Source organism: Oncorhynchus keta, chromosome 29 (assembly GCF_023373465.1).
Source record: "Oncorhynchus keta strain PuntledgeMale-10-30-2019 chromosome 29, Oket_V2, whole genome shotgun sequence".
Classification (NCBI taxonomy): Eukaryota; Metazoa; Chordata; class Actinopteri; order Salmoniformes; family Salmonidae; genus Oncorhynchus; species Oncorhynchus keta.
Window position 1 is genome coordinate 32867649 of NC_068449.1, and position 60948 is coordinate 32928596.

The window sequence follows — 60948 nt, forward strand, 5'->3', positions numbered from 1 at the left end:
TATGGCCTATTTTATTGCCTTTACCTCCCTTGTCTTACCTCATTTGCACACACTGTATATATACTTTTTTTCTACTGTATTATTTACTGTATGTTTGTTTATTCCATGTGTAACTCTGTGTTGTTGTATGTGTCGAACTGTTTAGCTTTATCTTGGCCAGGTCGCAGTTGCAAATGAGAACTTGTTCTCAACTAGCCTACCTGGTTAAATAAAGGTGAAATAAATAAATCAATTTAAAAAAGGTCGGCTGCTGCCAGTGTTGGGTGTAGTCACTGATGCTGCTTCCCAAATGGTACACGGTTCCCTTTATAGTGAATAGGGTGCCATTTGGGACGCATCCCTGAGTGACTCTGGGCTGTGATGTAAAGGGGGTATAACAGGGCACAGAGAGCCAGGCTGGGATGGCAGCAGCCTGCTGAGTCCGTCATCATTAAGGCTGACCTTGGGCGCACAGGACACAGGGAGGGCTAGGACTGACTGAGGGAAGGGGAAGCACTGGGGAAGGTAAATGCTGTGTCCGCAATGGCACCCTATTCCTTATATAGCGCACTACATTTAATGGGGCCCTGGTCAAAATTAGTGCCATTTGGGACGAAGCCATAGTGTGAGGGGAATAGACTTAGGCTTTACAACAGACTTTACTGTACTTCTGGAGAAAAGGGTTACAACAGAAGGGTATTCGTCTTTGTAAGTATGATTATGAATAGCAATGATTTCAACTGAAATGACCTTGATGGTCTCCAGAGGGAAGGGGAATTTACATTGCCACCAGCAGCAGCAGAGAGACATGGTTCCTTCTTCCTTTCTCTGTGGAATAATATGAACAATGGGCCATTCTTGTTTTTGCTATTTGAAGAAATGTTTTACGAAATCCAAAAATTGAAATGAGTTGTCTCGGCTGGTTGATAACAGAATTTTGTAAATGCCTTTCTCTTGTGACGTTATAACCGTTTTATAGTGTTTGCCATTGGCTGTTGGTAAGTGTTCATGTGCTTAGCGTGACTCATTATTTAGAGTGTGAATAAGTAGGAGGTTGACCAGGCAACTGAAATTTCACACATGCCTACACTGATTTCAATCAAATGTGATTATGCCAGTAAGTGTGATATTAATCCACGTAATAGTGAATTTCCTGTTTGAAAACAAGGAAGTATATTTATAAAGCAGCTCCATTACATTGAGATGTTGAGGTTTGATTAGGCCTGAGTCAAGGAGAGCATCATTAATTCTACTGTATCCTATAACCCACTTGGATGAGCATTACAGGAAGGAGGCATTCGGTGACTTTATTCATATGCTTTATACCATTTTCTGCAGCAATTTGAAATTATTTATTTCAGTTGAAGTATGAGGAGCAGATGAGGTCTGAATCATTCCCTCTCAGAAAGAGAGTGAATCATAGGAGATGATTCATTAAATGTAATCTTGTTCTACTCCTCATACTGAAAGAAATCACTTCACATTGCTCCAAATGATGTAGGACACATCAGGAGTGTCATTAAGATAACCCACAGAAATCACACCACGAACATGGTTAGATTTTTAAAACGATGAAAGAAAATCAAACTCAGATAGTTTGTTGATTTTGTTTTGACTCCCTTTGAACACATTGCTCAAGAAGAAAGATATGCGATTGGGCTTTGATGCAAACCCAATTGGCAAAGGAAAACTATGCTATAACTGTCAGTTAGTGCTGAACCATCACACCCCAAATATAGCAGCAGGTTAATGGACTAACGACAGAACTACCAATTTATGGAGACTTCGTCTGTATCCCAAATGGCACCTTATAACCTATATAGTGCACTACTCTTAACCAGGGCCCATAGAGCTCTGGATAAAAGTAGTGCACTCTGTAGTGAATAGGGTGCTATTTGGGACACACATTTAATTGAATTGACTGCAATATAATAGCAGAGTTCCACACAAACAAAACAAACCATCACAGTAACCACAGTTGTGTGGTGCCCTTCATGGAATTAGTAAGATACAATAGTCTGTTGTCAATCACATCTAGTGTGTAGTAATTTAATTGACATTTTCCGCAGAAAATCTACCACTGCAGTGGTGCCTTTGACACGAAGCGGTGAAGTGGTACACAGACAGCCTAAGTTACACCACCTGTCACGTTCATTATATGAATCGGACCAAGGTGCAGCGTGTTATGCGTACATTCTTCTTTATTAAAGAAAGAACACTGACCAAACTAACAAAATAACAAAACGAACTAAACGTGAAGCTAATATGAATAGAGCAGACAGGCAACTAAACATAGAGCAAGAACCCACGAACACAAAAGGGAAAATGGCTACCTAAATATGATCCCCAATCAGAGACAACGATAAACAGCTGTCTCTGATTGGGAACCATATCAGGTCACCATAGACATACAGACAATACAAAACTAATGTACCCACCCTCGTCACACCCCGACCTAACCAAAATATAAAGAAAACAGAGATATCTAAGGTCAGAGCGTGACACCACCTTTTAGACAGCTTCATCTTTCCACAGAATTATTCTGAACAAAAATATAAACGCCACATCTGAAGTGTTGGTCCCATGTTTCATAAGGTGAAATAAAAGATCCCAGAATCATTCCAGATGCGCGAAAAGCTTATTTATCTTAAATGTTGTGCACAAATTTGTTTGCAAAAATGAAATGTCCACCTTAGCTGTTGACAGAGAATTAAATGTTCATTTCTCTACCATAAATCACCTCCAATGTCGTTTTAGATTATAGGCCTCACAACCGCAGACCATGTGTAACCATGCCAGCCCAGGACCTCCACATCTGGCTTCTTCACCTGTGGAATCGTCTGAGACCATCCACCTGGACTGCTGATGGAAATTGAGGAGAATTTCTCTCTGTAATAAAGCCTTGTTAAAAGTTCATTTGTGGAATTTCTTTCCTTCTTAATGCATTAGTTGTATTTTGACAAGGCAGGGTTGGTATACAGAAGATAGCCCTATTTGGTAAAAGACCAAGTCCATTTTATGTCAAGAACAGCTCAAATAAGCATTTGCAAAAACCATCAAGCGCTATGATGAAACTGGCTCTCATGAGGACCGCCATAGGAAAAGAAGACCCAGAGTTACCTCTGCTGCAGAGGATAAGTTAATTAGAGTTACCAGCCTCAGAAATTGCAGCGCAAATAAATGTTTCACAGAGTTCAAGTAACAGACACATCTCAACATCAACTGTTCTGAGAAGACTGCGTGAATCAGGCCTTCATGGTCGAATTGTTGCATAGAAACCACTACTAAAGGACACCAATAAGAAGAAGAGACTTGATTGGGCCAAGAAACACGAGCAATGGACATTAAACTGGTGGAAATCTGTCCTTTGGTCTGATGGGTCCAAATTTGAGATTTTTGGTTCCAACCGCTGTGTCTTTGGGATGATTTCTGCATGTGTCGTTCCCACCATGAAGCATGGAGGAGGAGGTGTGATGGTGTTTTGCTGGTGACACTGTCTATGATTTATTAAGAGTTCAAGGCACGCTTAAACAGCCTGGCTACCACAGCATTCTGCAGGACAATAACAGGACAATAACCCAAGACACCTCCAGAGAGAGAAAAAAATCCAATATGCATTGTACAGATACCTACTGTATCAACACAAAACTCTTCTGGCAAGACCCACGCAATTTAATAAATTGGAGGTGGGAGTCTCCCAAAAAGCTATGATTCAGATTCTGCTGACTGCATTATCTAATGACACAATATACCTTCCTCTTTTAGACAGTCAGGCCTAACTTAAATCAGAATTGCCGACATCCACATTTCTTTCCATTGACATTCCTTTCAATAATGGACTGTATGGCATTCTGTCATGGATTACTGCCACAACAGGGCCAAGAGTTTTAAATATAAGCAGATGAATGAATGGCATTAGAATAGTGGCTATATCCCAAATAGTATCACAACTTTTGACAAGGACCCATTGGGTTCTGGCCAAAATAGTGCACTATAAAGGGAATAGGGTGACATTTGGGATATACAACGTGAGTCTTTCAGCAGGCTCTGGGAAGAGGCTCTGAGAAGAGACGTCACCGGCAAGGCCCTCTACAAATCCTCTCTGTTTAACATAATATTTACAAAGCTTGTTCCCATTCTCTTGGAACCTACAAGGCCACATTCCTAGAAAGCATTAATATTCATGGAATGTCATCTTTGATATAACGTCCTGCCACCAAAAAAACAACTAAAACAGCATGGGTGTCAGGTGCGGTTTGGAGAAGTGGTGTGGAAGGTGAGGCCAAAGCCCGGGTCATGCAGCCCCAATCTAACAGGGCAGGATATAGAGATCCTGATTATCACTGCACTGTGGTTTGGAGAGGTGGTGGGGATGATGAGGCCAAGGGGTTGATCCAAGAGACAAGTCAGGTTGCATGTTGGAGTCTTTTCTGCTCCCGCAAGACTAATGCAAACCCATAGCCATTTTGTGCTTCTCAAAAGAGACACTCACATTGCTACTATGTGCTAATGTTGATTCAGAATAGTTTAATGTCGAAGTCTCAGGAGAGCGTCAGAGGGCGGTCTAAGGACTCTCTTCAGCTGACAGAACAGCTGTTATATTTTGCATTCCTGCTAGAACTGCTCACTGGAAAGCTTTAACTCCTAAAAGCATTGTGTGAATTGAGATGCTCCAAGGATGCAGTTTACACCATTCTTTGTGTTCATGTGTATGTACAATTGGTCTCTCGAGGCTACAAGGAAATGTGCAACATTCAGCATGCAGTCACTAACAGCAGCAGCACACCAGCTCTAGCAAAGTGGGAGAACACTAGCAGAACTGAAGTCAAATCAGACCCGCTTTCATAGATCTTGATTTCTCATGTACTTTATGTGCAGAATCTATTATTTAAAGATAATGTCCTTGAACCAGACCTCATACAGCCGTATTGATAAATCAACACAGCATCAATAGTTACCATAAATATTGGACCTTTCTGTTGTAACCCTGTATTGATGTGTTCCTTTTTAATGAGGAACATTCATCCGGTTCTTTCATAGCTAGCTAGCTTTAATCGTTCTACTACTGCTCAAAAAGACTGCTGCACTTAGCTTTCCTCAACATACGGTTCTGCTATCTTTGGCTCGACAAAGAAGATGCCAAGAAAGATGATTATGATGAATAGGGTACTATTGGATTCAATGCTTTTTGAGTTGTTTACAATGAAATAGAGTGGCAAGAAAAAGACTGGAAACACTATGGAGGGGACATCAAAGACAATAGGGGTAGATCAACAACTGTAACTACTTTGGTATTTCAGTGAAAGGAAGCTTTTACCAGACCATAGTGAACTATTATGGGACAGATAGTTAGGTTGATATTATGGGACAGATAGTCAGATTGATATTACGAGACAGATAGTTAGGTTGATATTATGGGACAGATAGTCAGATTGATATTATGGGACAGATAGTCAGATTGATATTATGGGACAGATAGTTAGATTGATATTATGGGACAGATAGTCAGATTGATATTATGGGACAGATAGTCAGATTGATATTATGGGACAGATAGTTAGATTGATATTATAGGACAGATAGACAGATTGATATTATGGGACAGATAGTCAGATTTATATTATGGGACAGATAGTTAGGTTGATATTATGGGACAGATACTTAGATTGATATTATGGCACAGATAGTCAGATTGATATTATGGGACAGATAGTCAGAGTGATATTATGGGACAGATAGTCAGAGTGATATTATGAGACAGATAGTCAGATTGATATTATGGGACAGATAGTCAGATTGATATTATGGGACAGATAGTTAGATTGATATTATGGGACAGATAGTCAGATTGATATTATGGGACAGATAGACAGATTGATATTATGGGACAGATAGTTAGATTGATATTATGGGACAGATAGTCAGATTGATATTATGGGACAGATAGTTAGATTGATATTATGGGACAGATAGTCAGATTGATATTATGGGACAGATAGTCAGATTGATATTATGGGACAGATAGTTAGATTGATATTATGGGACAGATAGACAGATTGATATTATGGGACAGATAGTCAGATTGATATTATGGGACAGATAGTTAGGTTGATATTATGGGACAGATAGTTAGGTTGATAAAATGGGACAGCTGGTCAGATTGATATTATGGGACAGATAGTTAGATTGATATTATGGGACAGATAGTTAGATTGATATTATGGGACAGATAGTCAGATTGATATTATGGGACATATAGTTAGGTTGATATTATGGGACAGATAGTTAGATTGATATTATGGGACAGATAGTCAGATTGATATTATGGGACAGATAGTCAGATTGATATTATGGGACAGATAGTCAGATTGATATTATGGGACAGATAGTCAGATTGATATTATGGGACAGATAGTCAGATTGATATTATGGGACAGATAGTCAGATTGATATTATGGGACAGATAGTCAGATTGATATTATGTGACAGATAGTCAGATTGATATTATGGGGACAGATAGTTAGATTGATATTATGTGACAGATAGTCAGATTGATATTATGTGACAGATAGTCAGATTGATATTATGTGACAGATAGTCAGATTGATATTATGGGGACAGATAGTCAGATTGATATTATGGGACAGATAGTCAGATTGATATTATGTGACAGATAGTCAGATTGATATTATGGGGACAGATAGTTAGATTGATATTATGGGACAAATAGTTAGATTGACTGTTGACAGTACAACATTATTTTCAATCGCTGAGATTAGTGTGTACCATTTTCCAACAGTTGTCAGGTTCAGGGAACAATGTAGGAAAAAAAGCTGTTGATGGCTGTTGAAATGTAACAATATAACAGTGTATAACAGTGTAACAATTTCTCCTGTAGGGCGTTTTTCCTGTTAATTACCCCCCCCCCCCAAAAAAAAATATCCAGGAAAAAATAATTAGTTAAAAACACTTGCAGTCAATGATTAAATGAATTTTTCACTCTCAATGAAAACCCCTTCGCTGCCTTAATCAAGCTATCTACTAATGAAACTATTGCTCATTGTGGCTCATTCAAATACACAACAGGATCCACCTTGTGGTTGTAATGCCACACACATACCATTGTTGTATTTGTAGTATTAGAACAAATCAAGTGATGAAATGTCTTTGACACAAGTTGACAATGTGTTATATCGTGTAGTACGTGTAGATAGATGTATTGTGTTGTTCTATACCATTATGTTAGTAATGGTACTTGTATTTTGTATTTATTAAGGATCCCCATTACTCTTTCTGGGGTCCAAACACATTAAGGCACCTACATTCCAAAAGATAAAACAGTACATAATATAACATTGTCACACCCCTACATATCTACAACACAAAATGTATAATACCACCATACAACAATATTACAATGTACGTGTGTGTAGAGTGCGTGTGCTTAGCGTCCGTGTGTGTCTCTTCACAGTCCCCGCTCTTTCATAAGGTGTGCTTTTATCTGTTTTTTAAAACCTTGCATCAGTTACCTGATGTGGAATAGAGTTCCATGTAGACATGGCTCTATGTAGCACTGTGCACCTCCCATAGTCTGTTCTGGACTTGGGGATTGTGAAGAGTCCTCTGGTACCATGTCTTGTGAGGTATGTATGGGTGTCTGAGCTATGTGCTAGTAGTTTAAACAGAAACCTCGGTGCATTCAGCATGTCAACACTTCTTACAAAAGCCAGGAGAGATTGACATGCATATTATTAATGTTAGCTCTCGGTGTACATTTAAGGGCCAGCAGTGCTTCCCTATTCTGAGACAATTGTAATTTTCCTAAGTCCCTCTTCGTGGCGCCTGACCACACGACTGAACAGTAGTCCGGGTGCGACAAAACTAGGCAGGCACGTGCACGGAGAAGGTCTACCAGAGCCCGAGCACATGCCCCTTTGCCCCTTTAGGCCGGTGTTATAAATGACACATTTCAAATTTTGTGTATTATGTTTTTTTTGTGTCGATGTTGTTCAGAACCCATATGGCCCGCAAGTCTTTGAGCATCTACCTCTGTCTGTGCACAGCCCTGTATAAGGAACAAAGCACCAACATCTTCTCTGCTGCTGATGGGGATTTCCCTGTGTTGATATTGACTTTGTTGACCTACTTAGAAATGGTGGATCAGATCTGGGATTTCAATTCGACTTCCCTTTTCAAGACAATGGGAGAAAAGAACCAGGAAACACCATCACACTGTATACCAGGATCCTTCTGCATATCAAGGGTCTGCTTTAACCTGGCTGGCATTACTAGTCTATGAAATTACCTTCATTCATTTGTGGCTTTTATTGACCATTTACTTCCCCAAATCCGCTCTGCTGTCAAATCACACTGCAGCGGCATCTGTAGCTTTGATTTACACCGGTGTAAAGGCTGCCTGACTGTCTGTCAGAGAAACTGTTACACCTGGGACTAAAAGGTGCGTGTCACTTCTCTATGGATAGAGTACGTTTGACATATCACAATTGAAGCCCTGTCATGCTGCATGGCTATGCATCCTCTCCTCGAACTGCTACTTCAGCTCCTTTTCTTGCCGATCTGCATCTTTGTGTTTTCCATGTACCCTTTTTCAGAGCTCCGTTGTTTATCTCCGGCTTTTCACCCACCTACAATCTCTGCATTGATATGGAATCAATGAAGAATTCCCCATCTGATCGTGATCTTCTCTTTGGCAATGCTCCAGCAAAACCACTAAGGCAAAATAATCCTCTTTGGGTCAGTGGTTCTAGAAGCCCACAGGAGGTGCAGGATTTTGTTGCATAGCACTAATGCATGATTGCTGGCTAGTTGAATCAGGTATGTTAGTACGAAGCTGGAAGAAAGGGTCCCCAGGACCAGGATTGAAGGACAAGTCCTCTTAGGTTATTTTCCTATATTCAGTACAAGGCATATAGTGGTTAAATGACCATCCCACTTGCATTGGGATAACAGAGCTAACAATAAACAGGTCTTCAACAGGTTTTAAACTTATCTAAATACCTTACTTTCATACGCAGGTAATTAGCATGTGCCTGTAAAAAGAGAGGGGAAACAAACACATCAGTTTCACCTCAGCAGCGTAATTCAATATTGCATCTGTGACGTTCATTTCCCATTTGAATGATTCCCTAAAGATGAAATCAAGAGATATTTTCAGCTAAGAGAAATCGCTCCCTCTTGGGATTTGGAAGGGGGAATGTTAATCAAAATAAATATCAGGATCCTCTGTGCCAATGATAATGGTTTATAGTTACAGCTCCTCTCGCTCTTTCCCTCTCACTTTCTTTCTTTTCTTTTTTTCTTTTCTTTCTTTCTCTCTTTCTCTCCCTCTCTCTGTTGCTCTCCTTACCTTTCCATCTCTTTCTCTCTCCATCTCGTTCTCTCTCTCTCTCTCTCTCTCTCTCTCTCTCTCTCTCTCTCTCTCTCTCTCTCTCTCTCTCCTCTACCCAACAACTCACAAAGCAGGTAGTGAGTCAGAGGACAACAGGGAGAGGCGGTAAACTGTAATTAAATATCCAGGGCTAATCCGCATGAGATTGATGTGCCACACCTATAAATAGTCCTTATAGTCATCCCGTTGCCTAGAAATTATGGTAACTTTTGCTGTCTCGCTCCCTGGGTTGTTTCACAATAGGAAAGAATGGGGGTTGGCCGGGATTTGGCTGCCTGTGGTCTGTGGTGATAACACTACTGCAATAATGGAGCCTCCTGGGGAAAGATGAAACATTTCCTCTCCTTACAAAAATGAAAGGATGTGGCTTTATTGAGAGAGGAGCTGAGAGACGAGTCCCTTTATCACTTCCTTTACAATTACAGACCTGGTTGAAAAGAAGAGCAGTTTAGAGGTGAGAGAATGGAGTGTCAAACGGGTGTCTGGTCTAACTATTACCGTGTCAATTCATTTCCTGGATACTCACCAAGTATCCAATTCTTTCAAGTACTATGTCGAGGACAAAGGATCAATATCTGCTTCAAAATGAAAGCATTTCCCACAGCACTTACCTGTATTGGATACATGTGGTTGGACAGAGATTTCAGTTAATCCCAGGTCATACTGTGAACAATACAGTGGCAAAAGCAAAGCACTCTGTTCTAACAAACGGAATACTATTTGTACTGCTCAATTGTGATTCAGCAGTAATGTCAGAAAGAAGGTCAGTTGCCATTACCAGTTAGGTTGAAATGTCTCAGAGGTTCAAAAAAATATTATGTCCATTTTCTTGTAGCTATCTGAGGTCATCCTCAGGTCATACGGTGAACAATACAGTGGAAAAAGCAAACAAGCTTTCTGATGGACTGAATACTGCACAATCGGAATCCATGCTTTAAGATTGTGTTGATCACGTGGACTGGGATGTGTTCCGGGTAGCCTCTGAAAATAACATAGACGAATACACGGATATGGTGACTGAGTCCATCAGGAAGTGTATAGGAGATGTTGTACCCACTGTGACTATTAAACCCTACCCAACTAGAAACTGTGGATAGATGGCAGCATTCGGGCTAAACTGAAAGCGCAAACCATCGCATTTAACCATGGCAAGGTGACCGGGAATATGGCCAAATACAGTGTAATTATTCCCTCCATAAGGCAATCAACAGGCAAAACGTCAGTACATAGACAAAGTGGAGTCGCAATTCAACGGCTCAGACACGAGACGTATGTGGCACTGTCTGCAGGCAGTCACGGACTACAAAGGGTAAACCAGCCACATCACGGACACCAACGTCTTGCTTCTGGACAAGTTAAACACCTTCTTCACCCGCTTTGAGAATAACACAGTGCCACAGACGCGGCCCGCTACCAAGGACTGTGGGCTCTCCTTCTCCATGGCCGACGTGAGTAAGACATTTAAGCGTGTTAACCCTCGCAGGGCTGCCTGCCCAGACGGCATCCCTAGCCACATACTCAGAGCATGTGCAGACTAGCTGGCTGGAATGTTTACGGACATATTCAATCTCTCCCTATCCCAGTCTGCTGTCCCTACTTGCTTCAAGATGTCCACCATTGTTCCTGTACCCAAGAAAGCAAAGGTAACTGAACTAAATGGCTATCGCCTCATTGCACTCACTTGTCATCATGAAGTGCTTTGAGAGACTAGTCAAGGATCATATCACCTCTAACTTACCTGACACCCTAGACCCAATTCAATTTGCTTACCGCCCCAATAGATCCATAGACGACGCCATTGCCATCGCACTGCACACTGCCCTATCCCATCTGGACAAGAGGAATATCTATGTAAGAATGCTGTTTAGTGACTATAGCTCAGCATTCAACACCATAGTACCCTCCAAGCTCATCATTAAGCTCGGTGCCCTGGGTCTGAACCCCACCGTGTGCAACTGGGTCCTGGACTTCCTGACGAGCTGCCCCTAGGTGGTGGTGGGAAACAACACCTCCACTTCGCTGATCCTCAACACAGGTGCCCCACAAGGGTGCGTGTTCAGCCACCTCCTGTACTCCCTGTTTACTCCCTGTTGACCCATGACTGCGTGGCCACGCACGCATCCAACTAAATCATCAAGTTTGCAGACGACACAACAGTAGTAGGCCTGATTACCAACAATGACGAGACAGCCTACAGGGAGGAGGTGAGGGCCCTGGGAGAGTGGTGCCAGGAAAATAACTTCTCACTCAACGTCAACAAAACAAAGGAGCTGATCGTGGTCTTCAGGAAACAGCAGAGGAAACACACCCCTATCCACATCGACGGAACCGCGGTGGAGAAGGTGGAAAGCTTCAAGTTCCTCGGCATACACATCACTGATGATCTGAAATGGTCCACCCACACAGACAGTGTGGTGAAGAAGGCTCTTCAACAACAGGAGGCTGGAGAAATTTGGCTTGGCCCCTAAAACCCTCACAAACTTTTACAAATGCACAATTGAGAGCATCCTGTCGGGCTGTATCAGTGCAGGTGCATCAAGGCTGGGACCGAGAGACTGAAAAACCGCTTCTATCTCAAGGCCATCAGACTGGCCATTTTAATAATGGAACACTAGTCACTTTAATAATGTTTACATACTGCTTTACTCACCTCATATGTATATACTGTATTCTATTCTACTGTATTCTAGTCAATGCCACTCCGACATTTCTCAATCTAATATTTATATATTTCTTAATTACATTCTTTTACTTTTAGATTTGTGTATTGTTAGATACTACTGCACTGTTGGAGCTAGGAACACAAGCATTTCGCTACACCCACAATAACATCTGATAAATATGTGTATGTGACCAATAAAATTGGATTTGATTTGAGTACTAGATACATGGGAATAAAATTAAGGGTAAAGTACAAGGAAAACTTTCTACAGCCTTCTGAAACAAAAACACCTATTATTGCAGGTCATGTAGAGCTGTGTCAACTAACATAATCATTGTTACGTTCCCCAGTTTCTGTGTTGGTGTGGGTTTGTATGTGTGTGTGTATTTCAGGAAACGGAATCCTGTATTCCTCAAGCAGCCGATTGGTCGGCCCCATCGATGATTGGAGCTCTGAACTCCTTCTACAGCTGGAATAAAGTCAGTGTTCCTTTATCAGGAGGGGAGAGCGTCTGTGACGTCCTGTGTTGGTTGTTAGGCCATGAAAGTTTTTGTTGAAAGTATTTTGTAGCTGCTACTCCTGAGGTATGTGTGTGCCAATAGGATTCGTGTTTTTGATTATTAAAATAGTTCACTTTAAGTTAGTAATTATTCTGTTTTATTTGTTCTCGGGGGGAAGGGGAACACACGGTGGAAGTGTTTAGGCAAGAGGCCTGCGGACATACATGACCCGTAGTATTTACTCTGTCTATGCACACTAGGTAAGACCTGGGCAGATCACCCCCTGTATTTTGGTTAGGGCACTAGGAGGTACTAAAATATTAAGTAGTGGGTAGGCAGGTAAGGTAGGAGTGGGGACACTTTTACTTTCTTTGCTTTAGTTCCGTCCAGACCATTTCCCCCACAATACCGTGTTAAGAATAATAAATTAAACTGTCATTTTCTCCGCCTCTGTCGTCCTCCACCTACGATCACATACCTTTTTCACTCCACGGGGAGTTTAGTTGTAGCAGGGTGTTGCATTCCCTCCGCCAAGAGGTGTATGTAACAATTAGCTACAGTAAAGTGTGAACAACACTTCTATAGATAAGTGTGTTGTCAGAAAGCATTTGCGTTGACTTGCTGTCACTACTGAATATCATTCCTCATTAACATTTTACTGCAGTGGGCTAAATCAGGGTCACGCAGAGTGTTTCTTGGTCGTCTTAAACAAATCTACTTTGAAACCCAAGTATGCACCTCACACACATGGTTCTGGGCTTAAAAAGAGAAGACACCTGTACCATGTCAGATATAGAGATGAAATGCATTACATTTTGAGTTTGCATCCCAATATTACACTTGATATACACAACAGAAGACTGCAATACAACAAAACTGTTTTGACATAGAAACACCAGATCTTTTCATTTATCATCTTTATTAATGATGAATTTATGAAAAATATTAATAACATTCCACCCATGAGGCCAAAGAGGGCGCTTCTGGTAATTGACTGCAGGAAAGGGCTACGTCAATATTAGCACATCTGTTTACCCACAGGTATCATTGTGTACTGATTCATTAAATGTCATCATATTTTATTCATGTGTTGAGAGGCTGCATAACCGCCAGTGTTCTGTTCAATTAGCAGGTTACACTTTGAATTGGATCTAGGAGAAACTGGACTGTCCTTAACCTGGTAAATGTACTAATAGACAGCTTTGTCAACTTACACACACACACACAGCCAACCATGTCATGTTACCAACGAGTACATTATTTCTCTCTATTGGTATAACATTTTTCATATTTGCAGGGACTTATTGAGAGTAAATTCCAGGGTTCTTGGGACCACATGGTATTTATGGGCTCAGTGTGGATTCATCTCTATGTGTCATGACTGGGCTGCCTCCCACCCTCCCACACAGTATATCAATCTTCATGTAATCACTGCAGCTCCATTCAGAGAGAGAGAGAGAGAGAGAGAGAGAGAGAGAGAGAGAGAGAGAGAGAGAGACCCTGCAATTACCCAGCATACTGTTAGACTGTCCTATTATAAACTCAAGTGTTGGAGAAAAGAATATACTATATTTGCCATAAAACCTTAAATGAGAGGCTCAGTTGGCCATGATATTCAAACATTGCTATATGTTAGGCAGATGACATAATGCTTCATATTCATTCTGAAAAGAAAGCTGCTTTTGATGGACATGGACATTGGTCGGTCAAAAGAATGGCATCAATATATCAGTTTTCCAACAGGTAGCTTAGAGCCACTAGAGATCATTTCATCAGATCACAAGCTATCGTCTGTATCAGTCCGTACTGTTTGTGGGAGTGTTGCATACAGCCACCGTGTAAATGAAATGTGTTGCTACTGTAATACACACCACCCACCCAGCACACCACAGCAATGTTTCACTTATTGTTACATAATGAGGGCTAAACACTTCATTTAGGATCCAGAACATGCAGATGGGTAATTCAAATAGAAAAAGGAACCGTGTAAAACACTGTGTTATAATATCGTAATATGTCATTGGGAATCAGAGCAATGGAAAATGGATGACAGGGAAGAGGATATAACAGAGTTAGTGCTTTCAGAACTGCTGTGTTTACATTGATGAGGTACAACAGCAAACTGAAAGGGGAGGTTTAGTTTAAGAACAAACTAAGCAGTCTAAATCACTTAGAGGGGGGTGAGGGGCTATCAAAAAGTGGGATGACCGTGAGGAGCATCCTTGAAGTAATCTGCTCATATTGTATGTTTTCTTGACTATACTAATTGATACTGGATGATTTAACCACTCATTGTATTGCTAAATGAATTGGTGTGCACTAAAAATGGCAATAACTGAGTATTCAGAAATATTGTAGTATAATGCAATTTTCGACATTTGGAATCCTGATTCCCACAGTGAGTAGAATGGCTATGTGCCGTTAATCATTGACTAATTCGTTAACCCAGAATGAGCTAACAATCTGGAGGTCCTGGGGCTCTATGTATCAAGCGTCTCAGAGTAGGAGTGCTGATCTAGGATCAGTTTTGCCCTTTAGATCACAATGAATAAGATTACAGAGACAGGGGTAATAGATCAGTAATCTTACATTACTCTAAGGTACTTGATACATACAGGCCCTGAAGTACTTTATTAGAAGGATAAGATGCACATTGCTCTGCTCTCAGCGCTCCAAGGGGTGTTAAGTATATACGATGCAAATGATGATACAGATCCTCTACCCACAATACTTTGCAATTCACACTGAAACCATAAAGTCTGTGGAACAAGACCGGGTTGTTTCTTTTTTTGGTCTTAAATTGAAGGTATTAAACCGTTTTGTGGTAACAACAATTAGACTAAAACCTAAGTGGTGTTCCCATACATTCTTACAGTAAGTAGGCAAATGGAAGAGTGACTTCACTTGATTGTTCTCGCTCTCTGATGGCTTTCGGGGTGACTTCTTTTCCTGTCACTAATAATGCAATTTCCTCTGGTTCCCCAGCCCCTCCCGTATTTGTGTCCCTCTGACTGCTCCTGTCTGAGTAGTACTGTGGACACAGCCCTCTCATATTTGGGTTGTGCTCAATCCCTCAAAGTCAGCCTCTCTTCCTGCCATTCTCTAGCACTTCCTTCAGGAAGCATCTGCTTATTTCTGACAATGAAGCTCTGCAGCATAATCTAAATAATATTCCTTTACTCAGGGAACATGGAATAATCTGTGTATCCCAAGTGGGGTACCCCCTGAATGCCTCACAAAGTGTAGTTGTTATTTAATTACACCATTCTGAGTTTCCTGTTTCAGGGTTGACCAAACCACACGAGGGGTCTATTCCCTGAGGGAATGAATCATACAAAGTCCACTTTGTATCATCACATCCTGATACCAGGACCGTTCATCAGCAGGCTGGCATATCCTCTCACAAGTTCTGTTTATCCAGTTGGATGTGTGCACCTCTCTGGTTCTCTTTTCTGTGAAGTAAAGCTTCCTGCAGCTCCGACAAAAACAAAAGTGAAGCTGGCCTGGTGATCTCACAGGGAAATATGATCAAAGAATCAAAGGATGTCAGTTACTGGAGTTAGGCTGATAGCACCTGGACTACATTAGTGTATTTTTCTCACAACTCATTCAGGCGTTCGACCTTAGGCTACTGTGTACTTTAATGCATGGGTAATTAGATTCTAAATTGCTGTTGTTTGGCTGTGCCACCACCTTCTCTGCAGAGGAAGTGGATGGCTGTATCAAGTCTAAGCACACTTCCTGTGCTTGTTGTCTTGGGAGGACCCATTAGGGGCAGCTAAGAAAGCAGCAGCAAAATGAGCATTGTCAGCCAGTCCATTACAGGAGCGGCTAACAGGAGGACCATTGTCAGTCTGAATGAGAAACACTACCGTCAGATCGATGGTGCAAGCAGGGAGAATGGAGTACTATTGGATATGCCTGTGGAGTGTCTTGGGGGTAGGTTTGTGCGTTCCTGTTGCTAAACCCTATTACCTTCATCATCATCCTCTCAACTTTGACAAAGCTTCAGAAGCCTGTCAGCCTGGCAGTTTCCTAACTAAAGTGGCCAGTATGGAGGAAGCCTCGAAGATTTTGAAAGAAATCTCGGAAACACTATCCAAAGAACGTACATTTCAGTTCTGGGTTGGCTTGATGAAAGGAAAGGGGTCATGCGTGAAACATGACGCACCTCTGAATGGTTTCAAGTGGACGGTGGATAACAGCAGCGACACAGAACTGGATCAGTGGAAGTATTTGCCCAAACCAACCTGCACGGGTATTTACTGTGTATTTCTCTCTGGTGAGTTTAATGGAACTGAGATTGTGAACTGGGGATTTGTTTCCAGTACCTGTAAGACAGAGTATCCATTCATTTGTAAACAACGTAATGGACAGGTACCTATCATGAAGCAGTGTCTTACCCCACACATACCAGATGCCCGATTACTCAGGCCAGACCCAAAGGATCATAATAAACTGAATCTGGATTGTGGGTTTGGGAAAATGTTTGAACTGACTTGCTCTGCAACGACTTTAACATGGGAACGTGATGATGGATCGGATATACGTGGCATTTGTGCTTCATGCAAAGCAGGTTATATGACAGATGGGTCTGGAATCTGTGTGGACATTGACGAATGCAGAGATCGGCCCTGTAAAGACCAGTGTGTCAACACTGAGGGTTCTTTCCTCTGTAAATGCTATGACACAAATAAAAATGGAAATCTTCAAGATGAGGGCTCAATGGCATGCAACGAACTACCAGCAGCTACCATTGCTCCTGAAGGTAGTGACAGCCATTTGGTCCAAGACTATACCCCAACTTCTAAGCCAGCAATTCAGGAGAAGCCGTTTCTCGCCTCTCTGCCGGACCAACACACTACAACTTCCCCTACAGACGACATTGAGATAGCGGACCAGAGTGGAGACCAAGCCTACATTTTCATACCTGTGCTGATAGCAGTGATGGCCTTGGTCGTTCTGTTAGTCGTGGTGCTATCTATTGTTAAGTGCTGCCTCAGGAGGCGATCACAGAAACTGGCCATGAAAAATGCAGAGAAAATGGCCATGAAGAGGGCGGAGTCCTCCAAGGACAAATACTCCCTGGAAAACGCAAATGAGACGGAGGGAACTTAAGCAGCAGCAGTGTGAATGGAGGCCACAGATAAGACTCAGACAACCGGAAGGTTTTAACTGACAATGTATAAGATCTCTCATCACTTCCTTACATCAATAAGCACTGGAATAAAATGTTTCTATTGAAAGGATTTTTTTAAAAATCTGCAGTCGGTCACTGTACAGGCTTTGGATATTATTGTTTTATTGTGAGGATTTGTATATGGGCTGAGGGCTCACATTTCTTCATAATATTTGCTAGGCCTTTATGTTGCATTTACTTATTTTATTGCTGTATTGTATATATGTGGTTTGTATATATGTCATTGTGTAACATATGAAGATGAATTTGATGCTTCAGTATTTTGGAAGTCTCTAGTCCTGATATAAAGAATGATAACCTCTGCCCATGGTGTAAAATGTTCAGCCCATTAACCTAGGTCAGTCTCATTTCAAAAGAAAGACACTATCTTGTCAATAAATCAACTGTTTATAAAAGCAATAGATTGTATTATCATTGAAAATAAAGGATTAATCAATTCTGAGCTAACAGACACTGTGGGCAGGTTTACCCACTGGGCAAAAACGGGTTGAATCAACGTTGTATCCATAAAAACGTTTTGGGGTGTTTAAATCAAAGTGATGACGTTGAATCAACGTGGAAAACTGATTGGATTTGATCAAAAGTAATCAATGTCAGGGAATTTAGTGTCGTATTATTACAAATCTAATGACATGAGGACATTTGTGGTTGATTGCACGTTTCATTCAACAACCAATTGAAAACTAAACGTTGAACTGACGTCCGTGCCCAGTGGCTAAATCTGCATCAAAGATAAGAGGACAGCGGATAAGAGAGCTGGGCTGCTCTTTCCGGACCAGGATGTAGTTGTTTTGCTAAAGGTGAACAAGTGTTCATGTTGCTCTCTGCCTGAGAGATTTAAAAGCGAGGATCACTGATGCTGTTTTAACTTGAATTTGCGCAATTAATAATTAATCATAGAGACTGAGTATGAATCTGAACTTAAACTGCACATCTTGGTTTACTCTCCAAGATATCTGCAATAGATGAATCATAAGCAGCACTGTCTAACACCTTTTCGTATGTGCTCACACAGTGGAAATAATATCACTCCGGAAGCCTCCAGTAGTGCCAGTTTCAGCTCTGTGGGCGACTTGTCCTAATTGGAGGACTATTACGCACAGTGTCACCTTGTAATAATACGAACAATAATAAGACATTTGGATTATTTAACATTTTAATTGCGTTCAAATAGTTGCAAGTAAACAACATTAATACATATCGAAGTAACCGCCTAGTAATGAGCGAAACACTCAGTGGTCACGTTTATGATTTTTGTTAATTTCATCATGTCCATATGCTGCTACAGTGTCGTTGTCCTAGAAGTACAGGTTCCATTTCTATACGTGCTATCACATTCCATATTGTCCGGTTGAAATTCATCCACACTGTAACCACGACTTTTCAGAGCCGTGGCATAGTAATCTATTGGTTCTTCCGTTGCATTGTCCATCCAGCGCAGGCACAAAATTCTTTGGAACGAACGTTTGAAATTGTCTGATAAAAATCCGTACAGTATAGGGTTGGCGCAGCTATTTGCGTATCCCAGAATCACTGCGAGTTGCATGAGTGTTGCGTTATGGTGCTCCACAAAAACATTGACGAGCTGTACAATGTGAAAGGGCATCCAACAGACGACAAACACGGTCACCACCATCATCACCATCAGAGTGATCTTTCTCTCCGACTTCTTACGCTGCTGCCAACCTGCCTTCAGTGCCACCACTCTCATCTTGGCGATGATGAGGATGTAACACATACATATAGCAATGACTGGGAACAGAAAGCCCATGAGAAAGGCATAGATCACAAACACAGCCATCCACTGGTTCACTGGCTTTGGCATCTGAATGTTGCAAGCGACCGAACCGTCCAAGTTTGGAACGGTCGTGGAAAATATAATAATGGGCAAAATGACCAGGATAGAAAACATCCAAACCGCAAAGTTGACTATTTTAGCTATTGTGGGTCTCCTGTACCGGGAGGCTTTGATGGGGTGCACAACCGCGATATATCGGTCTATGCTAAGTACAGTTAAGCAGTAAATACTGGTAAACATATTAATAGCATCAACACTTAGAACAAGGCGGCAGAGAAGGGAGCCGAAAGGCCAGTGGTGAAGGAGTGAAGATGTCACCAAGAAAGGGACACTCAGCATAAGTAACTCGTCCGCTATGGCCAGATTCAGAATGTAGATATTTGTTGCAGTTTTCATTTTGGCATATCTGAAAATGACATAGATAACCATAGAGTTCCCGCACAGTCCGACCAAACAGACAACCGAGTAAATGAAGGAGATGAGGATTGCGCTGCCTTGAGACTCGCTGTACGTTTCGTTCCCAGACGAGTTGTTCATGAGGAAAAAACCGTCCTCCAGGGTTAGATTCCTGAAAGAGCTGTTGGGGAGCATTTTGACTGTTTTTCCAGAAGAATCCTCAAAAAATTAGGCCTATGTCTCCTGTTAAATAATACATTTCAATCAATGCGACTGTCCAGGGAACCCATCTCCTCACGGGAGTTGCTCTGTGCTGTGGCGCGCAGACGGTGCGTTGTTTCAGGACCGTGGATAGCTTCCGATGATCTAGTCATTTCAGAGACGCAACGTCAGACGTTGTAAAATGACGTTGTGTTGGGGTCATAGCCTAGGTCCTAATCGATATAAACCACTATAACCTAGAATAGGAATCTGTTATCTAGCGTCATAACACCCACATTCTATTTCAACTGATTGATTGGTAAATTGCTGCAGTCTTGTGTCTTTTGATGACGATGCACAATAGTTAAATGGTTGTTTTCGTCGTATCAGCAATTTCACAATTGAATCAAACACACACTCAGCACTACTGAACATTTATGAGACTAATACAATTGCATAAATTGTGGACTGACATACAGTGCCTTCAGAAAGTATTCACACCCCTTGACTTTTTTTCACATTGTGTTAGAACCTGAATTTAAAATGAATTAAATGTTGTAGTTTTTTTTTTTTTTTTTTTTTTTGGGGGGTCACTGACCTACACACAACACCCAATAACGTCAAAGTGGAATTGCATGTATGTTTTTAGAAATTAATAAAAAATGAAAAGCTGAAATGTCTAGAGTCAATAAGTATTCAACCCCTTTTGAGAAGAATTTTGAAAATAATAATGTGCAAATGTTGCACAATCCAGGTGTGGAAAGCTCTTAGAGACTTACCCAGACAGATTCCCAGCTGTAATCGCTGCCAAAGGTCTTTATGTGTCCTTATGGAGCATTGTGTGTAGATGGGTGAGAAAAAAATCACTTTAATACATTTTTTAGCTCAGGCTTTAACACCACAAAATGTGGAATAAGTCAAGGGGTATGAATACTTTCTGAAGGCACTGTATATTGTGATATTTAACAAAAGCGATGTGTCATCATCTTTGGGATTTTCATCTAAAAATTAGAATCAAAAAGAAGACCTGTCAAGTGTAGTCTACAGACGATAAAGATAAAGTCTTCCTTTTGAAATGGGTGGGCTGTGATCCCAACTGTAACTGAATTATTACAGATGACCAAATCACAAAGAATATCCACATCACAGGTGAAGGTCATATCATTAATTTATGATGAATGAAGAAAATCCATCAAAGTGCGTCATACTCAGATCACAGACCCTCTGGTACACAAACAGATTAGAGAATCACTGAAAATCTAAGTAAGTCAATAGAGTTTCATTAGGAAATCCAAATGCAATATCCGTGCTGACAAAGTTGGATTATGGAGCAGTTGCTGGCTCTAATGTGACAGCTTGATGTTTAATCTTGCACAACTGACCAAATGTCCAAGAGACATTAGATGCCACCCACTGGTGGCATTTTTCACCCAACTTTTAATTTAAATCCAATGACATGTTTCTAATGGTTGTTGAATTCATGTTAGTTGATAACGCAGCCAAATGTATATTGAACAAAAATATAAACGCAACATGAAACAATTTCAAAGATTTTACTGAGTTACAGTTCACATAAGGAAATCAATCAATTGAAATAAATGCATTAGGCTCTAATCTGTGGATTTCACATGACTGGGAATACAGATATGCGCCTGTTGGTAACAGGGGCGTGGATCAGAAAACCAGTCAGTATCTGGTGTGACCACAATTTGTCCCATGCAGCGCGATACATCCTTCATGAAGAGTTGATCAGGGTGTTGATTGTGGCCTGTGGAATGTTGTCCCACTCCTCTTCAATGGCTGTGCGAAATTGCTGGATATTGGCGGGAACTGGAACGCAGTGTCCGTACACATCCCAAAAATACTCAATGGATGCCATGTCTGGTGAGTATGCAGACCATGGAAGAACTGAGACGTTTTCAGCTTCCAGGAATTGTGTACAGATCATTGTAAAATGGGGCCGTGCATTTTAGTATGTATTTTTTTTAAATTTAACCTTTATTTAAACCAGGTAGGCAAGTTGAAAACAAGTTCTCATTTACAACTGCGACCTGGCCAAGATAAAGCAAAACAGTTCGACACATACAACAACAGAGTTACACATGGAATAAACATACAGTCAATAATACAGCAGAACAAAAGAAAACAAAAAGGCTATATACAGTGAGTGCAAATGAGGTAAGTTAAGGCAATAAATAGTCCATTATCATGCTGACATATGAGGTGATAGCAGCGGATGTACGGCACAACAATGGGCCTCAGGATCTTGTCACGGTATCTCTGTGCATTCAAATTGCCATCGATAAAATACGATTAGTGTTCTCTTTTCCGTAGTTTATGCCTGCCCATACCATAACCCCACCGTCACCATGGGGCAGGCACTCTGTTCACAACGTTGACAGCAGCAAACCGCTCACCCACACAACGCCATACACGTGGTCTGCAGTTGTGAGGCCGGTTGGAAGTACTGCTAAATTCTATAAAACAACGTTGGAAGAGAATGGCAAAGAAAGTAACATTCAATTATCTGGCAACAGCTCTGGTGGACATTCCTGGAGTCAGCATGCCAAGTGCACGCTCCCTCAAAACTTGAGACATCTGTGGGAATTGTGTTGTGTGACAAAACCAACACTTTACATGTTGCATGTATATTTTTGTTCTGTGTAAATCAAAACTAGACATTGAACTGCCGCCAGTGGGCAGTAGACAGAGTAACTTGTACAAAACATGCAGCGTTTTTATGAGCAATAACTAACAAGGTTTAGATTTCCTCAGCTCAAGACAGTATTTGAATTAATTGTGAAATTGTAAGAGCTCAAGATGGAAGTAAAAGAAACATGTTCCATTGGAATGCAACAAACAATGTTGGATTGGAAAACAAAAGATTCTCCTCTTTCAGAAACACAATCCATTCAGTTGAATCAGCCATATCATTTTTGCATGCATTGTTTTCAGAGAATGACTGCATGATTGCCCTTGAAATCCAACAGGCCATTACACACCCGTCTCAGTACACCGTCTCTGTGTGTAAGTGGAACAGATGGTTGTGTTCATACTCCTCTCTCCTTAATTACTCCTCTCTCCTTAATTACTCCTCTCTCCTTAATTACTCCTCTCTCCTTCATTACTCCTCTCTCCTTCATTACTCCTCTCTCCTTCATTACTCATCTCTCCTTCATTACTCCTCTCTCCTTCATTACTCCTCTCTCCTTCATTACTCATCTCCTTCATTACTCATCTCTTCTTCATTACTCCTCTCTCCTTCATTACTCCTCTCTCCTTCATTACTCATCTCTCCTTCATTACTCCTCTCTCCTTCATTACTAATCTCTCCTTCATTACTCCTCTCTCCTTAATTACTCCTCTCCTTCATTACTCATCTCTCCTTTATTACTCCTCTCCTTTATTACTCCTCTCTCCTTCATTACTCCTCTCTCCTTAATTACTCCTCTCTCCTTCATTACTCCTCTCTCCTTCATTACTCCTCTCTCCTTAATTACTCCTCTCTCCTTAATTACTCCTCTCCTTCATTACTCCTCTCTCCTTCATTACTCCTCTCTCTTTCATTACTCCTCTCTCCTTCATTACTCCTCTCCTTCATTACTCATCTCTACTTCATTACTCCTCTCCTTTATTACTCATCTCTCCTTTATTACTCCTCTCCTTTATTACTCCTCTCTCCTTTATTACTCATCTCTCCTTCATTACTCCTCTCTCCTTAATTACTCCTCTCTCCCTAATTACTCCTCTCCTTCATTACTCCTCTCTCCTTAATTACTCCTCTCTCCTTAATTACTCCTCTCCTTAATTACTCCTCTCCTTCATTACTCCTCTCTCCTTTATTACTCCTCTCTCCTTAATTACTCCTCTCTCCTTCATTACTCATCTCTCCTTCATTACTCATCTCTCCTTTATTACTCCTCTCTCCTTTATTACTCATCTCTCCTTCATTACTCCTCTCTCCTTAATTACTCCTATCCTTCATTACTCCTTTCCTTCATTACTCATTTCCTTCATTACTAATCTCTCCTTTATTACTCCTCTCTCCTTCATTACTCCTCTCTCCTTCATTACTTCTCTCTCTCTCTCCCTCTCCTCCCAACCCAACCCCCCAAACCCTCCATCCCTCCCTCCCCTGGAGGCACGCCAGTTCATTTGGCAGGTGTTTTTTATACTCCACAGGCCTCCTCTTTCCTCTCTCTATATAGCTCCTGTTTTATGGAGACTGACTCAGCTGATTTGGATGGGCAAGAAATAACCCAGGTCCTTAACTGGGAAAGAGCTCCAAAGTCAAGGAAATACTACCTCCATGTTTGTTTGTTGGGATACTGTGTATGCTGAGACAAAATAGTCTCTCTCTGATTCAATCACTGGCACTGCAAGCAGTTAATAACCTCCCAGGGGAATTCATGAAGGGAGATACTGAACTTGGCACAAAGCAATTCAAACAACCTCAAAAAACGTGATTTTCCTGTGTTTTATATATACTGTATTTCCACACTGTGAAATTGTGAACATTTTGATAATACCCTTTTAGTGTAAAAGCTGTTTGAAAAGACCGCCTTTTCAGGGTGTTTTGCATGGGTGGAGTTTTGGCCTGCCTGGCGACATCACCAGTATAAGTTAATGGACCATTAACAAGGAGAGTTTCAAACCTCTCTGCCAATAACAGCTAGTTTTCAGGTTACATGTGTAACAGTTAAGAACGTGCCCATAAGCTCACTTCACAGCCTGCTTGAAATGTTGCTGATGGAGCAATCCAATTGGTACCTTCTGTATAGCTCAAACAGTTGGTACGTTGTCAAAGAGGATGTTCACGTGTGTTTGCGAGAAGAGGATCACTGGTTGGAGCACGGTATGGGGACAGGAACAGTGGAGCAAGATATACCGTGAGCTGCAAACTGATGTCGGTTTCACTGGTGGTCAGTTTCACTGGTGCCGTAACCCGGATTGTGTCTGACTAAGGTACTAACAGACATACAAACAGATGGAGACAAATCCATAGTGGTCCAACCCCCTTCCCCCATTTCATTGTGGGGGACAACAATCCCAGTAAGGTACTTAAATATGCTTTTTAAAGGTTTTATATCATTTCAGTCAGTAGTAGTGCTCACGAGTCAAAACAGGTCCCTGAAAATTGTGCACAATTGTGTAGAACGTCATCAATTGCATATGATATGTTACGTCCTGATTATTATTATTATTTTTTAAATAAGTCAAATTCCAATTCATACAATATGTTACAAATTTCAATGTGCCAAAGATCCTGTTCAATCTATTTAATTGTTATCTAGAAACAATTTGATATTGAGATAAAAATGTCTGCATTGGCCATTTAAGACAGGATTGCACATTAAAGACTACTCATAAAACACTCATGTGAATGTCATGGAAGTTTTATTAAACATATAACAACAAATATAACAAATATTGAAGATTCTGATGCCCAATATATCACAAAGTACACACTTTGATGAACAGCATATATTTCCTCAGTCAACCATAATATGTCATGTTGAGTAGCGTCATAAGGAAACAGATGGTATAGTATCGCTAATATGGGGTTGCCTCATCTCAGCCCTCCAGTGCCTCTTGGAGTTCCACTGCTGTTCTATAGTCCTGCATCGCTTGGTCAGTCAAGCCCAGGTGGCCTCTGACATCAGCACGGAGCTTGTAGACCAGGGCATCGTTGGGCTGGAGGAGAAGAGCTAGGGAATACATACACTTTAAGACCAAGACCAGAAAGTTTGAGGGTGTCTATTTATAGCTAGCGATAGTATTTCTAGTCATGACACATTCCTTCTCCACGTACACTTTATGAATCGGACGGTCATGGACTCAGCTAAAACAACTAATCAAATTAAGATTTGATTCAGTTCCATGCAATTACTCTTTTAACAATACATTCAAGTCGGCTACAACACCTAAAAAAAAAATCATTCATTCATTGAATCAGTGGAACTGTACTAACTGAACTGATTTTCTCTAAATCATAAGCACGACAGAGTTGATTCCATCAACACCCACAGTGATTCCATTTGTTGGATGAATCCTCATGCTCATTCTGTCCTGCTGAAAATCTATTATTATAGGTTTGTATCATCACCATGGAAACTCAAGCTGCCTCTTGTCTCATGAAAAACAAGTGGCCTTCTTCTTGGTCTTGGTGTTGTCTGTCTGCCAGTGAGGGGTGTCACTGCACTGTGCCGCTGTCCGTTGCTTTGTTTAATTGGGTGTTTTCATTTCCAACTATTGGCTAGTTATTTTGACACCCAAAACAAAAAGAGAGAAGGTTTTCTCAGACCATGTCTTTGCCTGTCTCTCGGAGTAACGGCAGCAGAGGGACGTAATCTGTAGACTAGTCTTCAGAGACGGTGGTGCATATTGTGAGAGAGTGAGTGAGTTAGAGAGAGAGAATATGCCTTGTCTGTACAGAGGTAAGATGGTAGGCTAGCCTGCGCCTAAAATTGACTTTACAGTTTGTAACACCAGACATGACAGTGTTGTCCTATATACAATACAAGTGTGTAATAATAATGGTACCAGAAAGAGTCCCATCAGCAGTGTGTAAAACATAACAGCCATGCTGACTAGTGCTGAGTGATTTGTGCTTTTTGAGGTCGGTTCGGTTTCGGTTCGATTATAAAATTGAAAAAAGTAGACATAACATTTTTTTTGACATTAAACGCACTATGCATTATGTGGGTTGAATGATGTAACACCACAGAATACAATGAATAAAAGCCCCTTGATGATAGTGACTGCCCACTACTACATTTATTCACATTACATTAATAAAATAGTTGTTTTATTTGAGGACTTCATTTAACTCCAAGTCATCATGTCATATAGAGCTGTCGTCTAACAGAAACACAATTTTAGTACTTCTTCAAAGTAAATAAGGCATACTTTTATGATTGCCGAATACCAACTATCAATCACTTAGATCATGTATTTTTAGACTCGCAAAGTAACTGCTTTCTCTACCCTCTCGATCACGAGTTCTCTCTTCTCTCAGTCTCGGTGTCTTCTCCGCACAGACCAGACATGTTGAAGTGGCCGCGCAATGTATTATGGTAATTGTAGTTAATTACTATGTTTTCTGTGCTAAACTATGTATAATATTAGCCTGTAGGGAAACTACAACATCACGCAGTTTAGGCCGGATCTGATTTATCTCTACAGAAACTGCACATCATGCTCACAGAAAAAAAAGCGAACTAAATGGAATTCAAATAACTGAAATGACATCGGTCAATTAGCTGTATAAAAAAAAAGAACCCGACATTTCGGTTAATGGCTCCGCACTACCGCTGACAGAACAACAGAGATGCTGTCCTAGCCCCCTGCCGGGTCACACGTTCATCACCCAGGGTAAATGAAAACCCTATCGTTGTCCACAGTTACTGAATCTTATCTGGGAATCAACTCAATTCAGAAGAAAAAAACGTATTGGCTCAGTTGTCTGGAGCCTGCAATGGTTGTAGGTTTGATTCATTACCACATAGCATTACAACACAACGCAATACAACAACACAATGCACTCAATCAAATATCCTCGAGACAGACTGATTTAAAGACATTAATTAAGTGCTTAATATAACAACAAAATGACACTACAGTAAGATTCAACCATCTGACTTCGGAACGTGTTACAAGTCTCTGTACAATACCTAGCACACATTGGACTGAGAAACTCTATCCAGCACGAAACACATTGAGACACACACAAGGGCAGCCCTCCGGGAACAAAAGAACGAGTGGTAAAAGGCTGTCGATTGCTGCTCACTGCTCACCTTGACTGAGGTCCTTCTCTGCATTCCTGTACTGGCGCAGGGAGCTGTAGAGATTGGCTCGGTTGAAGAACACGTGTGAGGAATAAGGGTTGAGTCTCAGGGCCTCAGAGAAGTCCTGGAGGGCCTCTGGAACCTTCCTCAGCAGAGCCCTGGTGATGGCCCGGTTCAGCACCGCAGACTCATCCTCTGGGTCCAGCTCAAATGCTTGGCTGTAGTGCTCACAGGCCTGGAGGATCACCAGCCAGGAGCACACAGAACCACCGTCACGCAGGAGCACACAGGAAGGAGAAGAGTGACGAGAGTGTATGCATACAGTGAGACCCATCCTATAGGATGTGAAAGACCCTTAAGTGTAAAACAGTTCACCGCTCCGTGGATGTGAACTAGGTTTTACACTTGAAAATGACAGTACATCAGAATAAAATCCATTAGAGTGAAATATTTTACCTGTTCAAACTGCCTGTTGTAGAAGTAGAGGTTAGCAGCATTGAAGAAGGCCAGGGCATACTTGGGGTTGAGTGAGATGGCTCTCTGGTAGTCTTTCATGGCATTGGCTTTGTCCCCCATGAACTGGTTGATCACCCCTCGGTTAGTCAGCAGCTGATCTGACACAGGATGGTGCTACAGAAAGGCCAGTCCAGGGTCACAGTTAATAACACAGTGAATACAATTAAAGTCGGAAGTTTACATACACTTAGGTTGGAGTCAATAAAACTAGTTTTTCAACCACTCCACACATTTTTTGTTAACAAACTATAGTTTTGGCAAGTCGGTTAGGACATCTACTCTGTGCATGACACAAGTAATTTTTCCAACAATTGTTTACAGACAGATTATTTCACTTATAAATTCCCTGTATCACAATTCCATTGGGTCAGAGGTTTACATACACTAAGGTGACTATGCCTTTAAACAGCATGGAAAATTCCAGAACATGATGTCATGGCTTCTGATAGGCTAATTGACATCATTTGAGTCAATTGGAGGTTTACCTGTGGATGTATTTCAAGGCCCACCTGCAAACTCAGTGCCTCTTTGCTTGACATCATGGGAATATCAAAATAAATCAGCCAAGACCGCAGAAAAACAATTGTAGACCTCCACAAGTCTGGTTCATCCTTGGGGGCAATTTCCAAACACCTGATGGTACCACGTTCATCTGTACAAACAATAGTACGCAAGTATAAACACCATGGGACCACGCAGCCGTCATACCGCTCAGGAGGGAAACACGTTCTGTCTCCTAGAGATGAATGTACTTTGGTGCGAAAAGTGCAAATCAATCCCAGAACAACAGCAAAGGACCTTGTGAAGATGCTGGAGGAAACAGGTACAAAAGTATCTATATCCACAGTAAAACGAGTCCTATATCGACATAACTGGAAAGGCCGCTCAGCAAGGAAGAAGCCACTGCTCCAAAACCGCCATAAAAAAGCCAGACTACGGTTTACAACTGCACATGGGGACAAAGATCGTACTTTTTGGAAAAATGTCCTCTGGTCTGATGAAACAAAAATAGAACTGTTTGGCCATAATGACCATCGTTATGTTTGAGGAAAAAGGGGGAGGCTTGCAAGCCGAAGATCACCATACCAACCGTGAAGCACAGGGTTGGCAGCATCATGTTGTGGGGATGTTTTGCTGCAGGAGGGACTGGTGCACTTCACAAAATAGACGGCATCTTGAGCCAGGAAAATTATGTGGATATATTGAAGCAACATCTCAAGACATCAGTCAGGAAGTTAAAGCTTGGTCGCAAATGGGTCTCCCAAATGGACAACGACCCCAAGCATACTTCCAAAGTTGTGGCAAAATGGCTTAAGGAACTGAAAAAGCGTATGCGAGCAAGGAGGCCTACAAACCTGACTCAGTTACACCAGCTCTGTCAGGAGGAATGGGCCAAAATTCACCCAACTTATTGTGGGAAGCTTGTGGAACGCTACCAGAAACGTTTGACCCAAGTTCAACAATTTAAAGGCAATGCTACCAAACACTAATTGAGTGTATGTAAACTGCTGACCCACTGGGAATGTGATGAAAGAAATAAAAGCTGAAATAAATCATTCTCTCTACTATTATTCTCACATTTCACATTCTTAAAATAAAGTGGTGATGCTAACTGACCTAAGACAGGGAATTTTTCTAGGATTAAATGTCAGGAATTGTGAAAAACTGAGTTTAAATGTATTTGGCTAAGGTGTATGTAAAATTCAACTGTATATAGCTACGACACAACATCTCCAAGTTATTATTATAAATCATAACCAAGGCATCATCAAGCTTGGATTATTATAATCAGCTGCGTAGTGCTATGGCAAAAAACAAAACATGCGTCCAGTAAGGGCCCCAGGCCTGAGTTTGGGAAATCCTGCTATAAGGGATGAAACACTGAATACAGCAACACTAGCAGTCTTACTCCAACAACCTGCATTCTATCTCCTGATTGACCGGAAACAAAACACCAACCACATAGCTATAATACATAATGTCCAAGTAATTTGCTGAAACGCTGAATATGGCAGTACACACCGGCAGTATGTCTTCCCTCAGTGTACTCAACAGCTTGCATTTTATAAACATGGACTAAACACGCTGTCCTGACTGAGTGGAGGACATTCAGCCAATTATCTCTCTTCACAGTGGCCATCCATTACTGAAACAGGAAACTGCAATTCCCCATGGGATCCACATTACATACCAGGTCCAAACAATCACAGAAAAAATGTGACTTTTACCTCATTACTAACCAGCCTTCTTAGAACTAACAGCAATGGGTTTGATGCTGTATGTAGCCAATGTGGTACCTTCAGAGCCATGTTAATGTCTTGGAAAGCAGCATAGGTGTTTCCCATCTGCAGGTTGATGACAGCTCTCCCCTCAAATGCCTTCCAGCATTTGGAGTCAATTTCTGCTGCCACTGTGAACTGGTTCCAGGCTCTTTGGAAGAAACCGAAAACCTGGAAAAGCAGATGGACAGATTGGAGTTATGTACCAAGTTTGAAATTGCCAACTGCTAAAGCATCAATTTAAACAGTGAAAATCAATTTACATTTAACAAAATGCTGGGATTGGTTTGCTATTTGTAAACAATGGCAGTTAAACAAAATGACATGTTGACAGCTGTCTTCTTATTAAAAACATTATAGAAAGTTGCCTGTTTTCTTTTTGCCTAAATGCGGCAAATGCAAATCTTAGCAACACGATTGGAGTGAGTACAAGGATAGATATTGGTCACAAAATGGAGACACAAGAAGGCTATTTTATGTACATAAGTATGTCTGACCAGGTATGGTCAGTATGTCTGACCAATTGATGTAAATCCACCCCCCCCTTCATCCTATCATAAATAGCGCAACAAGAGCCAGAAGTGGTCTGCTCCTCAACACTCAGCAATATGGCAATTAACATGAATTCATTTACAATGTACAGTAAATGTATAATGCGTGAGGGTACACGCTTTACACAATACACTTGGCTTTTAAGGACTATTCACATTGACCAAAATAATGTCAACTACCTACTGCTCTCCAAGTAGATAATACATCTGCAGAGCTGTGTATACCCATGTGACAAGTTCAGGTTCAGGGTTAGGGTTGTGTTTGAGGCTACGGCTAGGTTTGAACCAGGATGTGGACATGAAGCTAGGGTCAGAGTTAGGGTTGAGGTTAAGGTTAGGGTTGAACCAGGATGTGGACATGAAGCTAGGGTTAGAGTTAGGTTAGAGTTAGGGTTGAGGTTAAGGTTAGGGTTGAACCAGGATGTGGACATGAAGCTAGGGTTAGAGTTAGGTTAGAGTTAGGGTTGAGGTTAAGGTTAGGGTTGAACCAGGATGTGGACATGAAGCTAGGGTTAGAGTTAGGTTAGAGTTAGGATTGAGGTTAGGGTTGAACCAGGATGTGGACATGAAGCTAGGGTTAGAGTTAGGTTAGAGTTAGGGTTAGGGTTGAACCAGGATGTGGACATGAAGCTAGGGTTAGAGTTAGGGTTGAGGCTAAGGTTAGGGTTGGGGTTGAACCAGGATGTGGACATGAAGCTAGGGTTAGAGTTAGGTTAGAGTTGAGGTTAAGGTTAGGGTTAGCGTTGAACCAGGATGTGGACATGAAGCTAGGGTTAGAGTTAGGGTTGAAGCTAAGGTTAGAGTTAGGGTTAGGGTGAACCAGGATGTGGACATGAAGCTATGGTTAGAGTTAGGTTAGAGTTAGGGTTGAACCAGGATGTGGACATGAAGCTAGTGTTAGAGTTAGGGTTGAGGTTAGGGTTGAACCAGGATGTGGACATGAAGCTAGAGTTAGAGTTAGGTTAGAGTTAGGGTTGAGGTTAAGGTTAGGGTTGAACCAGGATGTGGACATGAAGCTAGGGTTAGAGTTAGGTTAGAGTTAGAGTTGAGGTTAAGGTTATGGTTGAACCAGGATGTGGACATGAAGCTAGTGTTAGAGTTAGGGTTGAGGTTAGGGTTGAACCAGGATGTGGACATGAAGATAGGGTTAGAGTTAGGTTAGAGTTAGGGTTGAGGTTAAGGTTAGGGTTGGGGTTGAACTAGGATGTGGACATGAAGCTAGGGTTAGAGTTAGGTTAGAGTTAGGGTTGAGGTTAAGGTTAGGGTTAGAGTTGAACCAGGATGTGGACATGAAGCTAGGGTTAGAGTTAGGTTAGAGTTAGAGTTGAGGTTAAGGTTAGGGTTGAACCAGGATGTAGACATGAAGCTAGGGTTAGAGTTAGGTTAGAGTTGAGGTTAGGGTTAGGGTTGAACCAGGATGTGGACATGAAGCTAGGGTTAGAGTTAGGGTTGAGGCTAAGGTTAGGGTTGGGGTTGAACCAGGATGTGGACATGAAGCTAGGGTTAGAGTTAGGTTAGAGTTGAGGTTAAGGTTAGGGTTGAACCAGGATGTGGACATGAAGCTAGTGTTAGAGTTAGAGTTGAGGTTAGGGTTGAACCAGGATGTGGACATGAAGATAGGGTTAAAGTTAGGTTAGAGTTAGGGTTGAGGTTAAGGTTAGGGTTGGGGTTGAACCAGAATGTGGACATGAAGCTAGGGTTAGAGTTAGGGTTGAGGTTAGGGTTGAACCAGGATGTGGACATGAAGTTAGAGTTAGGTTAGAGATAGGGTTGAGGTTAAGGTTAGGGTTGGGGTTGAACCAGGATGTGGACATGAAGCTAGGGTTAGAGTTAGGTTAGAGTTAGGGTTGAGGTTAAGGTTAGGGTTAGAGTTGAACCAGGATGTGGACATGAAGCGAGGGTTAGAGTTAGGTTAGAGTTAGGGTTGAGGTTAAGGTTAGGGTTGAACCAGGATGTGGACATGAAGCTAGGGTTAGAGTTAGGTTAGAGTTGAGGTTAGAGTTAGGGTTAGGGTTGAACCAGGATGTGGACATGAAGCTATGGTTAGAGTTAGGTTAGAGTTAGGGTTGAGGTTAAGGTTAGCGTTGAACCAGGATGTGGATATGAAGCTAGGGTTAGAGTTAGGTTAGAGTTAGGGTTGAGGTTAGGGTTAGGGTTGAACCAGGATGTGGACATGAAGCTAGTGTTAGAGTTAGGGTTGAGGTTAGGGTTGAACCAGGATGTGGACATGAAGCTAGGGTTAGAGTTAGGTTAGAGTTAGGGTTGAGGTTAAGGTTAGGGTTAGAGTTGAACCAGGATGTGGACATGAAGCTAGGGTTAGAGTTAGGTTAGAGTTAGGGTTGAGGTTAAGGTTAGGGTTGGGGTTGAACCAGAATGTGGACATGAAGCTAGGGTTAGAGTCAGGGTTGAGGTTAAGGTTAGGGTTGAACCAGGATGTGGACATGAAGCTAGGGTTAGAGTTAGGTTAGAGATAGGATTGAGGTTAAGGTTAGGGTTGGGGTTGAACCAGGATGTGGACATGAAGCTAGGGTTAGAGTTAGGGTTGAGGTTAGGGTTAGAGTTGAACCAGGATGTGGACATGAAGCTAGGGTTAGAGTTAGGTTAGAGTTAGGGTTGAGGTTAAGGTTAGGGTTGAACCAGGATGTGGACATGAAGCTATGGTTAGAATTAGGTTAGAGTTAGGGTTGAGGTTAAGGTTAGGGTTGAACCAGGATGTGGACATGAAGCTAGGGTTAGAGTTAGGTTAGAGTTAGGGTTGAGGTTAAGGTTAGGGTTGGGGTTGAACCAGAATGTGGACATGAAGCTAGGGTTAGAGTTAGGTTAGAGTTAGGGTTAGGGTTGAACCAGGATGTGGACATGAAGCTAAGGTTAGAGTTAGGGTTGAAGCTAAGGTTAGGGTTGAACCAGGATGTGGACATGAAGCTAGGGTTAGAGTTAGGGTTGAGGTTAGGGTTAGAGTTGAACCAGGATGTGGACATGAAGCTAGGGTTAGAGTTAGGTTAGAGTTAGGGTTGAGGTTAAGGTTAGGGTTGAACCAGGATGTGGACATGAAGCTATGGTTAGAATTAGGTTAGAGTTAGGGTTGAGGTTAAGGTTAGGGTTGAACCAGGATGTGGACATGAAGCTAGGGTTAGAGTTAGGTTAGAGTTAGGGTTGAGGTTAAGGTTAGGGTTGGGGTTGAACCAGAATGTGGACATGAAGCTAGGGTTAGAGTTAGGTTAGAGTTAGGGTTAGGGTTGAACCAGGATGTGGACATGAAGCTAAGGTTAGAGTTAGGGTTGAAGCTAAGGTTAGGGTTGAACCAGGATGTGGACATGAAGCTAAGGTTAGATTTAGGTTAGAGTTAGGGTTGAGGCTATGGTTAGGGTTAGGGTTGAACCAGGATGTGTATGATGGACATGAAGCTAGGGTTAGGGTTTGGGGTTAGGAGGTTAGGGTTACCTGGAAGTTGTAGGCCAGGCAGATGCGTGCGTTGGAGCAGAGGGGGTTGAGGTGCAGGGCCGAAAGGAAGTCCCTCTGAGCTTGTTTGGTAGCCTGGGTGTGGCCGTAGTCCATGCAGGCGTTGCCCCGCCCCACGTAGGCATCTAGGAAGAACGGGCTGATCTGCATGGCCTGGCTGTAGGCTTCTACTGACTCCTGGAGCTGACCCAGCCTAGAGGACACACCCAAGCACGCACGCACGCACACACAGGTCATAGAGTTCATTATAAGATGTTGTTAAAGCAGTATGCTCTTAAAATTCATTCCCGTAGAAAATAAACTTCACCACCCATCTAACTGGGCACATGAAAGATCCTGTGATGAACAGTAATTGTTCAGGCTAGCGGATGAGCAATAACCACTACTCTACTCCACGTCCATTAACACTCTCCAAATGACCACAGTTCTCAAAGGAGTTGGTGCACCCCAGTATATGTGTTCTGGGTCAATACCATTACCTATAATACCCCCATTCTAAAACATGTCTCATAAGTGGGAATGACACTGTCAGGAAGATCACACGTTTCAATAGAGCATGTCTGAATGACCTCGCTGAGTGCTGTTCTCTACGCATCCCTTTTTCTCAGAAATGCTCTCGGTTTCTTTTTCTCTCCCCCAACTCTCTGAGAGCCATGTTTTAGCTCAGCGTGAACAACCTGCTTTCAAAACGGTTTTGAACATTCCCTCAGCAATTTGAAAGATGTTAAAAGGCCCAATGGTATTTCTCTGTGAGAACCTCTCTAAATAGATATTCTGTTTTCTTATTCTATGTTCTGTACACAGGGAGAGTAGAGAGACAGTCTGGATGATTTCTGCTGTTCCCAACACTGGTAGCCTGATGACAACGTGTCCAACAGTAAGGTGAGAGACTGTCTTACACATTCAGTGTGTTTCAAGGATTTGCCCTGTGGGTCAATGTTGCAACAACATTGATTTCCCCATCTTCTTCACACATCATGACCACTTTAGAACAATAACCCTTAAAGTTATTCATTGAAATCATAAATTATTCTTCATAAAAGGTCATGCAGTGTTTATGGTCTTGCCTTCAGGCAACACACAAATATTAATTCACTATTAGCGGCAGCATAAGTTGGTTTTTCCGACTGGAAGCCTAACTGGAAATGATGAAAAACAAGACATAAAGGAAATGAATAGCATGGTTTGGATAACAATTTGAGATACTGCATGGACTATACTATCGAACTCTGAAAGTAGAGATGCTTGGGAAGAATAACATGTCCTTGGGTGGGGATAAGGTGTTAGGGTGTCTATACTGAGTGTGTGAGGGGAGAGACCTGTGATGGTAGACTCCTAGGGCATGGTAGATGGTGGCGTCCTCTGGACTTCTCAAGGAGGCAGCTTTGAAATCCTGCAGGAGAAAGACCAGTAAAACACAACAACAAGTTAACTGAAGACACCATGGATGAACAGATGAACAGGTGATTGTGGTGCTACCTAACACATTACTATGTGATACTGCTATGTACACTCCAATGGTATCATGGCATGAATAGGAATAAAGAAACAGAGATATGCAATCAACGCTAACCCTGCTTGTGATGAATGATTGAACAATGTGAGATAACTCATCGCCTATGGCAAATGCATACTATCTATCTATCTATCTATCTATCTATCTATCTATCTATCTATCTATCTATCTATCTATCTATCTATCTATCTATCTATCTATCTATCTATCTATCTATCTATCTATCTATCTATCTATCTATCATGTCCTCGCATATACAACCTATCTACCATGTCCAATAGTAATACTTACAACCTGTGTCCCATAGTCTCTTTGTCTAATTCATACAACCACTCTACATATGCAGGATCTTAATTTGAGACAATTCACTCCACCAGGAAAATAATCCTGCAGCAACAGGAAATGTGAAATGTGAAATATTATGTGGATTATAATTAATACATTTTTCGTAAGCGGAAATAAAGTCTGACATTTCTAAGTGTGGAAAGTGAATTGCAGGAAAGTTGTCCTGCAACAGGGTGATCAAATTGAGATCAGACACCTGTACCATGAACCAAAGTCTCTCTGTCTAATATATCTGTCCGGCCTGGGATCAGTGAGTTTGAGTGTTTGCACAGTGAACAGTGCCTGTTGACGATGCTAGCTATAGGACACTACCTGTAAGGCATTGTGATGGTCACTCAGCTCCACGTAGAGAAGGGCACGATTGATCAAGACCTTCAGGTCAATCTCCTTCTTGCTGGGAAGGAGGAGGACAATCCCATAGTCTCTAAGAGCCTGAAAGATCAATAGGAAACAACAGCTATGACAATAAACAACCGATGTACAAGCAGCAAGGGACATAAACACATGTATGTAACATACATACAGGAGCATGGACAGGAGCATAAACAAGATGTTGGCTGACACACAGATTACGATTTTAAAACACATTAATTATAGATGGTTGGAGCACTTCTTTCCTAACACAAACCCCTCCCTTACAGAAAAAACACACACAAAATCTTAAAAGGTGTTATTTCTATAAAGTGACAGTATGCTGCTGTATTCTGATTACTGTAAAAGCTTGTACCTGTGACCACAATTGGGACTGAGCCTTAAATGGGATTTGAACTCACAACCTCTCGGTCGCTGTGCAACTATACCATCAGATCTGCGAGTGTGGAAAAGATACAGCACACAGACTTATTGACAAGAATGCATTTCTGCCCTTTCTTAAAAGCTGCCAAGAATAACGTAAATAATTGTCCAATTATCACCACCAACGTAAAACTATCAGTGCTCAAGGACACTTGACATAGTATAGTGTACATTAATTATTTGGGGATTTGAACTTGCAACCTCTTGGTGGAAGTGCAGCGATGTTTCTGCAGTGCTTGTTTCTTGACACACTCAAACCGGTGCGCCTAGTACCTACTACCATACCCCGTTCAAAGGCACTTAAATATTTTGTCTTGCCCATTAACCTTCTGAACGGCACACATACACAATCCACATCTCAATTGTCTCAAGACTTAAAAATCCTTCTTTAACCTGTCTCCTCTCCTTTATCTACACGGTTTGAAATGGATTTAACTAGTGACATCATTAAGGGATCATAGCTTTTACCTGGATTCACCTGGTCAGTCTGTCATGGAAAGAGCAGGTGTTCTTAATGTTTTGTATACTCAGTATTACCACACAAAATAAATAATTGTACGGTTAATGTACAAAACAGTGTTGTTCCCTGGAGTCCAAAAAGGTCAAATGTACACTTCACAGGTACATATGTGGTACAGTTCGGTACCTTGTAGGTATAATGGGACATTTTTCTACCCAATATTTTGTAGGTCAGATGGTGTTTTGGCAGTGTCGGAGATGTAAACTGCAGTGTTGCTCCCTGTTGTACAGAAAAGTCAAAAGTATACACAAGGCACCTTCAGATGTACACATAGGAACTTATGGTACTGGCCAGTACCTTTTAGGGTACATGTGCGGATAATCTAGTAAAATGGTACATTTCTCTACCCAATATATTCAATTTAATGCTGCTTTCGTAACCATGTGGGAGGTGGAAATTTAGCAGTTGTGAAGTCATAAATACCAATGGGATGCATTCACATGCTTTGAAGTCATTGACTAACGCTGATTGGCTAATGAACAACAAGCTGCGTAAACCATAAACTAAAAGTACAGCTATCATACTTGTGAACAAATTATAGTTAAAAAAACATGTTAATAGATTGCTTTATTAATAGATTGCGAATTAGCAAGTTGGAAATATCGGTTCTGACTAGCATGTGAATGCGGCTTTATTGCACTTTGAAATGTACAGTCGTGGCCAAAGGTTTTGAGAATGACACAACTATTCATTTTCACAAAGTCTGCTGCTTCAGTTTATATGATGGCAATTTGAATATACTCCAGAATGTTATGAAAAGTGATCAGATTAATTGCAAAATCCCTCTATGCCACGCAAATGAACTGAATCCACAAAAAAACATTTCCAAAGCATTTCAGCCCTGCCACAAAGGACCAGCTGACATGTCAGTGATTTTCTCCTCAACACAGGTGTGAGTGTTGAAGAGGACAAGGCTGGACTCTGTCATGCTGATTGAGTTCGAATAACAGACTGGATGCTTCAAAAGGAGGGTGGTGCTTGGAATCATTGTTCTTCCTCTGTCAGCCATGGTTACCTGTAAGGAAACATGTGCCGTCATCATTGCTTTGCACAAAAAAGGGCTTCACAGGCAAGGATATTGCTGCCAGTAAGATTGCACCTAAATCAACCATTTTATCAAGAACTTCAAGGAGAGTGGTTCAATTGTTGTGAAGGAGGCTTCAGAGCGCCCAAGGAAGTCCAGAAAGCGCCAGGACCATCTCCTAAAGTTGATTCAGCTGCGGGATCGGGGCACCACCAGTACAGAGTTTGCTCATGAATGACAGCAGGCAGGTGTGAGTGCATCTGCATGTACAGTGAGGCAAAGACTTTTGGAGGATGGCCTGGTGTGAAGAAGGGCAGCAAAGAAGCCACTTCTCTCCAGGAAAAACATCAGGGACAGACTGATATTCTGCAAAGGGTACACGGATTGGACTGCTGAGGACTGGGGTAAAGTCATTTTCTCTGATGAATCCCCTTTCCAATTGTTTGGGGCATCCGGAAAAAAGCTTGTCCGGAGAAGACAAGGTGAGCGCTACCATCAGTCCTGCGTCATGCCAACAGTAAAGCTTCCTGGCCTCCCGGGTGGTGCAGTGGTCTAAGACATGGATGTGTGTTGTGTCAAGAAGCAGTGCAGCTTGGTTGGGTTGTGTTTCGGAGGACGCATGGCTCTCGACCTTTGCCTCTCCCGAGTCCGTACGGGAGTTGCAGTGATGAGACAAGACAGTAACTACTAACAATTGGGTAGAAAAAGGGGGTAAAAAAAACCTAGAAAAGCAGTAAAGCATCCTGAGACCATTCATGTGTGGGGTTGCTTCTGAGCCAAGGGAGTGGGCTCACTCACAATTTTGCCAAAGAACACAGAATGGTACCAACACATCCTCCTTCTCCCAACCATCCAGGAACAGTTTGGTGACGAACAATGCCTATTCCAGCATAATGGAGCACCTTGCCATAAGGCAAAAGTGATAACTCATTGACTCGGGGAACAAAACATCGATATTTTGGGTCCATGGCCAGGAAACTCCCCAGACCTTAATCCAATTGAGAATTTGTAGTCAATCCTCAAGAGGCGGGTGGATAAACAAAACCCCACAAATTCTGACAAACTCCAAGCATTGATTATGCAAGAATGGGCTGCCATCAGTCAGGATGTGGCCCAGAAGTTAATTGATAGCATGCCAGAGCAGATTGCAGAGGTCTTGAAAAAGAAGGGTCAACACTGCAAATATTGACTCTTTGCATCAACTTCCTGTAATTGTCAATAAAAGCCTTTGACACGTATGAAATGCTTGTAATCATACTTCAGTATTCCATAGTAACATCTGACAAAAATATCTAAAGACACTGAAACAGCAAACTTTATGGAAATTAATATTTGTGTCATTCTCAAAACTTTTGGTCACGACTGTACAGTGCATTCGGAAAGAATTCAGACCCCATGACTTTTCCCACATTTTGTTACGTTAAAGCCTTTTCCTAAAATAGATTAAAAAACATTTCCCCTCCTTAATATACACACACAATACCCCATAATGACAAATCAAAAACAGGTTTTTAGAAATGTTTGCAAATGTATAAAAAAATGAACTTGAAATATCACATTTACATAAGTATTTAGACCCTTTACTCAGTACTTTGTTGAAGCATCTTTGGCTGCGATTACAGCCTTGACTATTCTTGGGTATGACACTACAAGCTTGGTGTCACGTTCTGTCCATCGTTCGTATGTGTTTTCCTTGTTTTAGTGTTGGTCAGGACGTGAGCTGGGTGGGCATTCTATGTTTGGCCTGATATGGTTCTCAATCAGAGGCAGGTGTTAGTCATTGTCTCTGATTGGGAACCATATTTAGGTAGCCTGTTTTGTGTTGGGTTTTGTGGGTGATTGTTCCTATCTCTGTGTGTTGCACCAGATAGGGCTGTTTTTGGTTTTCCATGTTCATTGTTTTGTAGTGTTCATGTTTATCCGTTTTTGATTAAACATGAGTCAATATAACCACGCTGCGTTTTGGTCCTCCTCGACTTCACCACAGGAAAACCCTGACAGAATCACCCACCAACCAAGGACCAAGCGGCGTGGTAACGGGCAACGGCAAAAGCAGCAGGAGAAGGAACAGGAGCAGCAAGGAACAGAGGCAGCAGCAACAGGAACAGAGGCAGCAGCAACAGCAGCAGCAGCAGCAGTGGGAGATGCTGCACTATTTGGATAAATGGACTTGGGAGGAGATCCTTGATGGAAAAGGACCCTGGGCAGAGCCATGGATGGAATTGGAGCTGTCGGTGAAGCAGAGTGCTGAGTCTGAGAGTGTGGAGGATGTATTGGACAGAGTAGAAAGAAAGCTGTTGGTTTGGCATAGTATGCACGGCATACCAGTGCCAGCACCACGCATCAGGCCTACAGTGTGTCCCGCCTCTCCAGCGCTGCCGGAGCCTTCCTCCTCTCCAGCGCAGCCAGAGTCTCCCGCCTGTCCGGCGCTGTCAGAGCTACCGCCCCTCATGCCAGTGGCGCCAGAGCCCCTCATTCCAGAGGCACCAGTGCTCCTCAGTCCAGCGCTACCAGAGCCTTTTTCTCCTGTCTGCCCTGCACCGTCTGAGCTACCCGTCTGCCCTGCGCCGTCTGAGCTACCAGTCTGTCCAGCGCCGCCAGTCTGCCCAGCGCCGTCTGAGCTACCCGTCTGCCCTGCGCCGTCTGAGCTACCAGTCTGTCCAGCGCCGCCAGTCTGCCCAGCGCCGTCTGAGCTACCCGTCTGCCCAGCGCCGTCTGAGCTACCAGTCTGCCCAGCGCCGCCAGTCTGCCAGGATCCGCCAGTCTGCCAGGATCCCCAGTCAGCCAGGATCCGCCAGAACTGCCAGTCAGCCAGGATCCGCCAGTCTGCTAGGATCCGCCAGAACTGCCAGTCGGCCAGGATCTGCCAGTCAGCCAGAATCTGCTAGTCAGCCAGGATCCGCCAGTCGGCCAGGATCTGCCAGTCAGCCAGGATCAGTTAGATCCGCCATTCAGCCAGGATCCGCCAGTGCCAGTGCCAGGATCTGCGCTGCCAGTCGGCCAGGATCCGCCAGTCGGCCAGGATCCGCCAGTCTGCCAGGATCCGCCAGCACATTTCCAGTCAGCCAGGATCTGCCAGTCTGCCAGGATCCGCCAGTCTGCCAGTCAGCCAGGATCTGCCATTCAGCCAGGATCCGCCAGTGTGCCAGGATCTGCCAGTCAGCCAGGATCAGTCTAGGATCCGCCAGAACAGCCAGGATCAGCCAGGATTGCCAGTCAGCCAGGATCTGCCAGAACTGCCAGTCGGCCAGGATCTGCCAGTCAGCCAGGATCTGCCAGTCAGCCAGGATCCGCCAGTCAGCCAGGATCCGCCAGTCTGCCAGGATCAGTTAGATCCGCCATTCAGCCAGGATCCGCCAGTCAGCCAGGATCCGCCAGTGTGCCAGGATCCGCCAGTTTGCCAGGATCCGCCAGTCAGCCAGGATCCGCCAGAACTGCCAGGATCAGCCAGATCCGCCATTCAGCCAGGATCCGCCAGTGTGCCAGGATCCGCCAGAACTGCCAGTCCGCCAGGATCTGCCAGTCAGCCAGGAACTGCCAGTCAGATCCGCCATTCAGCCAGGATCCGCCAGAAGTGCCAGTCAGCCAGGATCTGCCCGAACTGCCAGTCGGCCAGGATATGCCAGTCGGCCAGGATCTGCCAGTCAGCCAGGATCCGCCAATCTGCCAGGATCTGCCAGATCTGCCAGTCGGCCAGATCTGCCAGTCGGCCAGGATCTGCCAGTCAGCCAGGATCCGCCAGTCTGCCAGGATCAGTTAGATCCGCCATTCAGCCAGGATCCGCCAGTGTGCCAGGATCCGCCAGTGTGCCAGGATCCGCCAGTGTGCCAGGATCCGCCAGTGTGCCAGGATCCGCCAGTGTGCGAGGACCGCCAGTCTGCCAGGATCCACCAGTCAGCCAGGATCCGCCAGAACTGGCAGTCAGCCAGGATCCGCCAGTCAGCCAGGATCCGCCAGGATCTGCCAGTCGGCCAGGATCTGCCAGTCGGCCAGGATCCGCCAGTCGGCCAGGATCCGCCAGTCGGCCAGGATCCGCCAGTCGGCCAGGATCAGTTAGATCCGCCATTCAGCCAGGATCCGCCAGTCTGCCAGGATCCACCAGTCAGCCAGGATCCGCCAGAAGTGCCAGTCAGCCAGGATCTGCCGGAACCACCAGCCAGCCAGGATCTGGTAGATCCATCAACCTGCCTGAGCTTCCTCTCACTCCTGAGCTTCCTCTCACTCCTGAGCTTCCCCTCGGGCCCGAGCTTCCCCTCGGTCCCGAGCTTCCCCTCAGTCCTGAGCTACCTCAGTCCAGTGGGGCCCATTGTTAGGTTTCCTAGGCCAAGGTTAGCGGCGAGGGTCGCCACTCAAGGGACACTAAGGAAATGGACTAAGACAATTATGGAGTGGGGTCCACGTCCAGCGCCAGAGCCGCCACCGCGGAGAGATGCCCACCCAGACCTTCCCCTATAGGTTTAGGTTGTGCGTTCGGAGTCCGCACCTTGAGGGGGGGTTCTGTCACGTTCTGTCCATCGTTCGTATGTGTTTTCCTTGTTTTAGTGTTGGTCAGGACGTGAGCTGGGTGGGCATTCTATGTTGTGTGTCTGGTTTGTCTATTTCTATGTTTGGCCTGATATGGTTCTCAATCAGAGGCAGGTGTTAGTCATTGTCTCTGATTGGGAACCATATTTAGTTAGCCTGTTTTGTGTTGGGTTTTGTGGGTGATTGTTCCTGTCTCTGTGTGTTGCACCAGATAGGGCTGTTTTTGGTTTTCCACGTTCATTGTTTTGTAGTGTTCATGTTTATCCGTTTTTGATCAAACATGATGAGTCAATATAACCACGCTGCGTTTTGGTCCTCCTCGACTTCACCACAGGAAAACTCTGACACTTGGCACACAATGCCACAAATGTCTCAAGTTTTGAGGAAGGATACAATTGGCATGCCAACTGCAGGAATATCCAATATCCAATATCCAATATCCATCCATTCTGTTGCCAGAATGTTCATTTATCTACCATAAGCCTCCTCCATCCTTGTTTTAGAGAATTTGGCAGTACGTCCAACTGGCCTCGTGTGGCTGAGCGATTTCCTGATGTCAACGTTGTGAACAGAAAACCCCATGGTGATGGTGGGGTTATGGTATGGTGCAGGCATAAGCTACGGACAACGAACACAATTGCATTTATTAATGGAAATTTGAATGCGCAGAGATATCTTGACCAGATCCTGAGGCCCACTGTTGTGCCATTCATCCGAAGCCATCACCTCACGTTTCAGCATGATAATGCACAGCCCCTGTTGCAAGGATCTATATACAATTCCTGGAAGCTGAAAATGTCCCAGTTCTTCCATGGCCTGCATACTCACCAGACATGTCACCCATTGAGCATGTTTGGGACGCTCTGGATCGACGTGTACGACTGCGTGTTCCAGTTTCCGCCAATATCCAGCATTTTCACACAGATATTGAAGATGAGTGGGGACACCATTCCACAGGCCACAATAAACAGCCTGATCAATTCTATGCAAAACAGATGTGTTGCGCTGCATGAGGCAAATGGTTGTTACTTCAGATACTTACTGGTTTTCTGATCCACGGCCCTAATTTTTACAATTATTTTTTATTTTTTTAAGTTATCTGTAATCAACAGATGCATATCTGTATTTCCTGTCATGAAATCCATAGATTCGGGCCTAATGAATTTATTCTGTATCTCAGTAAAATCTTAGAAATTGTTGCATGTTGCATTTATGTTTTTGTTCAGTATAATACGCGCATCTAAAGTATCCTATAACTTTAAATGCAATTGCAACTGAGGCATGCTAACTTTATTTGCAGGCCAAAAAGTAGCCTAACAAAGTGCATCACGATTGACAGAAAATATATAGCAAAACACTATGTCACATGTGAAGTGCTCCATAAACACGGTTTCACATGATTTCACATGTGAAAATCCACATCATCACATGTGAATTGTTCCAAAAACACATGGTTTCACATGTACAAAACATATGGAAATGTCACATGTGAAATCATGTGATTTTCCACATGTGAAATCATGTGGTTTTCCCATAAGGGCGCTTTAGATAACGTGAAAAGAAAAAAGAGAAAACCCAAACCTGACCAATTCATATTCCTTGAGTTGCTGATAACACACTCCACGGTTGTAGTGTGCAAATGAGCAGGTTTTGTCTATCCTCAGGGCCATGGTCAGGTCCTCCACGGCCCCTTTGTACACCTGAAACAAAAGCTTTCTAAATTTAAACACAAAGAGCACTACTGAACATTGCACACAGTCACGCAGCTCTGCTCACTCTCTATGGCTGAGCGCCAGAGGCATAGAGAGAAGTAGATGTCAACTGAACTGACAAGAGTTCAACAACAAAAAAGTGTGGTGGAAAGACTGAAAGCCCAAACACATAATAAGAAAAGAACATGTTTATCACAGAGCCTTGGGACAATACAGTTGGTTGAGGTTTCTCACTGAGGCCAATATGACACATTATCTCAGTTGGTAAAGCATGGCACAATGGCAGGACCTCCCATACGTAAATGTATGCACGCTTGACTGTAAGTCGCTTCGGATAAAAGTGTCTGCTAAATCCCAAAATTATATTATTATATTATCAACCTTCTCTCCCCACACAACGCTCCTCTCAAAGTTAATAACCACCCTAAAAATTTATGTAAAAGATCTGATAAAACTGTTTATTTATACCTCACAAAATGAAAATAATAAAATGACTGGCAATGGCAATATTGATAACTCACTATTCTTAATCTAGCCATGAACAATAAGAGCTTTCATTACAGGACCCTATCTGCCCTCATTGGACTCTATGACCACTCTTTCACAACAGTAAATGGTGAGTAAAAAAACATAGAAGAGATACAATCTCTCAGCCACTTTCAAGTGGTGAGGTGAATCATCCTACTCTGCATTGCAATCATAGACAACAGTACATTCATAGAGGTGGTGTATTGGAAATGTTATTATTCAGAATAACCAATCAAATTCATCCAAAGAGGGGTGATCACTTGAATGAACAAATAGTAATTGGGTTACTGCCCTCTAAAGAATGTGATTGGCTAATGAGAGGCAAGGTGGAAGAAGCAAAGAGTGATGGCTAGCTGTGTTGCCTGTGTGAATGTGAAATAAACGTCACACCCTGATCTGTTCCACCTGTCTTTGTGATTGTCTCCACCCCCCTCCATGTGTCACCCACCTTCCCCTTTATCCCCTGTGTATTTATACCTGTGTTCTCTGTTGGTCTGTTGAAAGTTCGTCTTGTTTGTCAATTAAACTATTGTTTATAATCGACGTGGTCTTACCTTCATACCTGATAATAAACATATTCCATTGTTCTCGGAGTCATCGGTAAAGAACCCAGCATCTAAGATGCAACAATAGATTACAAAGGAAGGCATCCCATTTATCTCACCTTCAGGTAGAATTTGAGTGCTCCTCTATACAGGTAGACTCTGACACTCTTGGGCTGGATCTTAATGGCTTCGTTGCAGTTCAGGATGGCCTTTGAATAGCGCCCTTTAGCACCATAGAAGGCTGCACGGCTCAGATACACCTTGAAATTTAGACACAATGTACTCCATTCACAACAATTCCACACAATGTGTTCCATTGCACTGCTTCTGTATAATGTGGTTTCAGATACATTTAGGCTCTACAGTACATTTAGCCTGCATCCCAAATGGCACCCTATTCCCTATGGGCCCTGGTCAAAAGTAGCGCACTATGTAGGTAATAAGGTGCAATTTAGGATTCAGCCTTATACTGTACATGGGTGGACAGTGAGTTCCAGAGAACCAGTGGTTACGGAGCCTCTACCTGGAACAGGTTGGGGTTGATGAAGAGGGCTCTGTTGAAGTCCTGAACACTCTTGGACTGCTGCAGGCGCATACGACAGAGTCCACGCTGGTGGTACGCATCTGCATAGTCAGGGTTAATCTTCACTGCGTTGCTGAACGCATCAAAAGCCTGTCAGAAAACATGACAGTATCTTCAAATGGGGGTGTTAGTTTGGTGAAGGAGGCCGTTGCCATGCCAGTATGTACTGTACCATAGACTATTCACAATAACAGCATGTACCTAGTTAATGTGTTATGTAACATGAACTGAACAACAGGTGTTTCACTGCATGAAAAAAGAGAGAAAAAAGCCTTGCAAAAGAGAAACAGCTTGAGATTTGACGGTTAGAAGACATAGTGGATTCAAAAACGGTGTGTTGGAGTAGCCAGTCTGTTTGTGCTGTCATGCCAAGCACTGTTGGCAAGAGCACAAATAGATCTGGGACCAGGCTAGTGTTGGGGGGCCATACAGACAAATAACATGGATATCTGAACAGACAACGCCTAGTTACTGCACCTGCAACAGGAGAGCCAGTGCCATGTAGCAGAGTCCAGTCAGATAGAAGACCTCTGCAGCTTCAGAGACGTTGTACAGGTTGGTTTCGTTGGGGCTCAGCAGAATCAGGGCTTTCCTGAAGCTCTCTACTGCCTCCTACAGCACAGTCACACACACACACACACACACACACACACACACACACACACACACACACACACACACACACACACACACACACACACACACACACACACACACACACACACACACACACACACACACACACACCACAGAAGGCTGCTGAGGGGAGAATGGCTCAAAATAATAGCTGGAATGGAGTAAATGGAATGGTATCAAACACATGGATACCAAGTATTTGATGTGTTCGATACCATTCCATTAATTCCGTTCCAGCCATTACTATGAGCATGTCCTCCCCAAATAAGGTGTCACTGGACGCCTGTGATACACACACGTCACCGACTCCCCCAAGACACTCACTCTCCCCTGATGACAGGGCATGTTAGGCCATGGTTATTGCTATAAAAATGTCATGCTGAGAAAAGTAGGCCAGTTGTATTGGTAAGCTGCCCGGCGCCATTATGTTAGCTTCAGAACATCTTTACTAGGACACAACCCGGATGTTACGCAGAGCATTAGGCCTATTAGGCTACAGGCCTAATCATTGGAATGAGGAAGACAAACAAGCAAATCACTGGAAGAAACAGGGCAACATTGATCATTCAGCTTTAGCATATACATGACAAGGCATGGTAACCCAGAACGTAACAACCCACCATGAACTTGCGTGCCTTCATCTGTGTCTTGCCCAGGAGAATGAGGATGGGAGGTGAAGGTCGGTTGTTGGAGGCTGCCTCCAGACAGGCAATGGCTTTGGCATCATTCCCCAGGAAAGACTGGACAGCAGCCTGCTGGATGGGAGATGACCCTAGTGCTGGTGGTGGGTAAGGGTCACTGGTCAGTATTAGCCTGGTCCCAGATTTGTTTGTGCTCTTGCCAACAGCATTACTCATTGTGAAGCCATGATTCTTACTCCGTAATCAGTAAGTTCCTGCCATATAGTGTCAGTCTGTGAGATAACAAGGGCTTGTCAGTCAGGGTTAGAATCACTGTACCTTTGTTCATCTCTGCAGCATACTGGATACAGAACGTGGCCAGGTCAAACTGTTCCATGTCACACAAATACTGGCCCCTGAAACACAGAGAGAGCATTGTGGATATGTCAATATACACTGAGTATACAAAATGTTCCATGACATAGACTGACAAGGTGAAACCAGGTGAAAGCTATAAGCCCTTATTGATGCCACTTGCTAAATCCACTTCAGTCAGTGTAGATGAAGGGGAGGGGACAGGTTAGATAAAGATTTTTAAGCCTTGAGACAATTGAGACATGGATTGTGTATGTGTGCCATTCAGAGGGTGAATGGGCAAGACAAAAGATTGAGGTGCCTTTGAATGGGATATGGTAGTAGATGACAGGGCACACCGGTTTGTGTCAAAAACTGCAACGCTGCTGGGTTTTACACGCTCAACAGTTTCCTGTGTGTATCAAGAATGATCCACCACCCAAAGGACATCCAGCCAATTGGACACAACTGTGGGAAGCACCGGAGTCAACATGGGCCAGCATCCCTGTGGAACGCTTTCGACATCTTGTAGAGTCCATGGTACTGATGAGTAAGGCGGGGGGAGGTCCGGAGGGGGATCAAGAGATGTTTGTGTTTTTGAACACCTGTAACTACCATTTCCTGCAATCTAGAGCCTTTATTTATTATTATTATTATTATTGACAACAAATAAAGGATTTTTAAAAAATCTAGCTACATAGTGGTGCAGCCAGTCCACAAGGTGGCACAGCACCCCTCTTATATTCTTTGGGGAGAACCCTGTACTGCTTTTGTATTCTTAAAGAATAGTTTAGGTCCCCTTTTACGGACTTAAAACTCAAGCCTGATATCCTTCCTCTGATATAGAACAATTATACAGGGAAAGGCCCACTCTAAATCTAAGACAATAGCTTGTTTGTGACAGAAAAGCTCTGTAAGAACCTTTACCTCATGATATACAATTGTTGAGCGTCTGGTTTCATATGCGTGGCTCGTGTCAGATCTTTCAGCGCTCTCTTCAGATCATTGACCTTTTTGATGAAGAATAAAATTCATGATTTATACATCATAAAGTGACAACCTGAAAATCTTGGTGACTTGCATCATGACATTTTAAATGCTTACATTGCGATAGGCTTGGGCACGGCAGATGTATCCTCTGATGTAGGTGGGGTCCACCCTCAAAGCGTTGCTGAACATTCGGATGGCTTCATAGTTCTGGCCCATATTCAACATGAAGATCAAGCCCAGGTTCACATGGGCCAGCGCTACAGACCTAACAGGAACAAGAAATCATCACAAAGTGGGGGAAAACATTAAAGGAAATACAACTTCTCTCTAATCTCACAACAAGTATTAGACTTGAAGAAAGATTCTAGTTCTTATCATTCAAAATTTTCATACATCTCAACAGTCTTGTTGAATATTTAGCTTCGAAATGTCCTCCCTCTTTTCTTCTCTCCCCCTCTCTCCTTCTCTTCCTCTCTACATCTCCCGTTCCTCTTTCTCACTCAAAGCGCTGTTGCTCTTTTCAGAAGAAAGGATCCACTCCGCCAAAGCGAGAGGCCCAGTGGTATTACCTGTCAAGTTTGATCACAGCTTCAAAGTCGAACACGGCTTGTTGCCACTGCCGTCGCTCCGTATAGAGCAGGCCCCTGTGCAGGAAGGCACTCAGGTTCTCTTGGCTATCATTAATGAGTACTGGTGGCACAGAAACAAATATAACAATAAGTTGTATCTCTGTGGTACTCACAGGACTGTATAACACAACACCTCCTCAATCCAGCACACAATGAAAGATATTAACAGCCTAAAAACACTCTGATTGGGGGTTAATGTAAACTGAAAGCTACCACTCTTCGACACACAACACATTAGATTGAAGATATTAATAGCATGAAATGGGGGTTAGGTGAGGTTTTGTTGAAGATGTTGTTTGTAACTAATGGACTGTGGAAATGATTTTCCTCTATGAGGACATCCGTACAATAAAGTATATATTTATCTATTGTGTAATACCTGAGGTGCTGAGGTCTTGGAGGGAAATATCAGGCATCCTCTTCCTGAGCAGACAGCCCCGGTGGTAGAAGGCCAGCCAGTCATTGGGGTCCAGGTGAACTGCTAGGGAGAAGTCCTCGATGGCGTCCTGGTACTGACCCACCTTAGCATAGATCCTGCCCCTGTACGTCCTGTGGTACGTCCAGATTATAACGAGAGGGTAACACCACTGACATTATGGAGGGTAACACCACTGACATTATGGAGGGTAACACAACTGACATTATGGAGGGTAACACAACTGACTGTCAATCGACATTTCAGTGCGTGTGTGTGTGTTTTGAGAGAGAGGGAGAGAGACAGAACCTGTGCATGATTGTGAGCTGAACTCAATCCTAAAGCTGGCATTATCTGTGTCCAGAGTGACACTCTATTCCCTATATCAGGGATGGTCAACTTGCAGCCCCCCCTTTCGTAGGCCCGCAGACTAATTTCACACCAGAAAAATACAATCATTTGAATAATAGAATACACAAGCTGCAATTTTGAAATTTGGCTGTGCATCAGCAGTCACTCAATTAGCCCATGTCAGCAAAACATTTTTAGATTGGTTTAGTTAGTCTAGCGGACAGCTATCTAAACTTGTAGTAATCATGGTCAAACTACCAACCGGGATAGGGCCCATTGATCATCAGTTATCATATTAAAAACTGCAAATGTTTGCCTCCTATGGCAAAATGTGTAGAATTTCAGGAAATTAGTTGTAAAACTGCAAATGTTTCTCTTCGCTCCATGGCAAGATGAGGAGAATTACATGAAGTTAGTTATAAAATTGCTAAATCTTCTCTCTGCCCCATGGCAAAATGTGTAGAATTGCAGCAAACTTGCTTTAAAACAACATGTTTTCTACGTCCCATGGCAAAATGTGCAGAATTGCAGGAAATGGGGGGGGGTATGGATGTGAGTATGCAGACCCACTAGCTACTGCGGCCCCTCATGATGAGTTCCGTTTTTTGGTGGGCCACACCCCCATCAAAGTTGCTCATTCCTGTCCTATATAGTGCACTACTACCTATGGGCCCTGGTCAATAGTTGTGCACTATATAGGGAATAGGGTGTCATTTGGGACTACCTGGCGATGGCATGGCTGGGATCACGCTGGAGCAGCAGAGTAAAGTCCGACAGAGCCACCATCCAGTTACAGCTGTGGAAGTACTGCAGGCCGTGGGTCAACAGAGCATCCGTTCTCCCTGGGTTGATGGTGAACGTCTGGAAGACAAAGATTACAGACATACACACCAGTCACAGCAGTCTCCTGTTAAGCCCTTGTTCTGTGGCTTATGCTGGCAAAATAACCCAGAGGTCAGCGCTGGAGTGAAGTGGAATCTCTTCTCAATCAATACACAATATCACACTGTTGGTTTTCTACCTTCGATGGCTGTATTAAACCCAGACTACATCCTAAGAGTGCTTTGAGACCCAGTGATGTCAGTGGCAACGTGACTCACTTTGGCATAGTCCTCCATGGCCAGTAGAATCTCATTCCTCTTCTCGTACATCTCCGCCCTCTTGAAATAGTTGTCATCGTCTTCAGGTCTGCATTTGATGGCCTGAGTGTAGTTTATAATAGCCAGGGTGGTCTCTCCTCTCACTCTGTAGATTTCTGCTTTGGACTTGAAGGCATCTGGTAAACGCATATAAAAGGTTGGTAAATGTATTGTACTGTACAGTAGTCTAGAAAAGAGGAAGAGCTATAGCTGTACAGCCGTGAACCATAATCAAATCACATGTAAGTCCAGTTGCATCCTTAACCGTGGGTACATCACCAGAATTGCCTTAATAAATTGACCAGCGGTGTAATGCCACAGAATGTACAATAACTATAGTCAACACAAATGTGTTCCTATTTGCAAAAAGGAACTAACATTTAAATCAATGGAGCACTCACTAACTTCAAAATACAGACGGAACGTATCAGAGCGAAAAAAACAACAACTAAAAGGCTCATAAAATGAGGAATTTAAATTCATTCAAGTGAGCGATTCAGCAGAAGTGCAATCACTTTCACCTTGGCAGAGTCAGTCAGTGCATCACCACGCTGTATGTACCGCAAATCACTTTTATCTACAGCAACTAATAAAACACACAGGGCTTTGGACTGTGGTGGGCTTACCTGCATGTTTCTTGGTGTGCTTGATGATAAAGTTCAGGTCATCCAAAGCACTATTCTGGTTGTTTCTGAGCAGATAAATGCTGTGCCTGTGCCAGTAAGCATCCAGCAGGTAGGGCTCTAGGGAAATGGCCTAGTGTGGAAACAACAACACATGAACCATTTATCATCAGAAGCTAGGCCTAGAGGAGGAAAATGAAGCTAGTGGGGAAATCAGGTCAAACCTATTAGCTAGCTTATATACTTACAAATAAATGTCGAAATCACGTTACTTTGACTAGCCTCCAACTGCAATTACAGTATTCTGACCTAACACACTCCTCCATGGCTGTCCTACTTCAGAAGCAAACTTCTGCTCGCCTACTGAAAATGTGAACTAAATTTACGGCATTGAGATCCTCCAGAGCCTGGTTAAGCCGGCCCAGTTTCTTCTGCAGCGCCCCCCTGCGACACAGGTCAAAGGCACTGGGTCTGTCCTGCTGGGCAATAGCCTGGGTCAGCTTGGCCACCTCTCCCTCCAGGTCGCCTGTGGTCAGTCCCTGGTCCAGGGTCAGAGACAGGTCCACCCAGTCCAGAGGCTGTATTTCATCCAGCATCAGGACCTTCTCCCCAGGCTTCTTCAGGGCCCCGCTCTGGAGGCTGCTGCTGGGGGCCCTCTTTGAGGAGTCTGACTCTTTCTTGGAGGTGCTGCTGCTCTCCTCCAGTGGGGGGAAGAGCTGGTCAAACCAGGCATCCCAGATATCCCTCACCCACTCCCGGGGAGGGAGCACGTTGGGGATGCCACCCTGGTCAGCGGCAAAGCTCTCAAAGTTCAGCACCAGGGGTAGGCTCGGGTAGCGAGGCAAGGGGAGAGGGAGGGGAGGGTCCTCTGAAAGGCACGTGGTGGGTTTGATGGGTAGTAGCTGGCACACAGACTCACTCCTGGGAACACAGGAGGCAGGCAACACAGATAGACAGGGTGATTAGATGTGAAGAGGAAATGTACACATTCTGTAAATACAGCAATAACATGGGTCTACTGTATATCCAAATGAAAGCACATTCATCTGGAAGATCTATAACTGCTTTGTTAGCCAAATGAATCTCAGTACTGTAAGCCTGCCTACCTGATGAGAGTACGTGGTGGCTCCTGCAGTTTTTCGTGGATGTAGGCCAGCTTGGCAGGGCACAGCTTCTTCCCACCCTTGGCAACCTTCCTCTTCGAGTGGGATATGCTGCCTCCCCTGACGGGTTCCGCCATCATCACCCTGCCTCGGTCCCTCCTGTACTGGAGATGACTCTGGCTGAGGGCTGGGGTAAGCTCCTCTGTGTTGGGGCCTGCTGCGGGGGCTTGGTGGTCGGCCTCCTGCTGGACAGTGGGAGTAACCTGGGGATGGGTCTCCTCAGCCAGCACAGTGGAGGACAGCTGCTGCCGAACCACCTCCAGCTCTCTGGTGACGGTGGCAAAGTCACATGATACCTTGAGGAAGGCCTCTGGCTCAGGGTTGAGGTGTGGGGCAGAGAAGGGCCTCTTCAACTGGGTCAAGATGGTGAATAGTGAGACCATGGTCAGAACCTCTGCTTAGGTGGTGAGATAGTGGTTTATCGTGTTATTGAATGACATGACACTTCTCATATACACTCACCTGTTCTTCGTCAATGGAGGGTTGAGGTGACTGCTCAGTTACTCTGAGGTCTATCATAGACTTGAACTTTCTGGACAGCACATTTTCCTGTTGGAAGATCCAACACGTTCGTAAGGGCATGATAGAAGGGGGGTAACTAAAGCACACACTGACCACTGAGGTGGTTGGCTCCATCTCTGTCAGGTCACAGGCTGATTCCACCAGGTCCTGTAGATCACCATAGAGCTCCTCTCTGGAGAGATCATTCTGCGTTGCCTTAGTAACAAACACCATAGAAACACAGCAGGGTGAGATCACATTGGCACGGTTTGGTTAACTGGTTCACTTGCAATTTGATATTCTGATATATCAAAGCTATTATTCAGATATATCAAAGATATTTGATATTCAAAGATATTATATTTCACCAGGACATCTTTGGTTAAAAAGGCATGATCAATGTGGCCTTGTTAATGTTATCTATCTTTCAGAGTAGTAAGGCATCTTGTAATGTAATGATCAAAGAGCATCTCCAATGTTCCCCCATCACGTCTCAACTAAAACACAGCCAGGAACAAATAGAGTAGAGTTAAGTCTTCCGTTAACAGTCCATGTGGACTGACTGTCTGGGAGGGAAGTAGCCTACAAGTCCGTCTGTAAACATCAGAGGCTCAGTACTACCTGGTACTTGGGAAAGAGTTTGTGTTTGACGAATGCAGGAGAGCAGCTGAACTTAGGAGGCGCTGGGTGCCAGAACATCTTCAGCTCGTTGGAACACAGAGAGGTCTGGGAGGAAGGAGAGAGATACTGTATGAGACACACGGAGAACTGGGAGGATAGACACTTCAAGACAGGTGACTCATCTAGACTAATGAAAAGGCCCCTTGAATAAAACAAAGTCACACGTGACATTAAAAAGATAATGCGGAACTGGAACTGAAACATTGAAACTGAAACATTTGACATTCTTAAACAATCCCAGATAGCTACAGTGTTAGTATCATGTTATAAGCAAAAACTCCTGTTTCTAATGAGTTACAAATATGTTTGGTGCCACCTAGTGGATCATCTTGCTGTTTGGGGTTTTAGGCTGGGTTTCTGTACAGCACTTTGAGATATCAGCTGATGTACGAAGGGCTATATAAATAAATTTGATTTGATTTGATTTGATTTGATTTGATCTTGTGGATCATCTTGTTGGATGGTGAAACACTTTCTAGACAAAATGTTTTGGGGGGGAAAAGTTGTATAAACATAGTGCTGATCCTCCTCACCGCCTGTCCATGAAGCATCATCCTGGGCTTCTCTACGTAAAACTCAGCGATCCTCTGCCAGTCAGCCAGGCTGTCTGAAGTCTGGGAAGGCAGGTGACTCACACAGTCCTTTCCATCAGACTCAGTCACCTCCACGCGGGGTACGCCTTCATTTAATATCCTGCAAAGAGATTCAATAGTTTTACATGATGTGAAGTTGTTGTAATGATACTCCTGACATGCAAAGTTTTCCCACGTGGAGTGCAGAAGGTAGTGAGAGAGAAAGTGGAGACGATGACCAAATCATATTTACTAAATAATTTAATGCAACCCTGTATCACAACACTTCAATTCCAAATGTTGCTATAAAGTCTAGGTTTTGGTCAGAAAACAACTTATGAAGCAGAGCCTGGGAGAGATAGATAAATAAAGGTTAAATAAAAAAAATGTAATAAAAGCGTTTTACCTGTGTCTGTCAGGCTGGGCAGCGATGTGTTGTAGTGCTGCCCTCTGTTGGTGAAACTGTGGTGGTGCACTGAGTTGGCTGGAGGTGTGACAGACCCGGGAAGCCAGCTGCAGCTCCAGAGGCAGGGCCTGGCTGACTGGGGTTGTACAGAGGTGGTGAATGGTCTTGTACCCATCTGCACTGTGGGAGAGAATTAGAACAGTAATGACGACAATGTTGTGATACTCTTACTTCGCCAGTCCGTTTGTGCAATCATGCCAACTCCTTCTCACTGGCTTGACAATGATAGCAATAGAGTTGGTGAGAACACAAACAGATCTAGGACCAGGGTAATACTTACTTTCAATTGTATCTAAATGTAACACAATTTCTGACTTCTTTACCTAGTCTGCAATAACACAGGGTATATATAAAACCCAACATACAGTATTATCATGTGTGGTAAAGAGAGAAGTCAGCTGACATTTTGCTTTGAACCAAAACCCAACTGGTTTGTTATATTGAAGAATGTCAACGATTCAACAAGAATCCACATATTTGAAACGTCTACAAGCAATACAGTGGTCTTGAGGCTTGTCCTAACAGATGAACCATTCTCCGTGGCGTAAGCAGATGAGGTGGTGGTTTATTTGCTCAGATCATCCCTGCCATAACTTCTCACCACTCTTTGAACTGGAGACTCTGTGTGTGGCATCTCCGTGCTAGGAGGGAAAGGCCCGGCCTCCCTTCGTCACCCAACACCCACCTCCTGTCCTGACAGACACTGGACAATTTATTGGAGCCTAACATGCTCACTACGGCCTGCCACTCCTGAGATTGATCATCTCTCTGGCACTCTGGGTTAGGTAGGCATGCCTCAGCTCAGCTAGCGGAGCGGAAAACCTGTAAGGTCACCCTGGAGTCATTCGCCTTGTTTTCAATGAAATGAGCATTCCATAACTGTGGAGTGGAGCTGACCTGAGCACTGCCTTCAGCCTTGCTCCTTATCTAATCCATGTACCATCAGCAGACAGGTTGGCAGCCTGGCCCCCTTATAAAGCCTCTTATCCATAACCAACAGAAACCTTTCAGTGAACCAAAGCTCTGAAAAACACCCCTAATTAAATGGCACTTGTTTTGGTTCCATTTTTTCGTCAATGGGGTTGGAGGGGAGTGGAAGGAGTGGGAGGGTGTGGCACAACTCCAACTCAGCACTTGCAGCGGGAGGAGGCAGTAAATCTGGTCTCTTTAGGTGAGTCAGTTATAAGGAAGTGTGTGGTTGCACCAGGCTCCAGACAGAGAGAGAGCAGTCTGAAGAGTGTGTTAGGCTAGGAGCATAATTACTCTCTGTGTCAATGGGTCTCCGAGAATCAGGTGGGGAGTTTTGATGATAGCTTAAAAGTCACTTTATTTGCAGAGAGACTCCCTGGAACTGAGCTCATCTCCGTCCAATGCCACCCCCGCCCAATCCATTAAAGTCAAGGTCGGAGATGGTTACTAATGATAGTGAGTTGAAGAGGTTGTTGGAAAACAACTTTGTTCAAAACAAGCAGGGATAACACAGTGACGACCGTGATTATACAGGGTTTAAGCAACATGTCGTCGTGTTTTAGGAGAAAACCCCTATTTATTTGACAGTGCAGTGTTGTATGTGGTATACATTTAATACCCAAGTTTGTAATAGAAGTAGTAGTTTAACCTTCAATAATGATCACAACTCAAAATCAGTTCGATACAACAACTCACATCTCTCGTGATCAACGAGACTGACAGGGAATACAAGACGCTTACTGTGCTTTGGGGGCCCATGTTGCTAGAGGGGAGAGGCCTTGAATGGTTTTGTTTTGTAAAGACACCCTCGCTGGTCTCTGAGAAGGAGCTATGGTATCTCCTCGAGCTGTCATTACATCTGCATAAGTCACCTTTGATGGAGAGAGGGGGGAAAAAACACAAAGAGAAACATTTGTCTTCTAATTGTGGGAGTTAAAATAAGAAAAGACTTAAATATTTTAGGCGTGAACAAGATAAACTGATAGTACAGTTACAACTACTGAACGTTACACAATGACAGCCACATGAATCCAAGTATTACCTTCTGTGGAAGAGCAGAGACCATAGAGTCATCTCCGTCTGTCTCTCGTTCAGACAGTGAGTGAGCGATCTTGTAGACCCCTGATGTGACTTTAGGGGACTCAGCAGGTCTTGGAGGGGTAGGAGAATCCCTCTTAACGCACAACATCCTCTGTGGAACCGGGGACCTCTGAGGAGTATCCTGGAAAAATGTGGATAAGACGTTTGTTAATGTTAACTATCTTGAAAATGTTCTCAAATGCTCTGAAAACCTATTTTTCAATGAAATGTGATCAAATCTAAATACACTCTAGTCTCTGCATTACCTCTGTTGGTACATGGCTAATATTCTCTTCTCTCTCCTCTGATTCCACAGTTTTTTCTTCCTTTAAAAATGATTAAATGTTATAACAAAAACAAAGATTGTCATTAATCCATGCAAGTGTAAATTGCTATGAGCATTGAATACCTGTTTAAATAACTAATATAAAATAACTATCACCGGGCTTAATTAAAATCTCTACCAAAAGTACAAAGGTCAAAATGTTTGTGACCATTCAGGATATGTTGTTGTCCTATTGTTATCATGTTGTCACCTCGTTGTCAGCATTGTAGCTGTCCCCCAGCACTCTTTCCATCAGCTCCTTGATCATCTGGTCCGAGGCAGATGGCATATCACTGTCCCCTCTCTGTAAGGAGGCAATGATCTCATCCACCGTCCTCCCTCTGCCTCTGACAAGCCCCATAGTCGTGGCCACTGACTCCTCTGGGTGTCTCTGCTGGGGGTCCGTGCCCTCCTGGCTCTCTGCAACCTCGGCCCCTACAATGCCCCGTGCCTCCTCCAGCAGCTCTGTGGTGGACTTGACACTGTGGATACTGTTAGGGGCCATGGTACTCCTCTGGCTCGTTGAGCTTCTGTCGTCAGTGGGCGTCCTTGGTGCATGCGTAGACCTATCTTTCTGATTCCTCCTTTTCTTTCTCTTGACCTTCTGTGGGGCTTTCCCGTGGGATGGCTCGGAGCCCGAGTCCTCACTGTTCCTGCTGTCATCGGTGTTGTCCGAGCTCAGAGCCAGACATCTGCTGAAGAAGTTGGATCTCCGAATGCGCCTCTCTGCCGCTTCCTTCTCCGACACCTGCTCTGACTCCTTCTTGCTCTTGTATATGAACATCCTGGTCCCTGTTGCTGGCCTCTCTGACCTGGGCTTAGAGGGAGGCTGTGGCCTCATGGACATGGACACCACTTTGGTAGTCCCTGCTAGCTGAGCTATGGCCGGCTTCTGGGAAGGTTTCTGGCCTGGAGAAGACAGGACCAAATTAACTGAATTTCTCCCTTCACTGATTCCTTTGTTACGTGTGGTTCCTTGACTCCTGCTCACCTCAGCCTTTGTTTTAGGGATGTCTAGTAGGAGAGCACTTTGTGGTAAGGAGGCAGGTGGTGATTGTAGCAGATCTGCATGGAACTCCAACAGGCTGACTGACCCTGCAGACATCTGTGAGGTCCTATTTTGGGGCGTGTCCGATGTGCCACAGGGTCCCTCTGTAGCCTCTTCCATCAGTCCTGATGACTCCAGTGTGTGGAGAGAGTCTGGTGGTTGATCCTGTGTGCTGGTGGTTGTGTGGGAGTTGAAAAACAGCTGCTTCATTTATAGGAATTCACACTGGGACTCATTGCATAGCACCCCTAACTCCTTCTTCGGCTTTAGCTTCTCGCTGTGCCTCAGAACCTTATTTCTCAGCAAGTTGCTCCATGTCTATCAACGTGACCAAATGTTGGAAAGTGAAACATGCAAAAAAAGTAAAGGACTAAGGATGGAAGTGGGTGAGTTGTAAGAGGTATTCTTTTTCAATGGGTGATTATGAAACATCAATTAAAATGATTAAAACACACAGCAATAAGAACAAATGGTAGCCTAAAACGTGATATATGACATGATTGATGCTTATTCTATGTATTACTACGCGGCCTACACAATAACTGATGATGATCAAACTGCTAAGATTTGTGTTACTGTGTGGCAAAAAGTAGCAGCACTGTCAGTATAACAGCTTCACAGTGTGTATTTTGTTGCTAGTGAAGTTTGAAAGATGTCAACGAGCTACAATGTTGCCAGCAGTGAACCACTCCAATGCTACTAGAATAACGTTAGATTAGCTAACGTTAGCCAATTCCAACGCTTACCTTTTCCAAAACTATTGAAGTGACAAGACACCGCTGTTTGCTGAAATTGACGCTACTTTAAATGTCTGAATATCATCTCATAAACACGTTGGCAGGTAAAATGTTTACAAACTTTTGTGACGCTTTGACATCCACCATTTCTTCGTGGTGGCTGGGAGGATCTCCTAGCAACCAAACCAGACAACTAGGCTGGACAAAACAGACACCACGTGGGTGCAGAACTAAGACTGCGGAAGACCCCGACGAGCACTGGAAACTGAACTAAGTAAAAGGTTACAAATTGCGAACGTGTTCAACGCTCAAAGCGTCTTTTCTAATCGACAGAAGAAGTATAGCTTCAATTCGGCATAGGCCTATCTATGCCTTTTTCTATTGGCTCTGTAGTTTTCATTATGGATGTGTAGGCCTTCAGGAAATATTATTGTCATGAAATCCAATATTGTCTAGTACGCTTTTCACATGTGGAATGTAATTCATCCCTTCTAATTTCTTTGGGACAATTCATCTTCTGATTCTATTTTCATTTTTTCCCCTTTTTTTCTGTGCCATAATAAACATGTGATCATAAAGACTCGTGTCATAGAATAAAGCAATCTATTAGCGTAAATATCTGTAAAACAACCATGTTCATCTGTAGGGCTTTGTGAGGTTGGCTATATCTACCGTGTCAGATTTCAAATCCAGCAGTAAACCTAATTTCCCATGCTTTGTGGGAGGTTTTAATCCGGCCTTAACAAATCGATTTTCTCTCCCTAATGGCGTTAGAGATCACCCTGAGATAATCCCATGTAAAGGGATAATTATCGCTGTT

At 43.3% G+C, this 60948-nt stretch overlaps 3 protein-coding genes across 3 annotated transcripts; 1 reads left to right on the top strand and 2 right to left on the bottom strand.

The window, feature by feature from the left end:
- Positions 1-16007: 16007 nt before the first annotated feature.
- clec14a (C-type lectin domain containing 14A) lies at positions 16008-18149 on the top strand. Its single transcript, XM_035743321.2, has one exon. It carries the CDS (start codon positions 16409-16411, stop codon positions 17666-17668), a length of 1260 nt encoding a protein of 419 aa, XP_035599214.1. The 5' UTR covers positions 16008-16408; the 3' UTR covers positions 17669-18149.
- Positions 18150-18282: 133 nt separating this feature from the next.
- sstr1a (somatostatin receptor 1a) lies at positions 18283-20139 on the bottom strand. The gene has a single exon (XM_035743322.2). The coding sequence runs from the start codon at positions 20137-20139 to the stop codon at positions 19033-19035; it is 1107 nt and encodes a 368-aa protein (XP_035599215.1). The 3' UTR covers positions 18283-19032.
- Positions 20140-25525: 5386 nt separating this feature from the next.
- ttc6 (tetratricopeptide repeat domain 6) lies at positions 25526-60305 on the bottom strand. Its single transcript, XM_035743324.2, has 32 exons — positions 60138-60305; positions 58555-59709; positions 58285-58344; positions 57981-58160; positions 57680-57810; positions 55910-56089; positions 55465-55624; positions 54872-54976; positions 54365-54466; positions 54212-54298; positions 53693-54102; positions 52973-53507; positions 52590-52719; positions 51925-52100; positions 51549-51685; positions 50438-50607; positions 49999-50119; positions 49544-49694; positions 49367-49449; positions 48425-48501; positions 48086-48243; positions 47307-47441; positions 46770-46919; positions 46366-46506; positions 45048-45161; positions 36911-37030; positions 36057-36130; positions 34720-34930; positions 30746-30898; positions 28389-28562; positions 27942-28167; positions 25526-25853 (listed from the first exon to the last, which is right to left on the bottom strand). The coding sequence occupies exons 2-32, from the start codon at positions 59599-59601 to the stop codon at positions 25720-25722; spliced, it is 5832 nt and encodes a 1943-aa protein (XP_035599217.1). The 5' UTR covers positions 59602-59709; positions 60138-60305; the 3' UTR covers positions 25526-25719.
- Between the last annotated feature and the right edge of the window lie 643 nt (positions 60306-60948).

Coding starts and splice junctions, on each gene's coding strand:
- clec14a (XM_035743321.2), top strand. CDS start 16,409: ATGAGAAACACTACCGTCAGATCGATGGTGCAAGCAGGGAGAATGGAG.
- sstr1a (XM_035743322.2), bottom strand. CDS start 20,139: ATGCTCCCCAACAGCTCTTTCAGGAATCTAACCCTGGAGGACGGTTTT.
- ttc6 (XM_035743324.2), bottom strand. CDS start 59,601: ATGAAGCAGCTGTTTTTCAACTCCCACACAACCACCAGCACACAGGAT. Junction 54,467..54,871: donor AACTCTTTCCCAAGTACCAG/GTAGTACTGAGC, acceptor TTTGTTACTAAG/GCAACGCAGAATGATCTCTC. Junction 28,563..30,745: donor ACATTAACATGGCTCTGAAG/GTACCACATTGG, acceptor GCCTTTCTGTAG/CACCATCCTGTGTCAGATCA.